Source organism: Staurois parvus, unplaced genomic scaffold (assembly GCF_062004578.1).
Source record: "Staurois parvus isolate SC_StPar_1 unplaced genomic scaffold, SC_StPar_1.0 ptg000456l, whole genome shotgun sequence".
NCBI lineage: Eukaryota > Metazoa > Chordata > Amphibia > Anura > Ranidae > Staurois > Staurois parvus.
This window is the reverse complement of record NW_028318252.1, coordinates 403,936-476,024: the sequence shown is the minus strand read 5'-3', so window position 1 is coordinate 476,024 and position 72,089 is coordinate 403,936. Positions and strand designations below refer to the sequence as shown.

General features: G+C 44.9%; 1 protein-coding gene across 1 annotated transcript; it reads left to right on the top strand.

Annotated features, from left to right (window-relative positions):
- Positions 1-45,475: 45,475 nt before the first annotated feature.
- LOC149452894 (uncharacterized) lies at positions 45,476-67,773 on the top strand. The gene is made up of 2 exons (XM_089688825.1): positions 45,476-45,603; positions 60,206-67,773. The coding sequence occupies exon 2, from the start codon at positions 60,295-60,297 to the stop codon at positions 61,291-61,293; it is 999 nt and encodes a 332-aa protein (XP_089544951.1). The 5' UTR covers positions 45,476-45,603; positions 60,206-60,294; the 3' UTR covers positions 61,294-67,773.
- Positions 67,774-72,089: the final 4,316 nt, after the last annotated feature.

The window sequence follows — 72,089 nt, the reverse complement described above, 5'->3', positions numbered from 1 at the left end:
AACTCTCTAGCAGTACACAGCAAACTGAGCATGTGCAGAGTGTCCATGAGGCTCTGTTTTATCAGGAGATGAAATGGGGAACATGGAAGAAGGGGCGAATCAGAGAAGACAGGATCAAACATCCTTTTTACACAATGCAGAGGATTAACCCCTGAAGTTCCACAGTGAGTACAACAAGCATGCGTTACTGCATATACAGACGAATTTCACTGTTGTGGGTTTAGTAAGCTGATCAAAGCAGAAAAAAGTGTATTTTTTCGTTTTAAAATAAAAATATCCTATGAGCCACTATAAATCTATGTTCTAAGGTAAGTTTGCGAGCTCCTAGCTATATTCTCATTGAATATACAAAAAGTAACAAATTAAAAAGGAAAATGGTGCCGCGCCCTTATATTAGAACCCTGAATAAATAAATAAAATCAATTTTTAAAAAAGAATAATTCTATAATTTATATTATTCATTTAAATGTATTTATTTTTATCAATATTGGTTATTTTTATCAATTAATATTAATTATTTTTTAGATTATTTATTTAATTTTTTTTTTTTATTGATGTATATTAATGAGTTGCACATTTTATATATTTCTATATTTGGAGAAATTAAGGGTAATTATTTATAAATGATAGAATTATTATTTGTTAAAAATTGATTTTATTTATTTATTCACGGTTCTAATATAAGGGCGCGGCACCATTTTCCTTTTTAATTTGTTATTTTTTAGTTTTGTTACTTTTTTTTTTTTTTCAAGAATGAACTGGTGAAAAGCGAAGGTTCTGGTGACAATAGTGACAGAAGTAGACATGGTCACCAGACAAATGTTAGAATAAAAGTTGAATGCAAATTCTTCATGTTACTTGTACTTTTAAGCACAACTATCTGTGTGCAGCCGGAGTTCACCTCTTGTTTGGCCCCAGGTAAGCAGCGTCTGGCCCTCCCAAGGAATGCTGCTGCTGCGACAATCCATTCCGGTCACAGACACCCAGATCTCGAGTGTTTACGTATGATTTTGTAACATGTTTGTGAAAGGTTTACACTCGGCTTGTCTCATTCTGTCCTTGTGTAACAGAGAGGCTCGGGGATGACTCATTGTGAAAGTGTTCCATGATTGTAAATGTTTTTCCCTGTAAAAGTGTCAGCAGTGCGAGGAGGGGGCCGAGTTTGTAGTTTAAAGGGGAATTGTAGTCAAAACAGGAAAATGATTTTTTTAGGCACTTATTATAAGGGCCATCTGTGCCGTGTTTACTCTGTCAGCCTCCCCGAGATAGAAGGTTTTATCCTGTTGGTGCTAACATGTTCTCTGTATGTGGTTGTGGTCACTGCCCCTCCTCCACGCTCTGCCTCCATGTCACTTTGTTTTTTTGGAAAGTGCTTTATGTATAAATATTTTATAGCAAAACAAACCAAGTCAAAAATAATGTCTGACACAGAAGCAACAGGGTCCGATGTGGACGACTTATCACTTTGTTTGTGTATACGATATGTGTCACCCTGTGGTGGGAGGGACAGACCTCATGTCACATAGCTCCTCCTGGGTGGTCACCTTGTGGTGGGAGGGACAGACCCCATGTCACATAGCTCCTCCTGGGTGGTAACCTTGTGGTGGGAGGGACAGACCCCACGTCACATAGCTCCTCCTGAGTGGTCACCTTGTGGTGGGAGGGACAGACCCCACGTCACATAGCTCCTCCTGGGTGGTCACCTTGTGGTGGGAGGGACAGACCCCACGTCACATAGCTCCTCCTGGGTGGTCACCTTGTGGTGGGAGGGACAGACCTCACGTCACATAGCTCCCCCTGGGTGGTCACCTTGTGGTGGGAGGGACAGACCTCTTGTCACATAGCTCCCCCTGAGTGGTCATCTTGTGGTGGGAGGGACAGACCTCATGTCACATACAGTAGCTCCTCCTGAGTGGTCATCTTGTGGTGGGAGGGACAGACCCCATGTCACATAGCTCCTCCTGAGTGGTCACCTTGTGGTGGGAGGGACAGACTTCATGTCACATAGCTCCTCCTGTCTGTGTCACCCTGTGGTGGAAGGGACAGACCCTATGTCACATAGCTTCTCCTGTGTCACCCTGTGGTTGAAGGGACAGACCCCATGTCACATAGCGTCTCCTGTCTGTATCGCCCTGTGGTGGACGGGACAGACCCCATGTCACATAGCTCCCCCTGTGGTAGTAGCAGACTGACTATTTGGAAACTCAGGCACTGCTCGAGGGCCCGGGGTCAGTAGGGGGCCCCATGAGATGCCCCTGGTACCTTTTTCATAGGCTTTTTTGAGTTTGGGCAAGGACACAGGGGCCCCATGATCCCCTATTGCCCGGGGGCCCCATGAGTTGTCAGTCCGCCCCTGGGTAGTAGGGACAGACTCCATGTCACATAGCTCCCCGTGTCTGTGTCACCTTGTGGTGGGAAAGACAAAAACTCCATGCCACATAGCTCCTCCTGGTTTTGTAAACCTGTGGTGGAAGGAGCAGACTCTATAACACATTTCTCCTCCTGGGTGGTGTCACCCTATGGAGGGATGGACAGACTCCATGTCACATTGCTCCTGGGTGGTGTCACCCTGTAGTGGGAAGGATATACTCCATGTCCCATTGTTCCCCAAGGGTGGTGTCACCCTGTGGTTGGAGAGATAGACTTCATGTCACATATGTGCTTCTGTCTGTGTAGACCTGTGGTGAAAGGGACATACTCCATGTCACATAGCTCCTCCTGGGTAGTGTTACCCTGTGGTGGGAGGGACAGACTACATATCACATAGCTTCTCCAGGGTGGTGTCACCTTGTGGTGGGGGGGACATACTCCATATCACATCGCTCGTCCTGGCTAGTGTTGCCATGTAGTGGGAAGGACATACTCCATGTCACATCGTTCCTCCAGGGTGGTGTCACCCTGTGGTTGGAGGGATAGACGTAATGTCACATATCTGCTTCTTTCTGTGTAGACCTGTGGTGTAAGGAAAAGACTCCATGTCACATAGCTCCTCCTGGGTGGTGTCACCCTACGGTGGGAGGGACATACTGAACTCCATATCACCTAGCTCCTCCTGGGTAGTGTTACTCTGTGGTAGAAGGGACAGACTCTATGTCATATAACTCCTCCAAAGTGGAGTCACCCTGCGGTGGGACAGATAGAGTCCATGTCATATAGCTCCTCCTGGGTGCTGTCACCCTATAGTGGGAGGGACATACACCATATCACGTAGCTCCTCCTGGGAAGTGTTACTCTGTGGTGGAAGGGACAGACTCCATGTCATATAACTCCTCCAGAGTGGAGTCAGCCTGCAGTGGGAGGGATAGAGTCCATGTCATATAGCTGCTCCTGGTTAGCACTATGCAAAGTCCAAATATAAAGGTTGTCAGTACCAAAAAGCCAAAGAAACATTTACTGTATTTTCCACATATGGACATATCAGGACTGTCTTACAGAATATGGGATACCTGGCAACTATATCTGGAAGCAGGGGCGGACTGACAACTCATGGGGCCCCCGGGCAATTGGGGATCATGGGGCCCCTGCGTCCTTGCCCAAACTCAAAAAAGCCTATGAAAAAGGTACCAGGGGCATCTCATGGGGCCCCCTACTGACCCCGGGCCTTCGGGCAGTGCCCGAGTTTACAAATGGTCAGTCCGCCCCTGTCTGGAAGATAGTGAAGGACTGGGAGATCTGTACATCTTACATGGTGACAGTAAAAGAGGGTTAAAAAATCTGCAACTCCCAGAATATTTGAGTGCACTGACATGTCTGCATTCACTGGGATATGAGCAATCCATTGTACACGGGATTCCTGCAGATTTCCTGCAATTGAAATCATTTCCATAGATAATATACAGCCTGTCTTAGCGATGGAAGAAGCAGCAGTGAAATTCAATTTACAGAAACTAAAGGAAAGCAGACATCAGGATAGGAAGGTCAGATAGCCTAGAACAGTGGTTCTCAACTTGTGGGTCGCGCCCCCTTTGGGGGTCGAACGACCCTTTCACAGGGGTCGCCTAAGACCATCAGAAAACACATATTTCCGATGTGTAAAAGCAGCTACTGTGTAGAAAGCAGCTACTGTGTAGAAAGCAGCTGCTGTGTTGAAAGCGGCAGTATTGGAGGTAAAACGACACTTCATGAATTATAATTACTGGGTAAATCATTTTATGGTTGGGGGTCACCACAACATGAGGAACTGTAATAAAGGGTCACGGCATTAGGAAGGTTGAGAACCACTGGCCTAGGGCCTTTATAGATACTGTTTGTACCTTGGGAGCTGCGGATCTGAATGACCTGCGGGTTTTCACTATATGTGCAAATAAATGCAACTAATGTATAGCGATGGTCTGAACACCCCGCTTGGTTTGCGGTCAAACATTCAAACCTAAAGAAAGTTCTACTGCGAACATCGAACATGATGCAAGTCTATGGGACTCTAACTTGTAAATTCAAAAGTGCCCATTTTGAAGGCTTATATGGAAATAAAAGGGGTATGGGGACTCGGGTACTACCCTGGGGGACATGAATCAGTGAAAAAAAAAAAACATTCCAAAAAGTACAGTTTTTTTAAAAGGGACAGTCATTTTTCATAGTTTAAAGTAAAAAAAAAAAAAATTAAAAATTTCTTTAAATTCCTTTAAATATCATGCCTGGGGGGTCCCCTTAAACTACCTGCGAAGTTGCACATCTGTACAATGTATAAAACCTGCAGCAGCAGGACTGACATTATTTTTTAAATTACATTTTTATTAAAAAAAAAAAAAAAAAAGCGTGGGGTCCCCCCTCTAATCTATAACAGACCCTTTGGGGTTTATTTACTAAAGCTGGAGAGTCCAAAATCAGACTCCCTTCTGCATAGAAACCAATCAGCTTCCAGGTTTCATTGCCAAAGCTTCATTGAACAAGCTGAGGTTAGAAGCTGATTGGTTTCTATGCAGAAGGGAGTCTGATTTTGGACTCTCCAGCTTTAGTAAATAAACCCCTTTAGGTCTGGTAGGAAGGTTAGGAGGGACCGACTTATAGACCATCCCTACTAATTTAACCCCTTGCCCTTCAGAGGATTTGCCCCCCTTCCTGACCAGGCCATTCTTTGCGATACGGTGCTGCGTTACTTTAACTGACAATTGCACAGTCATGCAACGTTGCACCCAAATGAAATTTACATTTACTTTTACTTTTTTTCCCACAAATTGAGCTTTCTTTAAAAAAAATTTAAAAATCAAATGTTCTCATAAATTTAGGCCAAAAAAGTATTCTGCTCCGTCTTTGCTAAAAAAAAAAATCCCAATACGTGTAAATGAATTGGTTTACATGAAAGTTATAGCGTTTACAAATGGTGGTATATATACTGAAATTTTTTTTTCTTTTTAATACTAGTAATGGCAGCGATCAGCAACTTATTGGGGGACTGCGGTGGGCATTCTGACACTGACTGTCACTGACATCCCCAGTGACACCAATACAGTGATCAGTGCTAATAAAAAGCACTGACACTGTACTAATGGCACTGGGCAGGAAGGGGTTAACATCCGGGGCGATCAAAGGGTTAACTGTGTGCAGTATCTGTGTGTTTTACTGTGTAAGCATGCTGCTTTGTATGGCTCTGCTATGCAAAGCCATACAAAGTAGCATGCTGGTGCTGATAGGGGAGGGATCTGTATTGTTTACATACAGACCTCTCCCCTGTCAGTGATACTCAGTGATCAACGGGTGCTGGCGTGGAATCTCTGGGCGGGACCTGGTGATCAACAGCTGAAGCCACCAATAGCAGCGCAGGTAGGGCGCACACTCGGCGCACGCACCGCCTACCCGGAAATACAAAAGCACGTATATATATATATATATATATACACGCATGATTTTGCTCAGCCCTGTTAGTTCTGCAATAGGGTGGTAGGGAAGCGGTTAAAGTGACACTAAACTCTTAAAAAAAAATCTGTTGAAATCTGTATTTCTACCTCAGAAAAGTCCCTTCTATTGCTCTCCGCCTCTTTCAAATCTCCAATTTCCTTTTTTTTGTGCTGATGTGATCTATCTCCCTGTTAGAGGGTGAATTTGTTCGTTCTCCATGGTCCCACTGTATGTAGGAAGGCAGCCACCCTGTCTTGCTCACTCCATTGGAACTATGAAATCTGTGGTGTGCCCTAAGCTATGCATATGATCAACCAGGGGCAGACTGACAACTCATGGGGCCCCCGGGCAATAGAGGATCATGGGGCCCCTGTGTCCTCGCCCACACTCAAACCACACCCAAAAAAGCCTATGAAAGGTACCAGGGGCATCTCATGGGGCTCCCTGCTGACCCCGGGCCCTCGGACAGTGCCCGAGTTCCCAAATGGTCAGTCGGCCCCTGTGATCAACTAATCTACACTGCTTATTCCAAACAAACTGCAGTGAGGGGGAAACAGAGAAGTTTGGGTGTACAAGGAAGACATTACAAAGAGGCAGAAAAACACAGCAAGAAATGGTTTCATGACAAATAGACTACAGGGCCATTAAAACGGTATTGAAGTCAAATGCTGGCAGGCAGGGTTTTTATAACAGGAGAGACCCTAGTGGTCTCTTCTGTTATAAATGCCTCTTCCAATGTGACAACAGAAATGTAATCTGAGCCGCGCATGCACAGCTCAGACCAAGCTTACGGCACCCTTGCTGTGTCATGATGACGTGACTTCCGTGTGCATCATTGCGGCTCGGCCATTCAAGCAGCCAAAGAGGCCTGAAAGAAGACCAGGTGAACATGGAAGCGCCCAGGACCAGCGAGAGCAATGATAGGGGTTTGATGGGTAATTCTGCACAGTGGCTAAGAGGTTAGCACCTCCGCCTAGCAATACTAGAGTTGTCCGTCTGATTCACAAGCTGCACGCAGTTTGCATGTTCTCTTTACATGTGTGTAGTTTTCCTCCGGGTACTCCATTGTCCTCCCACATTTCAAAGACATGCTGGTAGGTGAATTGGCTCCTGTCTAAATTGTCCCTAGTATGTGTATGTATGAATGTGAGTTAGGGACCTTAGATTGTACGCCCCTTGAGGGCAGGGACTGATGAGAATGTACAGTATATATATATATATATATATATATATATATACACATACATACACAGTTGTGCTCAAAGGTTTGCATCCCCTGGCAGAAATTGTGAAATTTTGGTATTGATATTGAAAGTATGACTGATCATGCCAAAAAATGCTCTTTTATTGAAGGATGATGATCATATGAAGCCATTTATTATCAAATAGTTGTTTGGCTCCTTTTTTAAATCATGATGATAACAGAAATCACCCAAATGGCCCGTCTCAGAAGTCTCCGCCCCCTGGAATGTTTGGCCTTGGTACAGACGCACAAGGTGACACACACGGGTTACAATGCCAATTAAAGGTTCATGTCCCACATCTGTGGCTTTTTAAATTGCAATTAGTGTCAGTGTATAAATAGTCAATGAGTTTGTTAGCTCTTACGTGGAAGAATTGACTAGGATAGATACTGAGCCATGGGGATCAGAAAAGAAGTGTCAAAAGTCCTGCGTAACAAGGTAATGGAACTTTATAAAGATGGAAAAGGACAAACCAAAATTTGGGATTTTATTTTACTTTCACTTTCAATGAATCTCCCTAACAGGGGCACAGACAGCAATAAAAATCTGACAGGGGTTCTGATCCTTCGCCACGCTATCCAAAACTAAAAAGTTTTGACTTGACTGGTGAAAAGTGGGGTCGCTGAATTGCAGTGTTAATTTTGTTCACTAAATTAGCACTATTTTAGTCGACTAAAATATAACTAAAACTAAAACAATTCAGATGACTAAAATAGGACTAAAACTAAAACGGCATTTTAGTCAAAAGACTATGACTAAAACACTGCACTACCACATAAGAAAAAGTAGGGGCCATCTACTAAGCTGCTGAAAGAAAAAAATCAATCAAGAAAAAGGCTTTACAGACAATAGAGTTTACAGTTTTTTTGGGTTTTTGTATATTTTAAAGTTGCACTTCTGTTTGTCAAAAAGCAATATTTTAGTTTTTTTTATGAAACTTGATTTTATTTATAAAGATGTTATATATCACAATGGCTAAATCTGTGTCTGTAGTGCACATTCAAATTTTAATGCCATAAATAATAACGTGATTCGATTTTTACTCCAGCAATTTATAGTAAGTTTGGCAATTCTAGAGAAATGCCTATGTAGCGCCCCTCTAGTTAGATAGGGGGATCTAGATAGGTTTTTAGTTAGATGCTGGATAGCGTCCTGGTATGAGTCAACCTGGGATGAGTCAGCGAGGTAACTTCAGGTCTGGGCTGAGGGCAGGTCAGTTCCCTGTTACCTCCCCCTGCTCTAGAAGCTTGAGAAGTTTTTAGAATGCAGTGGGTGAGGGGTGGGGCTGATCTGCATTCTCAGGGGACCAATCCCCAAGCAGGAGGCTTGGCATCGGGTCAGGGTAGCCCTTAAGTATGGGAGATCCTGATCAGGAGGTGGTCAGTGTCGGGTGGAAGATGGAGGGCGAAGGCTGGAGTGGAAGGGGCCTACCTGCAGGCAGAAGCTGGGAAGGAGGATCTCTCAGCCTCAACCATCCCTTGAGAGAGGACAGCCTGGGAAGTAGGGAGGGGCCAGCCCAGCATAAGGCCGGAAGGCAGCCACCAACCCAGAAGCTTACAGGAGAGGACTGAGTGAGTAATCCTGCACTCCTGGGCTAGATAAGGGGAGAGGGCAGTCAGGTGGAAAACCTAACTAGCTCCTCATCTGGGGTTACTTTACCAAGTGGCAATTTCTCGGTCCCATTGCCCAGGGATTCCCTCAGGCAGCTGGGTGAAGAGGTGGATTCATCTGGGGTCTGAAGAGGCACACCAGAAGGGCTGGAGAGCTCTTCAAGAAGAGACTGTCTATGGACTTGTACATAGTTGCTAAGGAGATTTTTCCTCATATTCACAGTTCCTTGGGCATCCCATACACCCCTCAACCCCATCCAAGTTCAATTCCCCTTAAAAAAAATCACAAAAACAAGCTCAAGGACTGTTTACTGTCCCCGGTGTGCAAGTGTGAAAGAAAGCTCAAGTTGCCTGGCTGTCCAGAATTATAGGATGACCCAAAACTCAGCGACTCCTAAGGGGGTAATGCTACATGCTTCCGCTCGTAAACCTGGGATGTCCCTATAGCAACCTGCACGGCCATTGACCCTAGAAACCAGCAACCAACGAGCCAGGGAAAGTGTTGTTTGCTGCTGAAAGTATCACGGAGCCAGGCGGGAAAATGGAGTTGTGCCGCTGGAATGACTGTTGCTGTGAATAAAGTGCCTTTGCTGATGCTATCACCTGTGGCAAACCATGCCGGGCCTATCTAAAAGTCTTCCTGCTGCTCTACAGGTGGTTGATGTGAAAGACTATGCTCGATTTTTATCTGCTAAAGTCAGTGAAATGTCTTGCTCGCTGTTGTCCAGAGCAACGGGAACGTCCCATCAGTATCTACAAATCTTTTTGCTGCTCTACAGATGGCTATCACAAAAGATTCTGTCCACGATGTACCTGCTTGCTGTACTACTACTGTGCTCATCATTACCCGTAACAACCACGGAGAGCTACGACACCCCTTTGGTTTACAAATGCCTGGTCACCTACCAGCGGCTGAGACCTATGTTCTGCTACTACTAAAGCCTGCAAAAATCAGTGCTTACCACATGTTTTTGCTTGTCCAGAGCAACCGGAACAGCCTGCTACCCTGTCCAGTTACAAATGTCCAGTTGCCCCAAAGTGGCTGGAATTAATGATGTGCTCTGCTGCACATCCGGCCCTAAATCAGTGGATACTCAGTCTACCAAGGCCATCATCTGCAAGAGCCACATGCAACAACTCCTGGCACTCTTGTCCCCCTGGTCCCTAGACTCCCCCTGTCCCAACCTCAGTGGGGTCAGGGCTAGGGACACAAGTAAGGCCGACCTCGTCAACTCAGTCTCCTATCAGGTACGTGACAGGCTGCCTACTATTACTTATCACCCACCTGGAGATGCTGCTGTCGGGCCGGTGTTCACAAGTGCTGCCCAGATGGAACCAGCAGAAGTCCAGGAGATGCCAGCCTCACCCAGCTGCCCTGACCATTCCGCCAGGAAGGACCCAGTCTGCGAGTATGGCCAGTCCTCAGATGAGCCAGCGGAGAGTGCCAGTGGAGGGGGGATGGATTGGAAGTCACCCTGGCTACAGGCTGAGTTTGGGTCCCAGAGGTCAAGCAGGAAGAATGGACCCAAGAAGACTCAGAGGAGGAATGGGACTGGGGGGATACTACTGAGGACACAGACTAACTGATGGGACCGTCAGGAAGTTCTCACACACCAGACCAGCTGGACATTCTTGCAGGACAGAGCCTGTTAGGATACCCACTTGGGCCCAGCCAAAATCGTCCTCTCTTTGGCCTAGGATTAGGGCCAAAAACCCAATTTTAAAGAAATGGATCCTTCAGTCCCCACACTCATATACAGCAAGGATTGGGAGATAAGGAGAAGCTTCCCCACTTATCTCAGTTCCAGAAGGTGCAGAAGAGAATGGCTCTGGAATGGGGACTGGACTACCTTTATGTCCCCCAGATTGTCATGGTCATCGTCAAGGAATCCAGGTCTCAGTGGGAGGATGACTTGGTCTGGGACTAGATGCATGTCTCCAGACCTCTAATAGGGCCTCATGTGGAAGAGGCTTGGTCTCGTTACGAAGACATTAAGCAAATGTGGAGCAGGAGCTGGGCCATTTACAGAGACCAGGTGACGGTTATCAAGGCTGGCCAGCTTAACCACAGTTATTCAGTGGTTGCCAGGAAGCCTGATGACACCATGGTGAGACTGCATAGCCCCTTAAAATACTACTGAAAGTGGATTCCAACCCAGCAGATTTTGCCCATTTCTTTTCAGATTAGCCCCAACTCTTACCCTTTTTGTTTCCCAGATGTGCTGGCTGAGGAAAGATGCAAGGAGACCGCCTGGTCTCATTGTCCTATCATGAGGGACTCCTCCTTATGTTCTCATGTAAAGGGATCTTTTGAAAACTACAAAAGGAACATTTTTTCTTAGACTTGCTAAAATGCCTTATAGTTTCACAGGTTGTAGCTAGTTAGCCAGAGTCAGGGCTATGTTTGTTTCTCATTTGCCTGTTTTTTTCTCCTACTGTTCTGCAGGCACCCCAAGATTGCTGTCTACCTGCTCAAGAACAAGAAGCCCCATTGCTTCTATGAAGGATTTCCCTTGAGGGGCAGGTGCTTCCTATTAATTGAACGCACATCTGTACATACGTTTTGTGGTAAATTGTTATTTTCCTGCTGTAAGCTATAGACAGCTATAGAAAGGATGTATATAACATTTTTCTACATGTATTTATTTGTATATATCCCCCTCCAAGTTTCTTCCCTTTTCCTGTAAGGGATGCCCCGTTCCTGGGTTCAGGAAACTTTCTTTTGTCACCCAGCCAATGAGGACTTTAGTTCCCTTACTAAACAATAAGTAAAGAAATAAAAAGAAAAAAATATGCTGGCAATGCAGATGAATTGCAGAAATAAAGTACCTAAACTAGCATAAATACCAAAAATACATAAAAATGTAAATGCATGTAGAAAAACAAATAAAAACAAATATATATAGTATATATATTGCTCAAAAAAATTAAAGGAACACTTTTTAATCAGAGTTTAGCATCAAGTCAATGAAACTCCTGGGATATGGATCTGGTCAGGTAAGTAGCAGAGGGGGTTGTTAATCAGTTTCAGCTGCTTTGGTGTTAATGAAATTAACAACAGGTGCACTAGATGGGCAACAATGAGACGACCCGAAAGCAAGAATAGTTTTACAGGTGGAGGCCATTGACATTTTTTCCCCCACTCATCTTTTCTGACTGTTTTTCACTAGTTTTGCATTTGACTAGGGTCAGCGTCACTACTGGTAGCATGAGGCGACACCTGGACCCTACAGAGGTTGCTCAGGCACTCCAACTCCTCCAGGATGGCGGATCAATACATGCCATTGCCAGAAGGTTTGCTGTGTCTCCCAGCACAGTCTCAAGAGCATGGAGGAGATTCCAGGAGACAGGCAGTTACTCTAGGAGAGCTGGATAGGGCTGTAGAAGGTCCTTAGCCCATCAGCAGGACCCGGTATCTGCTCCTTTGTGCAAGGAGGAACAGGATGAGCACTGCCAGAGCCCTACAAAATGACCTCCAGCAGACCACTGGTGTGAATGTCTCTGACCAAACAATCAGAAACAGATTTCATTAGAGTGGTCTGAGGGCCCGATGTCCTCTAGTGGGCCTGTGCTCACTGCCCGGCACCATAGAGCTCGACTGGCATTTGTCATTGAACACCAGAATTGGCAGGTCAACCACTGGTGCCTTGTACTTTTCACAGATGAGAGCAGGTTCACCCTGAGCACATGTGACAGACGTGAAAGGGTCTGGAGAAGCCGTGGAGAATGTTATGTTGCCTGTAACAGCCTGTAATGTTCAGCATGACCATTTTGGTGGTGGGTCAGTGATGGTCTGGAGGGCCATATCCATGGAGGGATGCACAGACCTGTACAGGCTAAACAATGGCACCCTGACTGCCATTAGGTATCGGGATGAAATCCTTGGATCCATTGCTAGACCCAACTCTGGTGCAGTGGGTCCTGGGTTCCTCCTGGTGCACAACAATGCCCAGCCTCATGTGGTGAGAGTATTCAGGCAGTTCCTAGAGGATGAAGGAATTGATACCGTTGAATGACCCCCACATTCGCCTGACCTAAATCCAATAGAATGCACATCATGTTTTGGACATGGACATCATGTTTTGGTCCAACTGACGCTGCCAGGTTTCACCTCAGGCTGTCCAGGACATCAGTGATGCCCTGGTCCACATCTGGGAGAAAACACCCCAAGACACCATCCATCGTCTCATTAGGAGCATGCCCTGACGTTCCCAGGCATGCATACAAGCACGTGGGGGCCATACAAACTACTGAGTACCTTTTTGAGTTGCTGAAATTAAATTTTAGCAAAATGGACTAGCCTGCTGCATAATTTTTTCATTTTGATTTTTGGGGTGTCCTTGAATTCAGTCCTCTGTAGGTTGATAATTTTCATTTCTATCAAATGATGGGGTATCATTACGTTCCTAACACATTACCCAGTCCGTATCAGTATAGATATCAAGCATGAGATTTTTCCCCATTTAGATTTGATGTGTTTTCAAAGTCTTGCTTTAATTTTTTTGAGCAGTATATATATATATATATATATATTTTTTTTTGTAGTATTCAAAAAGTTAATTCGTTAAAAAGAAGAAAAATTGTGGCTGGGAATCTGCATCTCTGAGAAACCCAGTTTAGGAAATTTCCACTATATTATATGGGAGGGGTTGAGGCACAAAGACCTAGTGGGTCTCAGACTGCCAGACCTGGGGGTATTTCTTTTTGCAGCTCCAGATGGCAGCTGATGCCACTGTACCTGATCTCCCCTCCTTGCCACCCATGTGCAGTCTGACACTTCATCTTTGTACTACTCAATGGGACAAGCTTGAAGAAAGCACCAGCTGCTGGCTCTTTGAATAATGGTTTTGCTGTACGGCTGCTATCCTCTGCCCAGAGCATGGCCTCCTCAAAGCAGACCCTACTCCCTTTTGCTCTGCTCTTTCAGTTATTTTGCTACTGCCAATCCTCCACCTGAGAACAAAGAGAGAGATACGCATGGCTCCACATGTAACAAAGCAGAAATGGAGCACTCAAACTATTCCGACTTATCCAAGCATAGACAATCTGAATGAGCTAGTGGCATAGAGGGGGGGGGGGGTCATAGTGGATTGACAATTATGATCATTAGATAGTTAAGTGTAAATGTACAGTCATTGGCACCCCTGCATTTCTGCCACATAATGCACCAGTTTGCCCAGAATATTGTTGCAATTACAAATGTTTAGGCATTCTCATGTTTATTTCTTTTGTTTGTATTGGTATGACACAAAAAAGGGAGAAACAAGAAGCCAAATCTGTCACATTCCATGCAAAACCACAAAAATGTACTGGACAAAATTATGGCACCCCCCACTTTAATATTTGGTAGCACTCCTCTTGGAAAAAACTAAAATCAATGGCTTCCTGTAACCATCAATGAGTTTCTTCCACCTCTCTACTGGAATTTTGGATCACTCTTCTTTCGCCAACTGCTCCAGGTCTCTCAGATTGGAAGAGTTCCTTTTCCCAACTGCTGTTCTGAGATCTCTCCAGAGGTGCTCTATGGGACTGAGATCTGGACTCATTGTTGGCCAGTTCAGTCCTCTCCAGCGCTTTGTCTGAAACCATTTCTGGGGGCTTTTTGAAGTGTGCCTTGAGTCATTGTCCTGCTGTAAGACCCATGACCTCTGACGGAGACCCAACTTTCTGACACTGGGCCCTACATTGCACCCCAGAATTCTTTGGTAGTCTTCAGATTTCATAATGCCATGCACACGGTCAAGACATCCAGTGCCTGAAGCAACAAAGCAACCCCAAAACATCAGTGAATCTCCACCATGTTTGACTGGAGGGACTGGATTCTTTTCTTTAAAAGCCTCATTGTCAGGGTCCTGTCCACGGCAGAAGTTCTGGAAGATCTGGCATTTCTGCCAGTACTCTGCATGGCCGTAGAAGCACACATCAGCCTCAGTTTGGTGCCAGACGGCCTTTATAAGGAGGCTCATCACTTCCTCAAGTGGCTGGATGATCTCTAGCTCCCCATGCCCTGTTCCTGTTATTCTGACCTGTGATTTCCTGTTACCAACTGGCTTGCTCCTGGACCTGCCTACTCTGCTTTATCCCTGATCTGACCTTGGCTTGGCTTACGGATACTGTCTCTCTCGCTCCTCTGTGTATGACCTCGGCTATCCCATCTGACTACGTCTGCTCTGATTCCCACCTGGTACCTGAGCTTGGCTTGAACCGACTACCCAGTAAACATCTAAATCCTGGAAGAGCTTGCACACCACACACAGGCGACTCCTGTCTGCAGACCTATCTCTGTGCACCAGCTGTGCTTCTAAGTGCACCACCAACCAGCACTCCTACAGGCGACCTGTGCAACTTTGGGCCTGACTCCCGCTGTCCCACTCTCAGGGGAGTCCGGAACTTAGCCGCAAGGGAAGCCCTCTCTCCATTGGCCTCCATCACTACGTATGTGATACTCATTTATGTTTATGAAAACAGTAGAATGATGAGCTTTACCAAAAAGCTGTCATTTTGTTTTGCCTGTCCACAGCACATTCTCCCAAAAGGCTTTTGACTTCTTCAGGTAAGTTTAGGCAAACTCCAATATGTCTTTTTTATGTTTCGGTGTCAGCAGTGGGGTCCTCCTGGCTCTCCTACCATAGCATCCCTTTTCACTCAGATTGTGACGTATAGTACGAGCTGACATAGTTGTACCCTGTGCATGAAGGTCAGCATGAATTTGTCTGAAAGTTGATGGAGGTTCTTTAGCTACCATTCGAACAATCCTTTGTTGCAATCTTTGATCAATTTTTCTCTTTTGTCCACATCCAGGGAGATTAGCTACAGTGCCATAGGCTGTAAACGTCTTGACAATGTTGCACACAGTGGATACAGGAACATTAAGATCTCTGGAGATGGACTTGTAACCTTGAGATCGTCCATACTTTTCCACAATTTTTGTTCTCAAATCCTCAGACAATTCTTTGCTGCTCTTTTTCTTCTCCATGTTCCATGTGGCACACAAAACAGAAAGGTTGAGTAAATTTTTCACCATTTTAAATGGTTGCTAGAGTGATTTCCATATTGTCAGCACCTGTTAATTGATACAGGTGAGTTTAATTACAAATTACAGGAGCATCACAAATGTGGAATGCAATTATTTCTTACAATTTTGAGAAGACACCAATAATTTTGTCCAGTCCATTTTTGGGGTTTTGTGTGGAATATGTCAGATTTGGCTTTTTGTTTCTCCACTTTTTCTCTGTCATAACAATACAAACAAAAGAAATAAACAGGAGAATGCCTAAACATTTGTAATTACAACAATTTTCTGGGCTAAGTGGTGCATTATGTGACAGGAATGCAGGGGTGCCAATATTTTTGACCATGACTGTATAGATATTATAGAGAGGTCAAGAAAAAAATAAAGAACCAAAGAACAGCTGTACCTAGCTATAATTTCTGCTGAACCTCTATTAGTGGTTGCTCTTGCAGCAAGCCAGAAATGGGGTGCTCAGATAATCCCAGTGGTGGCCATTCTCAAGGGTTCAGGTGGAATTATTCGAGTAAAAATAGGGTATATCAGCATTGCCAGCTTTTATTACAACAAAAACAAAAATTTTGGGGAAACGTCTTATGCCAGTCATTTGAAACCAAATTGGCATGCTGATGCTGTCTGTAATTCCGTCCTGACAATGTACACTGTGGCTGAGACTGTCCATTACAATTATGCTGGTTCAGAAACCTGTTATTGAAAGATTTGTGTTTTTTCCAGGTTGCCCTCAAAGCTACATAAACAGGACCCTGGACACACAGAGCACGGCCCGGGAGCGAGCCTGCCCAAGTGCCACCATAGCACTCAGCAGAAGGGGGGGAGCCAGGAGCACCAATGAGGGGACCCCAAAAGAGGAGGATCAGGGCTGCTCTGTGCAAAACCATTACACAGAGCAAGTAAGTATAACATATTTGTTAGTTTACAATCACTTAGGACTGATTTATTAAAATAGACAAACCAAGATGGTGGGAGAACCTTCTAAGGCAGGGGTCTCCAAACTTTATAAACGAAGGGCCAGTTTACTGCCCTTCAGACTTTAGGGGGGCCAGACTGTGGCTAGTGGGAGAAGAAAATGTCCTGGCATCAGTGGGAGTAAACAATGCCTTGTCATTGGTATTAATGGGATATATAGTGTCCCATCACTGGCATCAATGGGAGGAATAGTTTCCCATTGTTGGCGTCAGTGGGATGAATAGTGCCCCATCATTGGTGTCAGTGGGAGGAATAGTGCCCCATTATTGGTGTCAGTGAAAGGAATAGTGCCCCATCAATAGTGTGAGTGGGAAGAATAGTGCCTTATCATTAGAGTCAGTAAGAGGAATGGTGTCCCATCATTGGTGTCAGTAGGAGGAATAGTGCCCTATCGTTGATGTCAGTAGGAGGAATAGTCCTTATCATTGGTATCAGTGGGAGGAATAGTGCCCTATCATTAGTTTCAGTAGGAGGAACAGTGCCCCATCATTGGTGTCAGTATGAGGAATAGTCCTTATCATTGGTATCAGTAGGAGGAATGGTGCCCCATCATTGGTTTCAGTGGGAGGAATAGTGCCGTATCATTGATGTCAGGAGGAATAGTGCCGTATCATTGATATCAGTAAGAGGAATAGTGCCCTATCATTGGTATCAGTAGGAGGAAAAGTGCCTCATCATTGGTTTCAGTGGGAGGAATAGTGCCGTATCATTGATGTCAGGCAGAATAGTGCCGTATCATTGATATCAGTAAGAGGAATAGTGCCCTATCATTGGTATTAGTGGGAGGAATAGTGCCCCATCATTGGTTTCAGTGGGAGGAATAGTGCTGTATCATTGATATCAGGAGGAATAGTGCCCCATCATTGGTATCAGTGGGAGGAATAGTGCCCCATCATTGGTGTCAGTGGGAGGAATAGTGCCCCATCATTGATATCAGTGGGAGGAATAGTGCCCCATCATTGGTATCAGTGGGAGGAATAGTGCCCCATCATTGGTGTCAGTAGGAGGAATAGTGCCCCATCATTGGTATCAGTGGGAGGAATAGTGCCCCATCATTGGTATCAGTAGGAGGAATAGTGCCCCATCATTGGTATCAGTAGGAGGAATAGTGCCCCATCATTGGTATTAGTGGGAGGAATAGTGCCCAATTGTTGGTGTCAGTGGGAGGAATAGTGCCCCCTCATTGGTATCAGTGGGAGGAATAGTGCCCAATTGTTGGTGTCAGTGGGAGGAATAGTGCCCCATCATTGGTGTCAGTGGGAGGAATAGTGCCCCATCATTGGTATCAGTGGGAGGAATAGTGCCCCATCATTGGTATCAGTAGGAAGAATAGTGCCCTATCATTAATGTCAGTAGAAGGAATAGTGCCCTGCCCCTATCATTAGTGTCAGTGAGAGGAATAATGCCCCATTATTGTTGTCTGTGGAAGGAATAGTGCCCCATTGTAGGTTTCAGTGGTGTTTGCCATGACGAAACTCAAGATCCATCTGCATTTTTCCAACCCTGAATCTGTCTGCATGTTTAAGTAGATCTAAACTCAATGAAAAAAGTCTCATACAGTATAAGCTTTAACATACCAATGTAATTTCAAAAGTTATTTTCAATATTTTTAATGTTGTGGCTTTCATTATAATACCTACCGATCCTGCCGAGAAGGTCCTTGTTCAGGCACTTCCTGTTGTAACAACTGACTCCCAATTGCTCTTCTTTGTTGTCAGCCTGGCACACACGCTCCTAGTGGAGATTACAAGCAACTGTACCAATGCAAACATTGTCTATGAATTTTAATAACCAAAAACTATTCCAGGCAATGATGTGCAGTTGATTCCGGAACACGTGCATGTAGACAAGAAGTAACTTAAAAAAAGTCTACAAGAGACCATGAACACTGAGATGAAGAAAAAAAAAAAGACGTAAAACCAGAATTTTATTGTACTTCTTTATGGTACACTTTGTTTTAGGAAGCTAAATGCCATTTAGGTCGGGTTCACATCCATTTTAATTTCCTAAAATACAAATGACTATGTAAATTTGACTGTGAAGGTTCTCATTTATCAAGGTCATGTATACCTAGCAGTGGTTAGTCACGTTCAGCAGGACTTTTTCTATGATGTTGAAGATTTTTCGTAGCTTATCCAAGTCACTTCATCAGTTCTAATGAGTGTCAAGAAAATACGCAACATTTATAGCCACACAGGTAGCACCAACATCCTGCCAGTGGACAAGGGGAGATGCATGGTGGTCATGAAAACATCCAATTACCATTCTAAGACTGCAACTCTTCTCAGGGATGCTAGCACTAAACAGGTATCCGACTAACGGTTACAAGAAAAAGTTGATAGACTGTTTACAAGAGTTAGAAAAGGTAATAGTCATTGATTGGACCTTGTACCTATATTCTGGGGAATCTACACCAGCTATAAACTTCCTAAGTTATGAAAGGCAGGTGCCACTCTAATGCCAATTATCAGCAGCACCAACGTCATATATAACATTGCTTTGTCTATTATCAACCTTACTTGGCAACACGGTACATAATATTCAGAACTTAGAATCTGTCAACACTGTACGTCTATGAAGTCATATCTCTTTTTACTTGTACACCAACTGCAGAGGCTATTAAGACTGTAAGGAAACATCTGAAATATAATAAGACTATTGACAGTAGAACAGAACTCAAGCCAGACCAAGTAAATTTCTTTCTGGACCTTTGCATCAACACCACCTATTTCAGGTACATGGACAACTTCTATAGAGAGAAAGATGGCTGTGCTATGGGATCACCTGTATCTTTTATTGTAGCTAACCTGTACATGGAGCAGCAGAAGGTGAAGATAACCTTGAACTCTTTCAGGAGAATAACACCAACTCATTGATTCACAATGATACGTGAATCAAGATTAGATATACAAGTTTGTCCTGAACTCAAACTCAGTGGACATAGACATAAAGTTTACACAGAATAACAAGTTATCCTATTTATATTTTGTGTAACATGTCAAGGACGAGGGTCCTTGCGGTCTACAGGAAACCTACCCACATAGTTTGTACCAGTGTCTGTACCAGTACCTCCGAATGGAACACAAACTGGGAGTTATTAGAACTCAACATCAGGCTGAGATGGTACCAGACAAAGTCTACATAAAAAGAGCATGGACACCACCGGGGTGCTTTAAAGGTTTGTGGTTATGTGGCAGCACCCAGATATTGCAGTTTCCCTTTAAACTTTAACATTTCTAACAGCCTCTGTTCGCAAGGTCACCAGCTCTCTCCCCCCTCCCTTATTTCCTGTGAAGTAATGTGTTCCAATCTGTAGCTGGTATTCTTATCTGTAGCTGGGACTCAAGGCCATATACTGCACAGTTTAGAAAGTCTTTTGAATGTAAAGAAAGTGAAAGAGGAAATATATGCATTGTGACGTAATTGTTGGTATATACACCATGTAAGAGGCTTTTGAAGGCAATTAGCTTTGCAGACACGAGTCCTTGCTAAGTCTCAACCAGTGCTGGTTAAGTAAAAGGTTTGTTTTCCTCAAGTTCATGTCCAGAGTTTTACCTGGTATTCCCAAAGTTGCTACTACAGTTACTCACACTGTACTTTCATCAAAACGTCCACAAGGTCAACCAAAAGCATCGGATCATCTCACAGAGGGTAGAAGCAGAACATGCAGAGTAATATAGTCACTCATTATGTACCTGGAGTATTGAAAAAAACTCAGAAGGACCTTTAGTGAACATTGTCCTAAACTTGTACTATTGAAAGACCCAACACTCAAACACATGCAAAATTAATTTAGGATATGCAGCGCAGTGTGGTGAGGAATGCAAAGACCTGTACATTGAGGAGACAGTAAGATGCACATTTTGGACAGAGAGGACAACAGGCCCTCAAGAGTCATGAAAGAGACCATCTAGTTCATCCCACTGGAGCGTCCATCATTAAAAAGGGGTGGTGGCCTTTAGCACCATCTGTCTTCCACATATAATGCATTTTAATATTTTGATAACACTTGACACCTTCAGCCATGTAAATCAAAGGATTATCATATATGAACCTTCCTGACAGCAAGGATGGGATTATGTAACTAGAGCAGGGTGGTTCCACAACTTTCAAACCTCTCATCCTATTCCTGGACAATAACATCTGCCTTTCCATGGTAAATGGATTAAGGTGTTGGTGCTACCAGTGTGGATATAAATGCCGGGGTATCTTCATGAAATTAAGAAGCGGGTAAATGCTGGGGTATCTTCATAAAATTAAGAAGCGGCTAAATGCCGGGGTACCTTCATGAAATGAAGAAGCGTCTAAATGCTGGGGTGCCTTAATGAAATGAAGAAGCGGCTAAATGGTGGGGTATCATCATGAAATGACGAAGCGGCTAAATGGTGGGGTATCATCATGAAATGAAGACGCAGCTAAATGCCGGAGTAGCTTCATGAAATGAGAAGCAGCTAAATGCCCGGGTACCTTCATGAAATGAAGACGTGGCTAAATGGTGGGGTACCTTCATGAAATGAAGACGTGGCTAAATGGTGGGGTACCTTCATGAAATGAAGACGTGGCTAAATGGTGGGGTACCTTCGTGAAACGAAGAAGCGGCTAAATGCCCGGCTACCTTCGTGAAATGAAGAAGCGGCTAAATGCCCGGGTACCTTCGTGAAATGAAGAAGCGGCTAAATGCCCGGGTACCTTCGTGAAATGAAGAAGCGGCTAAATGCCGGGATACCTTCATGAAATGAAGATGTGGCTAAATGGTGGGGTACCTTCATGAAATGAAGACGTGGCTAAATGGTGGGGTACCTTCATGAAATGAAGAAGCGGCTAAATGCTGGGATACCTTCGTGAAATGAAGAAGCGGCTAAATGCCCGGGTACCTTTGTGAAATGAAGAAGCGGCTAAATGCCAGGGTACCTTAGTGAAATGAAGAAGCGGCTAAATGCCGGGGTACCTTCGTGAAATGAAGAAGTGGCTAAATGCCCGGGTACCTTCGTGAAATGAAGAAGCGGCTAAATGCCGGGGTACCTTTGTGAAATGAAGAAGCGGCTAAATGCCGGGGTACCTTCATGAAATGAAGAAGCAGCTAAATGGTGGGGTACCTTCATGAAATGAAGAAGCAGCTAAATGGTGGGGTACCTTCATGAAATGAAGAAGCAGCTAAATGGTAGGGTACCTTCATGAAATAAAGAAGCGGCTAAATGGTGGGGTACCTTCATGAAATGAAGAAGCGGCTAAATGGTAGGGTACCTTCATGAAATGAAGAAGCGGCTAAATGGTGGGGTACCTTCATGAAATGAAGACGTGGCTAAATGGTGGGGTACCTTCATGAAATGAAGAAGCAGCTAAATGGTGGGATACCATCGTGAAATGAAGACGTGGCTAAATGCCGGGGTACCTTTATGAAATGAAGAGTGGCTAAATGCCAGGGTACCTTTATGAAATGAAGAGTGGCTAAATGCTGGGGTACCTTCATGAAATGAAGAGTGGCTAAATGCTGGGGTACCTTCATGAAATGAAGAAGCGGCTAAATGGTGGGGTACCATCATGAAATGAAGACGTGGCTAAATGCCGGGGTACCTTTATGAAATGAAGAGTGGCTAAATGCTGGGGTACCTTCATGAAATGAAGAAGTGGCTTGAAGAAGTTACATTTCAAAATCACAGAAAGCCATGTGTGATTATCTACGAGAAGCTATGTATGGTCTTTAAAATTACAGAACAAAGCCATAAATGTGATTAACTACTACTAGATACTATGGAAACATAACAATGATAAAAGATAGATTCATTATCCACCATTCTAATTTTATAACCCCCCCCCCCGCCCCTTTGTCTGGGCCCCAGGCAGCTACCCTTCTGTAGTATAAAGTGTTTCCATTAGCAGAAATACTGACGGTTTAATGATCTTTAATCAAACTGCACAAATGTCAGAGTGTGATAAGCACACAATACTGATACAAAGCAGCATACGGTGTGGAAACAATTGTAAAATATTGGTAACTGTGCTGCAGCCGGCCACAAAACCCACAATTGTCTGCCACCATTGCCACCATGGTGAGGTGTGACTTTTATCATTTCCTGTGCAGTGTGGAGAGTGAGCCCACAGCACCGCGCTGTTTATCTCCCTAATAGTTAGAGTACACTCTGCAAATGGCTGCTCGGCTTCCCTCTCTCCGGGTTATGTAAGTTCTCTCCAGCTTGTCTTCAAAGCTCAGCTAATGTTACAGCATGTTACAGAACCAGCTCGCCCTGACCTCATTCTACGGAGGAGGAGACTGAGAGCACGGTGACCGTGATTACTGTACAGGAGAACGCCGCTTCTTGCTGCGTCTGTACTGATCACACCGCGCCGTGTAATGACACAGAGGATATAGACGCCGATAATGATCACACCGAGACGTGTAATGACACCGAGTATATATACACCGATAATGATCACACCGAGACGTGTAATGACACCGAGTATATATGCACCGATAATGATCACACCGCTCCGTATAATGACACCGAGTATATATACACCGATAATGATCACACCGCTCCGTATAATGACACCGAGTATATATACACCGATAATGATCACACCGCTCCGTATAATGACACCGAGTATATATACACCGATAATGATCACACCGCCCCGTATAATGATACCGAGTATATATACACCGATAATGATCACACCGTATAATGACACCGAGTATATATACACCGATAATGATCACACCGCGCCATATAATGACACCGAGTATATATACACCGATAATGATCACACCGTATAATGACACCGAGTATATATACACCGATAATGATCACACCGCTCCGTATAATGACACCGAGTATATATACACCGATAATGATCACACCGCGATGTGTAATGACACCGAGTATATATACACCGATAATGATCACACCGCGCCGTATAATGACACCAAGTATATATACACCGATAATGATCACACCGCGATGTGTAATGACACCGAGTATATATACACCGATAATGATCACACCGCGCCGTATAATGACACCGAGTATATATACACCGATAATGATCACACTGCGCCGTATAATGACACCGAGTGTATATACACCGATAATGATCACACCGCACCGTATAATGACACCGAGTATATATACACCGATAATGATCACACTGCTCCGTATAATGACACCGAGTATATATACACCGATAATGATCACACCGCGCCGTATAATGACACCGAGTATATATACACCGATAATGATCACACCGCGCCGTATGATGACACCGAGTATATATACACCGATAATGATCACACCGCGCCGTATAATGACACCGAGTATATATACGCCGATAATGATCACACCGCGCCGTATAATGACACCGAGTATACATACACCGATAATGATCACACCGCGCCGTATAATGACACCGAGTATATATACACCGATAATGATCACACCGCTCCGTATAATGACACCGAGTATATATACACCGATAATGATCACACCGCTCCGTATACTGACACCGAGTACATATACACCGATAATGATCACACCGCGCCGTATAATGACACCGAGTATATATACACCGATAATGATCACACCGCGCCGTATAATGACACCGAGTATATATACACCGATAATGATCACACCGCTCCGTATAATGACACCAAGTATATATACACCGATAATGATCACACCGCCCCGTATAATGACACCGAGTATATATACACCGATAATGATCACACCGTATAATGACACCGAGTATATATACACCGATAATGATCACACCGCGCCATATAATGACACCGAGTATATATACACCGATAATGATCACACCGCGCCATATAATGACACCGAGTATATATACACCGATAATGATCACACCGTATAATGACACCGAGTATATATACACCGATAATGATCACACCGCTCCGTATAATGACACCGAGTATATATACACCGATAATGATCACACCGCGCCGTATAATGACACCGAGTATATATACACCGATAATGATCACACCGCGATGTGTAATGACACCGAGTATATATACACCGATAATGATCACACCGCGCCGTATAATGACACCGAGTATATATACACCGATAATGATCACACCGCGATGTGTAATGACAACGAGTATATATACACCGATAATGATCACACCGCGCCGTATAATGACACCGAGTATATATACACCGATAATGATCACACTGCGCCGTATAATGACACCGAGTGTATATACACCGATAATGATCACACCGCGCCGTATAATGACACCGAGTATATATACACCGATAATGATCACACCGCACCGTATAATGACACCGAGTATATATACACCGATAATGATCACACTGCTCCGTATAATGACACCGAGTATATATACACCGATAATGATCACACCGCGCCGTATAATGACACCGAGTATATATACACCGATAATAATCACACCGCGCCGTATAATGACACCGAGTATATATACACCGATAATGATCACACCGCGCCGTATAATGACACCGAGTATATATACACCGATAATGATCACACCGCGCCGTATAACGACACCGAGTATATCTACACCGATAATGATCACACCGCCCCGTATAATGACACCGAGTATATATACACCGATAATGATCACACCGTATAATGACACCGAGTATATATACACCGATAATGATCACACCGCCCCGTATAATGACACCGAGTATATATACACCGATAATGATCACACCGTATAATGACACCGAGTATATATACACCAATAATGATCACACCGCGCCATATAATGACACCGAGTATATATACACCGATAATGATCACACCGTATAATGACACCGAGTATATATACACCGATAATGATCACACCGCTCCGTATAATGACACCGAGTATATATACACCGATAATGATCACACCGCGATGTGTAATGACACCGAGTATATATACACCGATAATGATCACACAGCGCCGTATAATGACACCGAGTATATATACACCGATAATGATCACACTGCGCCGTATAATGACACCGAGTGTATATACACCGATAATGATCACACCGCACCGTATAATGACACCGAGTATATATATACCGATAATGATCACACCGCGCCGTATAATGACACCGAGTATATATACACCGATAATGATCACATCGCGCCGTATGATGACACCGAGTATATATACACCGATAATGATCACACCGCGCCGTATAATAACACCGAGTATATATACACCGATAATGATCACACCGCTCCGTATACTGACACCGAGTACATATACACCGATAATGATCACACCGCGCCGTATAATGACACCGAGTATATATACACCGATAATGATCACACCGCGCCGTATAATGACACCGAGTATATATACACCGATAATGATCACACCGCGCCGTATAACGACACCGAGTATATATACACCGATAATGATCACACCGCGCCGTATAACGACACCGAGTATATCTACACCGATAATGATCACACCGCGCCGTATAATTACACCGAGTATATATACACCGATAATGATCACACCGCCCCGTATAATGACACCGAGTATATATACACCGATAATGATCACACCGTATAATGACACCGAGTATATATACACCGATAATGATCACACCGCGCCATATAATGACACCGAGTATATATACACCGATAATGATCACACCGTATAATGACACCGAGTATATATACACCGATAATGATCACACCGCTCCGTATAATGACACCGAGTATATATACACCGATAATGATCACACCGCGCCGTATAATGACACCGAGTATATATACACCGATAATGATCACACCGCGATGTGTAATGACACCGAGTATATATACACCGATAATGATCACACCGCGCCATATAATGACACCGAGTATATATACACCGATAATGATCACACCGCGATGTGTAATGACACCGAGTATATATACACCGATAATGATCACACCGCGCCGTATAATGACACCGAGTATATATACACCGATAATGATCACACTGCGCCGTATAATGACACCGAGTGTATATACACCGATAATGATCACACCGCACCGTATAATGACACCGAGTATATATACACCGATAATGATCACACTGCTCCGTATAATGACACCGAGTATATATACACCGATAATGATCACACCGCGCCGTATAATGACACCGAGTATATATACACCGATAATAATCACACCGCGCCGTATAATGACACCGAGTATATATACACCGATAATGATCACACCGCGCCGTATAATGACACCGAGTATATATACACCGATAATGATCACACCGCTCCGTATAACGACACCGAGTATATATACACCGATAATGATCACACCGCACCGTATAATGACACCGAGTATATATACACCGATAATGATCACACCGCTCCGTATAACGACACCGAGTATATATACACCGATAATGATCACACCGCACCGTATAATGACACCGAGTATATATACACCGATAATGATCACACCGCGCCGTATAATGACACCGAGTATATATACACCGATAATGATCACACCGCGCCGTATAATGACACCGAGTATATATACACCGATAATGATCACACCGCGCCGTATGATGACACCGAGTATATATACACCGATAATGATCACACCGCCCCGTATAATGACACCGAGTATATATACACCGATAATGATCACACCGCGCCGTATAACGACACCGAGTGTATATACACCGATAATGATCACACCGCTCCGTATAATGACACCGAGTATATATACACCGATAATGATCAGAAAAAAAATGTATGATAAAATAAATATAAATATATACAGTATGTCTATGTCACATATTTATTTTCTCATATTGATGTGAAATCATTATGTGCTGCACATCCTCACTGTTACCTGCTTGTCCACTCTCATTTTTTTTTCAATATCTCGTTTCATTCATAGATTTGCATCCCGCGGGTTGTACACCCACCTGATCATCACTTACTGTAATTTACTTCCTTCCTGAACAAGACTGACTGTAAAACACATAACAAGTTAGGAGACATGGACAGTTTATTGAGTTTATATGACGTGAGCTGCAAAGATCTGTGAACTTTTGAGGATACAGGAACAGTGGAGTACAGCCATTGCTTGATGTCTTTTATACATAAATAGCAGCCCATATCAACTTATGAACATAAAAAGTATGGAATTGTACGTATTTAATCTTCTATAAGCATTACATGGTTCTCAGTCTTTTTTTTATGCAGGCCATAGACGGTTCGTTTATCGGCCGATTTTTCGTCCGAAAGAATAATCGGCAAATTTTCGCACTGTTAGTGAGGCAATGGCATCGGCCAATTTTTGCGGTTCCTCCTCATTTCTTTTATCGATCATGCTGGAATATTTGTGAAAAACGGCCGATTTTCGCAATCATTGCTGGCAACAGAAAGAACGATGTTTCATTTTTCAGACCAAAAAAAAAAAAACAGCCGATAAACAAACCATCTATGGCCTGCATAAATCTGCAACTTTTATGAAAATATAGTAATTCCTGGTGATCCTGCCATGAAAGTCCTAGTTCTAGCACTTCCTGTCAAGGGGTGACAACTGTGAAACACTACGATCCTGTGTTGTATCCCTCTTACATCCGCCATTGGTGAACACTACAAGTGGCTTTCTTGGGGTCAGCATGGCAGCATACAACCAATGGCACCGTAAAGGAAAGTTACGCTAAGTATTTGATACAATTTTCAATAATTCTGACCCACATTGCACACGCATGGTCCACCATGTCACTATCAGGAAACTGTTTCTGAGCAATGATCTGCAGGTGTCACTGAAGAGAGTGCGTGTAAAAGTGGCTGAAAGAGTCTGGAGAAGATCAGCAGCACTGACATAGAAAAAATGCCATCCAGTTAGGGGGTTAAATACTACAAATACACGTATTATTTCATATACATGTAGTCTAGACCATGTTTCATTTGCCTTTTTAACGTGGGTGTGTGGAGGGTCCATATCAGTGAATTAACCGGTTTTCTTGCATGCACATTATTGCAGAACAAACATTTCAGTGCATCTGCAGGTTTGGGGTGATCTTGGTGGTTGTCAGGAACACATGATGATCACACCCCCTATCCCTAAGTAAACCCACGTATAGGAGGTATACATTTCTGTAGAATGTTAGATAAGATCCATCATGTTATATCACGCTATGCGCACATTCCTGTACATTCCTAGGAAATCGTAGACTAGCAACTTCACACCACCTTGACCCAACCTGATCTAGACGTCAATGTCATACGGGGTCAGATTGTGTCATTCTGTGTATATACAATACTCTGCTTATATCTGACACTGAAATCAGTGATAGCTTACAAATTTCACAGGAGGATATCTTTAGAGTAAATTGTAGATTACGGGGGGAGGGGGGGGGGTGTTTAAAGGGTCAGTCCACCCATTAACAAACAAAAAAAAAAGGGGGCACAAGGGCCTAGTACAGGGGGTCTCCAAACTGTGGCCCAAGGGCTGGATGCGGCCCTTTGCTATCCAATATCTGGCCCTCGGGGCACTATTCTTCCCAATGATATCAGGCACTGTTCCCCCCCACTGACACCTACTGTGGGGCACTTTTGGTTCCACTACTACCAATGACAGTGTACTATTCCACCCAGTGGTGTATTTAGGTTTTGTGCTGCCCTAGGCAACACAAAAATTGGACGCCCCTCCTCCCCAGCATAGAAAGCCTGACAATGACCAACACCAGACCCCCACCCCACAAGCCTGACAGTGACCAACAACACCCCTGCCCCATCTCCCCCCCCCCCACCCAAGAGAGCCTTTCACTAACACCCACCTCTCCAGCGACAGAGAGAAAGACACCTTTACGGCTCTGGACATCCCCGGGAACAACAGTCGGGCTCTGCATACACCATCAAGCAGCCTGCAGCTTCTCTCAGATCCCAGTGCTGTTCCCCTAAAAAATGCAACCCTAGGCAAATGCCTTGTTTGCCTTGTGGTAAATACGCCCGATTCCACCCACTAATACCAATGATGGGGCACTACTCTTCTTGCTGACCACCAACCCTGAGTTCATGTTTATTCTCACTCATGTTGAGCGCAGGATATTTTCTACCCCCGCTAGCCACTTAAAGTCTGAAGGACAGTAAATTGGCCTTTTGTTCAAAACCTTGGAGACCCCTGGCCCAGTGCAATACCAGATAAAGCTTTTATTAGAAATGACAGAAAAATGCATACTCACAAAAGCCCAAAGCTAAAAGTCAATGAGACCAGACCCAAGTGGCAGGGAAACCCTCAACAAGGGATGTGTCAATAAACCTTGTTGTCACCAAGACTCTCCCATTAACGGATGAACCCTCTTCATCAGAGCTCTAATTCCCCAGTCTGAAGAAGGCTGCATTGGAGCAAGTTACCAGAGGGTGCTATGAAGTGAGGTTTTGGGCCACACTATTGATCCTTACAATCTCTTTAATACTATGGTGTAATTTGGGGATCTTTCCAGTCCACCAATAACCCATAATTTGGTTTTAGATAGTTAATGTCAGGCCTAATTACCCACTGACCTTTTCTGGCTCTCAGGGGGACCAAGAAGTGAGACCTGCCCTGCAGGAGTGTCTGGAATCTGAGGGTCTCCATAGATTAACCACTTCAATCTGAGTGTCTAATGATCTGATTGATGTGTCCACTCAGACAGCCCAGGTTGCCCATTTGTCAGGGGGTTCAATTGAAGTTAGGAAAGGTTGTCAGTTCACCCATGTATAAGAGGGAGCTGTCATGCCACATCCCTCACTCTCCTCTGTAGAGGAAGTTGCCATTTTGACTCGCCGACTTTGTGCCCCATTCTGCTCTACCAGAGGACAGTTGGGTTGTGCCACATGTTAATTCAATTGTCCTGAAGTACATGAAAAATCCATGAAGAAGCCTAGCTATAAGGGTGCAGATCTTGCTGCTGATTATGGTAATGTGAGATAGGTGAGACATCTACACAGGTTTGGTGAGCTTAAGTTTGGTACTGTGACTCTTGTTTGAGCCAAGTTTGGTACTGTGACTCTTGTTTGAGCCAAGTTTGGTACTGTGACTCTTGTTTGAGCCAAGTTTGGTGCTGTGACTCTTGTTTGAGCCAAGTTTGGTACTGTGACTCTTGTTTGAGCCAAGTTTGGTGCTGTGGTGGTCTCCATGATGGTTGTGTCCTGGAACCATTGACTGACCGTAAAAGTTGAGCAATAAGCTAAGGATATGAAACTGGTCAGCTGCTTGGTTTCCAATCCTTCTCTAGAGCTCTATATAATAGTGATCTACAGCATCTTGTAAACATAAGGCTTCTGTTTTGAGGTGAATTGAGAAATCCTGGTAAAACCATCTCTGACATTATCACTGTTTCCTGTGACCTCCATCTGCGCCCTGTTGAAGCCATTGTAAATGTACACTGATTTTCCTTCAATGAACATAAATGGGAATGTAAAAGCAGCTTGAGGCAGCTTAAAAGGAGGAAGTCATAAAAAGATCAAAGGAGGCCAGATGCACCCTTGAAGAAACTCAGCATCTACAACACCTGCTGTTGTGCTTGGGGTCGGTCTTAAATACATATTTTTAAAAAAATAAGTTGCCTGGTAAGGTTGTCTTTTGCTGTAATGCTCACCTTTTTTCCTTTCGCTGTGACCTGTAGACTTACTGCTTTGAGGTCCAACACTCCTTTTATAGGTTGACTGATACCCAACATCATCCAACGGAATTCCCGTGAGCTAAGACTGTCATTAACACACCACCTGGGAGTACGTCATTATGCTGATCTGGGCTTACAGTGCTGCTGTCCAGAACTGTGCAGGAGTAAGGGCCCCTGACGGCCAATGTCAGTCAACAAAAGGTAAGACCCATGACGTCAACCCATGATGTTAACCACCTGTGATATGGGGGATGTTTAGCTCACGTGGTTGATGCATTTTCAATGGAGTTATCACATACTTGGTGAAGACTGGAATGTTGTTTAGGCCTCTCTTGCACCTCCTGCCCAACATTCCTGAAGGTGAAGACAGAGTGTGTGAGGGCAAGGAGTGGCACGAGTAGGTGGGTAGAGCTGATAGTCGCAGTCCTTGGAACAAGATGCAGGAGCAGCTTTGCACCAGAGCAGAAGACGGAAGCAGGACCAGGAGACAGGCAGCAGTCAGCAACCCTGGCGCCAAGGGAGCAAATCAGCAGGCAAAGCAAGTACAGGGGTCGCCCAAGGTAAGTAACAGCTGGGCAAAGCAGTACAGAATCAGCAGGCAAGACAAGTCCAATAAACAGGCCGAGGTCAGGGTAATCAGATGAACAGAGCTGAGGCAGGAGCAGAAGCAGTGTCCAAGGGCAAGCCGGGTCAGCAGGTACAGCGGATCAGGTCTCAGAAACACAGGAACAAGCTGAAGATCATTCCGCAACTGCTCATAGTTACAGATCAGTTTAAAGAGGCCACTGGGTAACGTGTGTGCAGGGGCGGACTGACCATTTGGAAACTCGGGCATTGCCCGAGGGCCCAGGGACAGTAGGGGGCCCCATGAGATGCCCCTGGTACCGTTTTCATAGGCTTTTTTGAGTTTGGGCAAGGACACAGGGGCCCCATGATCCCATATTGCCTGGGGGCCCTGTGAGTTGTCAGTCCGCCCCTGCGTGTGTGCACACTAATAGGCATGCACACTATGAACTGGCACAGTACATCTAACATTGCCCCTTGGCTTAGAAAAATGAGCATGTGTGCAGTGCGCACGAGCACAGATCCGCACTTGTTTTCTGGAGCTAGGAATCCAGTTTACCTGTGCGGTCTCTCCAATCTAAGCATTAAAAGTGTGATATAACCCGGTAAAAACCGCAAATGCGGAAAAATGTGGGAAAACCCCGCTAAACGCTAAAAAAGCTGAAAAACACAAGTTTTTAACCTCCCTGGCGGTATTCTCGAGTGTAGCTCGGGGTAAAGTTTCAGCACCACAAGTGGTAACCCTGAGCTACACTCGGGAATACACTGCACCGTTGCTCCGGGATCTCTTCTGCACTTATCTTGTCCTGCGCTCCCGCGATGTCCCTCCTGCAGTGTCCCCTGTAATGTCCTCCGGCCGATGCCGGCATCTGTCTTCCGGGTTCCCTTCCCTGCGAAGTCGGGACGTACGGGGACGGAACTGGCGGGAAATTTCAAAATGACAAAAAAGTGACATTCACTAAATTCACTAAAATCACATAGTATAACATTCCTGTATCAAACCATTTCACATACATTTTGTCCCGAGTGCTTTGTCCGGCGCCCTGCCTGCATTTTTACTGTTCTTTCTGCCTGGAAACTGAGAAACGTCCATGGCGTCCAAAAAGCGTCCCTTTAGGTCAAAAGCGGTTTTAGACCGGCTAGAGAAAAGCGATAGTAAATCAGAACCACTTGCAGAATTGAGTGATAATGATTCGTGGGGGAAATTTGTCATCAGACACTGAAAACGATTCTGCGACTTTGCTCAGTGATGTGCGAACTTGGCGCTATATTTCACATTTCAGTGTTTTCGGTTTGATTATATTATTGAATTAAATTTATTATTATTATATTATTATTTTTTACGATTATTTATTAAATTTTAATTTATGATTTTGTGTTTCAAATTTTATCATACTCGGGATGTTTACTAGACTCTTGTTCGGACAGATTTCAGTGAGTTATTCCTAAAAATTACAGCCTACAATAAAAAAATACATATTTCCATGCTAAAAAATGGTACCGCTTTGAGCACAGAAATATGGACATAATCAGACCGCTAGGGAGGTTAACGTGACTTTACACAGCTAACTTTACCAGCGTTATGAAAACATCCCGTGTGCATGAGGACTAAATCTCTATGAAGTCTCCAAGCTCCAGACCAGGGGCGGACTGACCATTTGGAAACTCGGGCACTGCCCGAGGGCCCGGGGGCAGTAGGGGGCCCCATGAGATGCCCCTGGTACCTTTTTCATAGGCTTTTTTGTTTGGACAAGGACACAGGGGCCCCATAATCCCCTATTGCCCGGGGGCCCCATGAGTTGTCAGTCCCCCCCTGCTCTAGACCCTGATCTGGGATTACGACACCCAGAGACAACTGAAATCCCAGTCTTCTCCATTCAGAAACAATATTCTGGAGCTTCACACTCTGCCTCATTGTGAATCTCGTGTCGTTTCTCTGTCCATTTCCCCAATTCGCACCATGGCAGGATCACACGCCGTACTGGAAGAAGCATCGGGGAGGTGGAGGATTATTTCTGGAACACTCAATGTCTGTGTCATTAGAACGTGCAGATCACAGGCAAGATCAAATAACACGGAAATCTGATTTTGAGCGATAAAGCGCTTCACCGCAATTCACGCTGGAGCGTAATGTATTCATGGCGATTTTTTAGGGTTTTGTTTTCATTTTTTTGTGTGTTGTTAAGAGAAAGATTTATTATTTATTTATTTCAGGTACTTATATAGTGCCGTCAATGTACGCAGCACTTTACATATATATTGTACATTCACATCAGTCCCTAACCCTCAAGGGGCGTACAATCTAAGGTCCCTAACTCACATTCATACATACACATACTAGGGACAATTTATACAGGAGCCAATTAACCTACCAGCATGTCTTTGGAGTGTGGGGGGAAACCGGAGTACCCGGAGGAAACCCACGAAGGCACAGGGAGAACATGCAAACTCCAGGCAGGAGGTGCCGTGGCTGGGAATCGAATCAACGACCCTAATACTGCCAGGGGGAAGTGCTAACCATTTAGCCACTGTGCTGCCCACGCCATACAGGAGCTTCTTTGGAGCAGGATTGCATGTTTTTTGGCCTCCTAGCTTTTTATTGTAGGAGCACCTGAGAAACCTGCAAAACAGGAATTTTCGCGCATTCTTCAGGTGCTCGCTTTAACCCATTCTTTGCCACCGACGTAAGGCTTAGGTCAGCAGCAGTTTGGACTTTTAGCACAGGTTCACACTGATGCGGTGCGGCATTTGCAGCGTTTTCTGTGCGAATTCCGCACCGCATCAGAATCGCACCCCGTTCATGCAAACCGCTGCGGGTGTGTATGTTAACACGCTTTCGGGGTGTTGTTAACATACACCCCGTTCATGTGAACCGCTGCAGGTTTGTTTGTTAAGTTAATGACGCCCTGAAATCGGTGCGCAAACCGCGATGTGATGTGCAGAATCGTATTTTATAGGTGTGAATATCTATGCAATCCAATTCTAGTGTGGTCCCAAAAAAGGGTCCTGCATGTTTTTGGTGGAGGTGCGTTGCGAATAGAGCCATACAAAATGCGAACCGCATGTGATTTGCGGAGGAATGCGGTGCGGCTCCTGAGCGAATCACAAGTGATATATCACACCGCACGTATGTGAACCCGGGATCAAACACACAGCCAGATCTTTGTTTACACCTGCCAAGCCAACTGTTGGCTTTCACTTCCACACACTCCTCCAGTGACCACCCCCTACCCCTGGTCATATAACTTGGGCACCGCTGTCCCACCTGTGGGTCTGGGACCAGCATGGCCCGTGCCTGGGACCAGCACATCCATTTGCCGATCTCCCCTCCAGTGAATGAACACAGAAGCTATGTGTACTATTTCCAAGCTCAACACTGTCTTTCCCTGGCTTCTGTGGCCGGGGACGAAGCTGATCAAGCACAATCTATGCTTGATCAGCATCATTGGAATCCACGGGTGAGATTAGGGATGTAAGAAACCCCTGAAGTCTCCCTAAAGAGGACCTGTCACCAGCAATATACTATCACACAGGGGATTACTGGCCCGCTATGTGATAGCAATAACTTTGAGCAAAAAAAGTTAAAGGGGTATTAAACCCAGAACCAAAAATGTAATACATTGCAACTTACCAATCAATAGATGTGGTGGCTGCATTAGTTTTATTTTCTTTGGCTTTTACCCCTAGGCAGGGACGGACTGACAACTCATGGGGCCCCTGGACAATATGGGATCATGGGGCCTCTGTGTTCTTGCCCAAACTCAAAAAAGCCTATTAAAAAGGTACCAGGGGCATCTCATGGGGCCCCCTACTGACCCCGGGCCCTCGGGCAGTGCCCGAGTCTCCAAGTGGTCAGTCCGCCCCTGCCCCTAGATCTTCACTTGGTGATCTGGCCAGTAACACACCTCCTGTATTAGTGAGACACATCTGTGGAGGAATGTGCACAGGAGGCACAGCAGACAGGAGCATTGTCAGTTGGGGAGGGAGGGGGTGTTAAATGTACCAGTGGATTTAAATACAATAATACATTGAAGTCAAACTCCAGCTGACACTTCATCTGTTACAGCAATAAACGTTTTACATTATTACATGATTAAATAAAAGCTGATCATTGTAAGCCCCACTGCTAGTGTTAAATGGTTTGTCTCATCTCAGTAAAGGATACATTCTGCTGCACAGCTTGTGCTTCTGAAAAACAAGACTTGCTGTCTGGATCACCAGAGGAAAATAGAAAGAAGACAGAAGGAAGAAAGCCTAAAAGAGAAAACTAATGCAGTTATCACATATAAGTAATGATAAGCTGCAATATAATAAATGTTTGCCTTGGGTTTAAAGTGTTACTAAACCCACAACAGTAAAATCAAAACCCACAACAATAAAATCAGTCTGTATATGCAGAAACCCACACTATGCTCCTCCAGCTGTTGAATTACTACAAGTCCCATCATGCCTCTGCCTCTGGGAGTCTTGCCTGTGGCTGTCAGAGTCTTGCAAGGCCTCATGGGACTTGCAGTTCCTCAACACCTAGACCAGGGGTAGGCAACCTGTGGCTCTCTAGCTGTTGTGGAACTACATTTCCCATGAGGTATTGCAAAGATTACAAAACTGACATTTACAGCTATGACTTGCAGAGGCATGATGGAACTTGAAGCCCTGCGGCTCTCAGGTTGCCTACCCCTGGTCTAGAGGGTCGTAGTTTGGAGCATGCTTGTTATACTCACTGTGGAACCTAAGGGGTTAATCCACTGCATTGTGTAAAAAGGCTGTTTGATCCTGTCTTCTCTGCCCCTCCTCTTGTTGCAATGTCCAGATACAGACTCAAATGATAGTCACATGCACATGCTCAAGTTGGTGTGCATTGCTAGAGAGGTTTTTTTTTTCTTGGGAAGGTGCATGTGATCAGCACAGGGCCAACCAGCACTGTCCAGACAGAGGTCTGGGGTTCTGCATCTTCCTAGAGCAGAAAGAAAACTCCTCCGCCCTAACTGCTGATGGAAAAAGGTATTTAGCAGTTTATATTTACCAGAGATATCTGGAGACCAGATATAGTGAATGCAGGGTCTGGGGAGACCAGATATAGTGAATGCAGGGTCCGGAGAGACCAGATATAGTGACTGCAGGGTCCGGGGAGACCAGATATAGTGAATGCAGGATCTGGGGAGACCAGATATAGTGAATGCAGGGTCCTGGGAGACCAGATATAGTGAATGCAGGATCTGGGGAGACCAGATATAGTGAATGCAGGGTCCAGGGAGACCAGATATAGTGAATCCAGGGTCTAGGGAGACCAGATATAGTGAATGCTGGGTCCGGGGAGACCGGATATAGTGAATGCAGGGTCCGGGGAGACCAGATATAGTGAATGCAGGGTCCGGGGAGACCAGATATAGTGAATGCAGGGTCCTGGGAGACCGGATATAGTGAATGCAGGGTCCGGGGAGACCAGATATAGTGAATGCAGGGTCCTGGGAGACCAGATATAGTGAATGCAGGGTCCGGGGAGACCGGATATAGTGAATGCAGGGTCTGGGGTGAGACCAGATATAGTGAATGCAGGGTCCGGGGAGACCAGATATAATGAATGCAGGGTCCGGGGAGACCAGATATAATGAATGCAGGGTCTGGGGAGACCAGATATAGTGAATGCAGGGTCCTGGGAGACCGGATATAATGAATGCAGGGTCCGGGGAGACCAGATATAATGAATGCAGGGTCTGGGGAGACCAGATATAGTGAATGCAGGGTCCAGGGAGACCAGATATGGTGAATGCAGGGTCCGGGGAGACCAGATATAGTTAATGCAGGGTCCGGGGAGACCAGATATAGTGAATGCAGGGTCCAGGGAGACCAGATATGGTGAATGCAGGGTCCGGGGAGACCAGATATAGTTAATGCAGGGTCCTGAAGCATAATAAACTGTTTTTTTGTAGGGGATGGGGGAGGCCCTGTTAGGTAAGCTGTATGGGGCCCCATGGTTTGGGGGGCTCTGTCAGGTTGGCTGCAAGGGGCCTCATGGTTTCTAACAGCAGCCCTGCCCACCAGCATCAGATCTGATCCTGTATGCCAAAAACAGATGGATGGGGATCCGTTCCTCATCCGTCCAGCGGATCGGATGAAAGCCAGGTGGAAACGGACAAGAGGTCTGTTTCTATCCAACCGCCCTATAGATGTCAGCGGGCTGTGTCCGCTCTGCAGCAGCGGAGCGGATGCAGACCTGTCATCCACCTGCTCAGCGGGGATCGGCAAAGAGATCCCCCGCTGAGCAGGTGGATCCGCTGACGGGTCTGTCCTGTCTGAACGGGGCCTTACTTAGTGATAGTTTCCCATAGCACGGAGCAGGGGTGGACTGACAGCTCATGGGGCCCCCCAGGCAATAGGGGATCATGGGGCCCCTGTGTCCTTGCCTAAACTCAAAAAAGCCTATGAAAAAGGTACCAGGGGCATCTCCTGGGGCCCCCTACTGACCACGGGCCCTCGGGGAGTGCCCGAGTTTCCAAATGGTCAATCCGCCCCTGGTACAGAGTCATATGTATTATAAAAAAATGGCGATTGCATTCCACATGACATATCACCATGCACACTGAACAAAAATTCCAGCACCAGCATTCTGGGGTACTTTAAAACTAATGAGCTATAGTATTACCTATAGTCATTTCTGGGTACCAAAGTTTGTCTCTGTTTCATGGGTGTCCAAAATATTAGGGCTTGACATGTTTGGTATCTACTTACTCGTTGAAACCTCATCTATTATATGCATTAAGGTCAAAAACCTTCTGGGTGCAGCTCCCCATTCAGCCCTCCTTATATTTACCTGTGCCCTATCTCAATCCAGCAATATACATGAGAGCAGCGGTTCTCCAATTGTCCATTCACTTGCCCCCCCTCCTCCTCATTGGCTAACACAACAGTGGAAGCCATTGGCTCATGCTGCTGTTAATCACATCCAGTGAGCCAATAAGGAGACAGCGGGGGCAGGTCCGAGTCACGTTCTATGTGTTAATGAGCGAGTTGCTAGAGTGCCCCCATGGCTATGGGGGCACGTGGCAGGGGGCAGGAGCCAGAACTGCCATCGGGGGGACACAAAAAGAAGAGGATCGGGGCTGCTCTGTGCAAAATGTTTTTAATTACAGCTTTTAAAATCACTTTAAATGTATTTTTTGCTTTATTTATGCTTTTGATAAACGTATGACATACATAAAAATCTGCAACTGCCACCGTTTTATTTTCTAGCGTCCCTGTTTTTAGACAAATATATCTTGTTTGGGGTTTTAGTTAACCTTCAGATCTAAAATGGACATTTTGACAAGTGTGCTAAAAACACATCTGCAAACACAGCTCTGGCAGTGAAAGGGTTAAAGTCCATGAGGCCAACAACACTACATTCTGCCTGAAAAATACAAATCTGGTTCTAGCGATGGGGGATACGCTTTATAAGGCTCAGATGTGGAGGAGCGCAAAAGGTTAACATCCAAAAGTGATGCAGAGCGCTTCAGTGCGTTGTCACCATTCACACTTGAGAGTCGTGTATTCAGATGGGTTGTTTCATGTTTCTGCACATATTTAAGAGCAAGCGGGATCTTTTTGGGGAGCAGGATCGTGCGCTTTATTGTCCCCATTTCTTGAAAACTGCGCATGCACACGTTTTTAAGGTACTTTAAATTCTATGGCAGGCGCCAGTAATGCTTCATTGATTGATTGAGTAATTGATTGAGTAATTGATTGTTGCTGACTGAATGTACTTTTTCCAGTGCCAGGCAACAATCTACTAGGGACACGACACCCAGATGTGAATAGGCAACGCTGACAACAATGGGATTGTTCTTGATGAGCACTGTTGAGTGTTGGGCAATGCACAACAAATGGCTCTGCAGGGATTGGTGGGTTAGGGCGGGCTGAGACTTGTAGTTCTCCAACACTTGCCCAGTCTCGTGAATGTTTGTTGTTAGGTGGAAAGATGGGTGGATGGAAAGAAGAAAGCATGGACTGATTATTGGAGGGAAGGAAGGAAAGAAAAAGGAAGGAAGGAAGTTGAAGGGAGGGAGAGGGGGAGAGATGAAATGAAGGAAGAAGGGAAGGATGGATGGACAAATGTATCGATGGAAGGATGGAGGGAGGGAAGGAAGGATGGAAAAAAGGAAGGATGGAAAAAAGGAAGGATGGACAGGTGGATAAAGGGAGGGATGGAAAGAAGGAAGGTTGGTTGAAGGGAGGGATAGAAGGAAGGAAGGAAGGAGAGAGGGATCAAAGGAAGGGATGAAGATGGAAGGAGGGAAGGATGGATGGACAAACGTATAGATAAAAGAATGGAGGGAGGGAAGGAAGGAGAGAAAGGGGGAAGGATGGAAAAAAAGGAAAGACACGTGGATGAAGGGAGGGATGGAAGGAGGAAGGAAAGAAGGAAAGAAGGAAGGAAAGAAAGAAGGAAAGAAGGAAAGAAGGAAAGAAAGAAAGAAAGAAAGAAAGAAAGAAAGAAAGAAAGAAAGAAAGAAAGAAAGAAAGAAAGAAAGAAAGAAGGGAAAGGGAAGATGGAGCCATGGAAGGATGGACAGGTGGATAGAAGAAGGGATGGAAGGAAGGAAGGAAGGAAGGAAGGTTGGTTGGTTGAAGGGAGGGAGAGAAGGAAGGAAGGAGAGAGGGATCAAAGAAAGGGATGAAGAAGGAAGGAGGGAAGGATGGATGGACAAACGTATAGATGAAAGGATGGAGGGAGGGAATGAAGGAGAGAAAGGGGGAAGGATGGAAAAAAGGAAGGACACGTGGATGAAGGGAGGGATGGAAGGAGGAAAGAAAGAAGGAAAGAAATAAAGATGGAAAGAAGGAAGGACAGACAGATGGAAGGAAGGAAAGAAAGAAAGAAAGAAAGAAAGAAAGAAAGAAAGAAAGAAAGAAAGAAAGAAAGAAAGAAAGGAAGGAGGAAAAGGGAAGATGGAGCCATGGATGGATGGATATATGGATGGATGAAGGGATGGATGGTTGGCAGTGGTGTATTTCAGTTTTGTGCTGCCCTAGGCAACACAAAAATTGAGCCCCCCCCCGCAGAAAGATCCTGACATTGCCCAAGAGCATCCCTGCCCTCCACCCGAGCCTTCCACTACCACTGCCCCCATACACCAGCCACCATCCCCCATGGCATGAGAGAGAAAGACACTCACCTTCACAGCTCCGGACATCCCCAGAAACGAGAGTTGGGCTGTGCATACACCATCATGAAACCCGCAGCATTTCTCGGAACCCACCAGGCCCCCATGCCACGTGTGTCCCTTCTTCCAAGGTGCTGCCCCCCTGAAAAATCCCTAGGCAAATGCCTTGTTTGCCTTGTGGTAAATACACCCCTGATGATTGGATAGATGGATTGAGGGAACGAGGCATGGATGACTGGATGGATGGATGAAGGTCGGGTGGATGAAGACATGGATGCAGGGCAAGGACAAGGGGTGGGCAGGAGGGGTGGCTGCCCTGGACTTAGTGGCTTACGGTAGGGATGGGGGAACCTTCCTTGTTACATAGCTGACAGGAGTAGTTACAGCGGCAGTGATTTTGAAAAGTGAGTGACCGCTGGCCATAGGATTCCCTAAGCTTGCACATCTTGAACAGGGGGGCACAGTTTGGCATCTTTGCCCTGGGCACTGGATGACCTTGTCCCAGCACTGCATGGATGGATGGATGATGGTTTGGGTGGATGGAGTCATGGAGGATTGGATGGATTGAGGAATGGAGGCATGGATGGCTGGAGGGATGGGTGGATGGAGGCATGCAGCAGTGCATATATGGACGGATGGATGATGGGATGGGTGTGGATTGAGGCATAGAAGGATGGGTGGATTGAGGGAAGGAGGCATGGATGGAGGGATGGGTGCATGGAGGCATAGATGGACAATGTATGAATGGAGGGGTGGATTTATGGATGGATGAATGGATAGAAGGATGGATGATGGAATGGAGGGATGAACTGTTTGGGGGACAGAGGCATGGATGGTTGAAGGGATGGGTGGATGGAAACAAGGAGGGATGGATGGCTTGAGGGAAGGAGGCATGGATGGATGAATATATGAATGATGGGTTGGTTGGTTGGTTGGTTGGTTGCAGGAATAGATATATGGATGGAGAGAAGAATGAATACAGGCATGGATGAATTGAAGAATTGGTGATGGAATGGGTTGGATGGAGGCATGGATGGATTGAGGGATGGGTGGGTGGATGGATGGATATATAGATGGATCGTGGGATGGATGGATGAAGGAGGAGGGGTAATAGTAGAGAGGAAGGAAAATGAGTAGACAGATACAGGGTTGTCTAGCATCTCACACAGGATGGATGGATGTATATATGGATGGATAATGGGTTGGAAGGATGGATGGATGGATAGATAGATGGTGGATGGAGGGAGGAGAAGGGGTAATAGTATGGGGAGAAGGGAAGTGAAGGGACAGACATATGGTTGGCTGGCATCTCACACAGGATGGATGGATGGATGATGGGATGGATGGATGGCTGAAAGGATGGGTGTAGGGAGGGGGAGGGGTAATAGTCTGGGGGGAAGGGCAGTGAAGGGACAGACATAGGGTTGGCTGGCATCTCACACAGGATAGATGGATGGGTAGATATATGAATGGATGGATAAGTGGATGGAGGGAGGAGGGGTAATAGTATTGGGGGAAGGGAAATGAAGTGACAAACATGGGATTAGCTGGCATCTCACATAGGATGGATTGGTGGATGGATGGATAGATGATGGGATGGATGGATGACTGGAAGGATGGGTGTAGGGACGGGGATGGGTAATAGTCTGGGGGGGAAGGGCAGTAAAAGTGACAGACATGGGGTTGGCTGGAATCTCACACAGGATGGATGGATGGATAGATAATGGGATGGATGGAAGGATAGGTGTAGGGAGGAGGAGGGGTAATAGTCTGGGGGGAGGGGAAGTGAAGTAACAGACATGGGTTTGGCTGGCAACTCACGCGGGATGGATGGATGGATAGATAGATGATGGGATGGATAATGGGATGGATGGATGGAAGGATGGGTGTAGGGATGGATGGCTGCAAGTCTGGGGGGAAGGGCAGTGAAGGGACAGGCATAGGGTAAGCTGGCATCTCACACAGGATGGATGGATGGATGATGGGATGGATGGCTTGAAGGATGGGTGTAGGGAGAGGGAGGGGTAATAGTCTGGGGGAAGGACAGTGAAGGGACAGGCACAGGGTTGGCTGGCATCTCACACAGGATGGATGGATGATGGGATGGATGGATAGCTGGAAGGATGGGTGTAGGGAGGGGGAGGGGTAATAGTCTGAGGGAAGGGCAGTGAAGGGACAGGCTCAGGGTTGGCTGGCATCTCACACAGGATGGATGGATGGATGGATGATGGGATGGATGGATGTAGGGAGGGGGAGGGGTAATAGTCTGGGGGAAGGGCAGTGAAGGGACAGGCTCAGGGTTGGCTGGCATCTCACACAGGATGGATGGATGGATGATGGGATGGATGGATGGGATGGAAGGATGGGTGTAGGGAGGGGGAGGGGTAATAGTCTGGGGGAAGGGCAGTGAAGGGACAGGCTCAGGGTTGGCTGGCATCTCACGCAGGCTTGATGGATGGATGATGGGATGGATGGATGGCTGGAAGGATGGGTGTAGGGAGGGGGATGGGTAATAGTCTGGGGGAAGGGCAGTGAAGGGACAGGCTCGGGGTTGGCTGGCATCTCACACAGAATGGATGGATGGATGGATGGATGGATGGATGGATGGTGGGATGGATGGATGGATGGATGGATGGCTGGAAGGATGGGTGTAGGGAGTGGGAGGGGTAATAGTCTGGGGGAAGGGCAGTGAAGGGACAGGCTCAGGGTTGGCTGGCATCTCACACAGGATGGATGGATGGATGGATGGATGGATGATGGGATGGATGAATGGATGGATGATGGGATGGATGGATGGCTGGAAGGATGGGTGTAGGGAGGGGGAGGGGTAATAGTCTGGGGGAAGGGCAGTGAAGGGACAGGCTCGGGGTTGGCTGGCATCTCACACAGGATGGATGGATGGATGATGGAATAGATGGATGGAAGGATGGGTGTAGGGAGGGGGAGGGGTAATAGTCTGGGGGAACGGCAGTGACGGGACAGGCTCGGGGTTGGCTGGCATCTCACACAGGATGGATGGATGGATGGATGATAGGATGGATGGATGGATGGCTGGAAGCATGGGTGTAGGGAGGGGGAGGGGTAATAGTCTGGGGGAAGGGCAGTGAAGGGACAGGCTCGGGGTTGGCTGGCATCTCACACAGGATGGATGGATGGATGATGGGATGGATGGATGGATGGATGGGTGGGTGGATGGCTGGAAGGATGGGTGTAGGGAGGGGGAGGGGTAATAGTCTGGGGGAAGGGCAGTGAAGGGACAGGCTCGGGGTTGGCTGGCATCTCACACAGGATGGATGGATGGATGGATGATGGGATGGATGGATGATGGGATGGATGGATGGATGGCTGGAAGGATGGGTGTAGGGAGGGGGAGGGGTAATAGTCTGGGGGAAGGGCAGTGAAGGGACAGGCTCAGGGTTGGCTGGCATCTCACACAGGATGGATGGATGGATGATGGGATGGATGGATGGATGGATGGATGGATAATGGGATGGATGGCTGGAAGGATGGGTGTAGGAAGGGGTAATAGTCTGGGGGAAGGGCAGTGAAGGGACAGGCTCGGGGTTGGCTGGCATCTCACACAGGATGGATGGATGGATGGGTGGGATGGATGGATGGATGGCTGGAAGGATGGGTGTAGGGAGGGGGAGGGGGTAATAGTCTGGGGGAAGGGCAGTGAAGGGACAGGCTCAGGGTTGGCTGGCATCTCACACAGGATGGATGGATGGATGGGTGGGATGGATGGATGGCTGGAAGGATGGATGGATGATGGGATGGATGGCTGGAAGGATGGGTGTAGGGAGGGGGAGGGGTAATAGTCTGGGGGAAGGGCAGTGAAGGGACAGGCTCGGGGTTGGCTGGCATCTCACACAGGATGGATGGATGGATGGGTGGGATGGATGGATGGCTGGAAGGATGGATGGATGATGGGATGGATGGCTGGAAGGATGGGTGTAGGGAGGGGGAGGGGTAATAGTCTGGGGGAAGGGCAGTGAAGGGACAGGCTCGGGTTGGCTGGCATCTCACACAGGATGGATGGATGGATGATGGGATGGGTGATGGGATGGATGGCTGGAAGGATGGGTGTAGGGAGGGGGAGGGGTAATAGTCTGGGGGAAGGGCAGTGAAGGGACAGGCTCGGGTTGGCTGGCATCTCACACAGGATGGATGGATGGATGGATGGATGATGGGATGGGTGATGGGATGGATGGATGGATGGCTGGAAGGATGGGTGTAGGGAGGGGGAGGGGTAATAGTCTGGGGGAAGGGCAGTGATGGGACAGGCTCGGGTTGGCTGGCATCTCACACAGGATGGAGTAGGGTTAAGTAAGGTGAACGCTTAGCCTGATGTGAACTCTCGGGGCAGGCAGGCGGAGAAGACGCTCCACTCTCCTCTCCTCTGCTCTCCTCTGCTCTCCTCTCCTCTCTTCTCCTCTCCTCTCTCTCTATATACACAGCGCTGTGTACAGTGCGGAGGGGACGGCGGACGGGCAGCAGCAGTGCCGGCTATGGGAGCAGCCTGAGCCCGATCACCGGCGATCAGCGGCCACACACCGGCTACCTGCCCGGCACACAGGTACAGTATTGGGGGGGGGGAGGGGGCTGATACCGGGACAGGCGGCCGATCCACGTCCTGGATTGCGGGAGAGCGGAGGTGTGCTGCGGAGCTGACACTCTAATACACAGCGATCAGGACACAGGGTCTATACAGTCATGGGAAGAGGAGACATGTGGCATACTGGGCAGAAGAGCTGACACTCTAGGAAGCCTTTGGACAAGGAAAACATGCGGTCTCTGTTTTCAGATTCTGGAAAATAGAATAGAGGCAATACGGGGGTCTACTGGGCTGAAGAGCTGACACTCTAATTTAGAGGAAGGGTTTGCTGCGGAGAAGGTTGTCGGTCTGTGTTCTTATCACACACATCCCAGGTCTAATGAATAATGGGAACATTGGAGATTATAACAGTACTGTGGAGTCTACTGTCCTGAAGAGCTGACACTCTAATCTAGAGGAAGGTTTTGTTGGGGAAAGGGCTGCAGTCTATGTTATCAGTATATCTGAACACAGGCTTCAGGTCTCTTGAACAATGGATACATAGATTGTTATGGAGGCAGTACTGTCCTGAAGAGCTGACACTCTAAGCAGAAAAAGGGTTTTGTTATCAGCATAATTGAGCACAGCCCGGTGGCAGCACTGCCCTGAAGAGCTGACACTTTAATACAGATAGAAATGTCATACAAATGAAAGGTTGCAGTCGTAGGTCTCAGACAAGCCAAAGCTCAGATTCTGAATGCCAGAAACAGTGTAGATTATAGGGAAACCAGAACTATAGGGTGTCCTAGACTGAAGAGCTGACACTCAAACACAGGAAGTTTTTGTCCAGGGACAGTCAGCACTTTGTGTTATCAGGCAGGGTACACATTTTACTCACAGCCCAATGCAGTGACATGGCATAATAAGGCAAGCAGCCCTGTTCTGAAGAGCTGACACTTTACAGAGAGCACACAGCCAGGGAGAAGCTGTGCTCTAAAGTACTGACATGAATGCTGTCCTGCAGAGCTGACACTTCAATACATGAAGACTGGGAAGAGGTCTTAGGGTTCTACCAATGAGCCTTCTTGACTGCTTGGTGATCATATGGGAAGGTCTAGAAGGGTAATGGCAAGTTCTAACTCTGATCCCAAGAGCTGACACTCTAATTTACAGACCCACAAAGAGGGGAGCAGGGGAGGAAGCATTACTGACATCTCAGACTTTTGCCAAGAACGTTTGCTCTGAATAACTTGCTACCTGACAGCACTGAGAAAAGAGGATAGGGAGATGAGTTCTTCCCTCAGGAGCTGACAATCTAATATGTAAAGAGATGAGATAGGAAGCATTTGGCGATGTGCAGCCTCAGGGTGCAGCAGTATTTGTAGGCTGGGGTTCTGTTCTGAAGAGCTGACACTTTACAGAGAGCACACAGCCAGGGAGAAGCTGTTCTCAGAGAAAGTACTGACATGAATGCTGTCCTGCAGAGCTGACAGTTCAATACATGAAGACTGGGAAGAGGTCTTAGGGTTCTACCAATGAGCCTTCTTGACTGCTTGGTGATCATATGGGAAGGTCTAGAAGGGTAATAGCAAGTTCTAATTCTGATCCCAAGAGCTGACACTCTAATTTACAGACCCACAAAGAGGGGAGGAGGGGAGGAAGCATTACTGACTTTTGCCAAGAAAGTTTGCTCTGAATAACTTGCTACTTGACAGTGACTATAGGCACAGCACTGAGAAAAGAGGATAGGGAGATGAGCGTTCTTCCCTCAGGAGCTGACAATCTAATATGTAAAGAGATGAGATAGGAAGCATTTGGTGATGTGCAGCCTCAGGGTGCAGCAGTATTTGTAGACTGGGGTTCTGTTCTGAAGAGCTGACACTTTACAGAGAGCACACAGCCAGGGAGAAGCTGTGCTCTGGAGAAAGTACTGACATGAATGCTGTCCTGCAGAGCTGACAGTTCAATACATGAAGACTGGGAAGAGGTCTTAGGGTTCTACTGATGAGCCTTCTTGACTGCTTGGTGATCATATGGGAAGGTCTAGAAGGGTAATGGCAAGTTCTAATTCTGATCCCAAGAGCTGACACTCGAATTTACAGACCCACAAAGAGGGGAGCAGGGGAGGAAACACTACTGACTTTTGCCAAGAAAGTTTGCTGTGAATAACTTGCTACCTGACAGTGACTATAGGCACAGCACTGAGAAAAGAGGATAGGGAGATGAGTCCTTCCCTCAGGAGCTGACAATCTAATATGTAAAGAGATGCGATAGGAAGCATTTGGTGATGTGCAGCCTCAGGGTGCAGCAGTATTTGTACACTGGGGTTCTGTTCTGAAGAGCTGACACTCTAATACTGACAGTAACACAACACAGTGGGAGTGGATGTGCCAAGCAGCATACAGTCCTCTGCACAGACATGTCCTCCTGTAAGGTAGGAGGATGGCAATGATCACATACTATGAAGGGAACCAATGGTAAAGGTGTACCAGAGCACCTATAGAATGCTGAAAGGAAATGCTGGGGGCCGGCAGTCTGGGGCCACAAAGCGTCTCCAGAAATGACAGAATAGTCACAATGTATTCAGGAACTTTAGACTAGTATCACGCTGATACTTCCCATGTGACTACAATCAATGGCACACCAACACTGCAGGTGCCAGAGTAACGCATGACTGATACTTGAGGATCAATAGGACAATGATGACATAAATGGCGTGCAGACATTCGCACAACAGTGACGCAACACTTGCAACCTTCAACGCCTATCCACCAATGGGAATGCTCTCCGGCGAAGCGTGAACAGCACAGGATGAATTCTGATTGGTTCATAAGGTTTATTGTATTTAGGAATGGTCACTTAGGAACAAAACAAAATCAGCTTTTGCTGCATTATTCCCCTTCAATATAGAGATTGCTGTTTTCTGCCACTAGATGTCCTCAGTGTAATTGCCAGCATCATTTAGCTCACTTCCTCTGAGTCCAGGTGGTCCTGGAGCCGCCCCCAGCCTGTGACTGGACAGTGAAAGGAGAAGCGGCACAGTGATATGCTCATCTCTCTGCCACTCTGCTCTCTCCTCCTATCAGCATGCTTTTTGTAAGTGCATGAATTAATTGCTTCCTTGTGCTGCTTCTACTACTCACTCTCCAGCTCCGCTGTATAAGGCTTGCAAGAGGCTGATATCAGATCACATTCAGGCACTTACAATGCTTGTTTAAAAAAAATACATTGAATGATGTATTGTAGTATAACTAAAGGCCAACATTTTTTCCTAGGTTTGGATGGATTAGACCCCCTGTCAGGTGTTTATTGCTGTCTGTGTCCCCAACAGGGAGATTCATCCTTACTATTAGTCCTGTTTACCATTATCATCAAGAGTAAAAGTGGAAGAAAACGCCACATTTTGGGTTGTCCCCAGAACAGGAATGGAGGGGAAATTTTCCAATGGGGGACACTAGTTCTGGTGACAACCAGGGATTTCCTCACTTTGCAGTAATTTCCTCTCACTTCCTGTTTTGGCTGTGGGACAGGAAGTGAAGAGAAATCTCCTCAATGGGAAACAGATGGCAACAAAACTTTACAGGGGTTATAACCCTCCCTTACTCTATCCAAAATGAAAGAAGTTTTGCCTTCAGTTCTACATTATTGAGTACAGAGCTGCATTTGTTTGCATCCCGTGTAAGTAAAGTTCATCCTTAAAGTGTTACTAAACCCCGGACCCTGCATTAACTATATCTGGTCTCCCAGGACCCTGCATTCAATATATCTGGTCTCCCCGGACAATGCATTCACTATATCTGGTCTCCCCGGGCCCTGCATTCACTATATCCGGTCTCCCAGGACCCTGCATTCACTATATCTGGTCTCTCCGGACCCTGCATTCACTATATCTGGTCTCTCCGGACCCTGCATTCACTTTATCTGGTCTCCCCGGACCCTGCATTCACTATATCTGGTCTCCCTGGACCCTGCATTCACTATATCTGGTCTCCCCGGACCCTGCATTCACTTTATCTGGTCTCCCTGGACCCTGCATTCACTTTATCTGGTCTCCCTGGACCCTGCATTCACTTTATCTGGTCTCCCTGGACCCTGCATTCACTATATCTGGTCTCCCCGGACCCTGCATTCACTCTATCTGGTCTCCCCGGACCCTGCATTCACTTTATCTGGTCTCCTTGGACCCTGCATTCACTCTATCTGGTCTCCCCGGACCCTGCATTCTCTATATCTGGTCTCCTCGGACCCCTGCATTCACTAAATCCGGTCTCCCCGGACCCTGCATTCAATATATCCGGTCTCCCCGGACCCTGCATTCACTATATCCAGTCTCCCTGGAATCTGTATTCACTATATCCGGTCTCCCCGGACCCTGCATTTACTATATCCGGTCTCCCCGGACCCTGCATTCACTATATCCAGTCTCCTCAGACCCTGCATTCACTATATCTGGTCTCCCCAGACCCTGCATTCACTATATCTTGGCTCCCCGGACCCTGCATTCTCTATATCCGGTCTCCCCGGACCCTGCATTCTCTATATCCGGTCTCCCCGGACCCCGCATTCACTATATCCGGTCTCCCAGGACACTGCATTCACTTTATCTGGTCTCCCCGGACCCTGTATTCACTTTATCTGGTCTCCCTGGACCCTGCATTCACTTTATCTGGTCTCCCTGGACCCTGCATTCACTCTATCTGGTCTCCCCGGACCCTGCATTCACTCTATCTGGTCTCCCCGGACCCTGCATTCACTTTATCTGGTCTCCTTGGACCCTGCATTCACTCTATCTGGTCTCCCTGGACCCTGCATTCACTATATTTGGTCTCCTCGGACCCCTGCATTCACTAAATCCGGTCTCCCCGGACCCTGCATTCACTATATCCGGTCTCCCTGGACCCTGCATTCACTATATCCGGTCTCCCCGGAATCTGTATTCACTATATCTGGTCTCCCCGGACCCTGCATTTACTATATCTGGTCTCCCCGGACACTGCATTTACTATATCCGGTCTCCTCAGACCCTGCATTCACTATATCTTGGCTCCCCGGACCCTGCATTCTCTATATCTGGTCTCCCCGGACCCTGCATTCTCTATATCCGGTCTCCCTGGACCCCACATTCACTATATCCGGTCTCCCAGGACACTGCATTCACTATATCTGGTCTCCCCGGACCCTGCATTCACTATATCTGGTCTCCCACAGTACACAGAACATGGAAATGCAATTATTTTAGTAAATATAAACTGCTAAATACCTTTTTTCATCAGCAGTATATAGCGGTCTTGTAACCTCTATCAGTGTCCAGCTGAGCACTGGTTAAAGCTTGTAGGAGGAGTTTTCATTTTGCACTAGGAGGATGCAGGACCCCTGACCTCTGTCTGGACAGTGCTGATTGGCCCTGTTCTGATCACATGCAGTCTCCCAAGTTTAAAAAAGAAAACCTCTCTAACAATACACACCAAACTGAGCATGTGCAGAGTGACTCCACACGATATGTCTTATAAGGAGACAAGAAGGGGGCACTGGAAGAAGGGGAGGATCAGAGAAGACAGGATCAAACAGTGTTTTTACACAATGCAGAGGATCAACCCCTTAGATTCCACAGTGAGTATAACAAGCATGCTTTCCTGCATCTACAGACTGATTGTACTGTTGTGGGTTTAGTTACACTTTAAGGCCACATTTACACTAGTGCAATTTTAATGGACTGCTCTACACGCGACACACACGGGAAATATTGTACGATATTTCACTTGAATGAGCTGTCCTATGCTTGTTTGTCACTCAAAAGTTCATGCGCCTTTTTGAAGCATGAACTTTTTTTGGACGACAATCGCACCAAAATAACACCGCATTAGAGGTGCCATGAAGAACGAATGGCCCACACATGCGCATTACATGTTTTGCTGTGATTTTAGCGCCATTTGGAATCACAGGGCAGAGTTATGGCAGTTCTGCCAGCGATTCTAAATCGCTAGTTGTGAATGGGGACTTGATGTTTAGCGATTGAGGCTACAATAAACTCCGGGTCACACTGGTGCGACTTGGCATGCGTCTTGCAACACAGAGTCTCATGACAAGTGAAATCACATTTATTTCAACGGCATCCATTCCAATCATTGCGACTCAAGTCGCAGCGACTTTTAAAAAGGTGCCTGCACTACTTTGATGTGACTTCAATGCGATTAGATTCCCATAGACTCTCAAGTCGCAAGCAAGTTGCGCGACGGCGGGGTCACAGCAGTGTGAACCGAGTCTGAAGGGTGTTTAACTTTTCACTGTTTGCTGTTACTGGGAGCTGTATAAATATTTACATAAATTTTTGTGTACTATGACACCGTGTAAACAGATTGTCTCCCACCTGTGTTTAATAACATGTCACGTGTTTAGACCTGTGTATTGAGGGATATCCGTACAAGTCTTTGCAAGTTCCTTTGCATTTCTGCATTTAGACACCTTGGGTTGGGTGTCTCTTAAGGCGAGACTGAGCAATTTTGCTTTCTAAGAAAGTTACACGGCAATAACAGGATAATATTGTGCATGCAGACGCATGGGTCAACCCTCTGAGATGTGTGGTGGTGAGGGCATGTTTGCTATCAATGGATTCTGCAAGATATTCATTGTTTAGATGTGTGTCTGTTGACTGGTGCTTGTTGGAAAAAATGAAATCTGAAGGTCTGAGAAGGTTCTCCTTGGTCCTGGTCATGGTATATCTAGTGGTAGTTGGTCACATTCAACTGGACTTGTCCTGTGTTGTTGAAGACATTTTGTGGCTTCTCCAAGTCACTAATGAGTGCAGGGAAGATACCCCAGCATTTATAGCCACACCTTAATCCAGTCACCATGGAATGTGTAGCTGTTGGTTGTCCAAGAATGGTATGGGAGGTGTGAACCTCTTAGTTCTAGTTATGTAATCCCATCCTTGGTGTCAGGAACTTCTTGGACAACCAGTGTCTACCTTGAAACATTGTATGATGATTGGATTAAAGTGACCATGCTGCCTGGGTCTACATAATGAGGTATCTTCCTTCAACTCATTAGAACTAAAGATGTGACCTGGATAAGCTACAAAACATCTCATTACAGAACAAGTCCAGTTGAAGGTGTCTAACTACTAGCTAAGGTAATGTGAAGGGATGTGTTTGCCAAAATTATATCTGAGCTAGAAATCCAAAGGAAAAATTTCTAATGCTGGAGGTTGTAGTTGCATACATTTGTAACGCGTTAAAACCAGAGGTCTCAACATATAAAGGAGCCACTCCTTTATATGTTGGCACCTTGGATTGAGTGGCTCTTAAGGTGAGACTGAGCAATTTTGCTTTCTAAGAAAGTTACACAGCAATAACAGGATAATATTGTGCATGCAGACGCATGGGTCAACCCTCTGAGATGTGTGGTGGTGAGGGCATGTTTGCTATCAGTGGATTCTGCAAGATATTCATTGTTTAGATGTGTGTCTGTTGACTGGTGCTTGTTGGAAAAAATGAAATCTGAGGGTCTGAGAAGGTTCTCCTTGGTCCTGGTCATGGTATATCTAGTGGTAGTTGGTCACATTCAACTGGACTTGTCCTGTGTTGTTGGAGACATTTTTTGGCTTCTCCAAGTCACTAATGAAGGAAGGGAAGATACCCCAACATTTATAACCACACCTTAATCCAGTCACTATGGAATGTGTAGCTGTTGGTTGTCCAAGAACTTGGTGGGAGGTGTGAACCTCTTAGTTCTAGTTATGTAATCCCATCCTTGGTGTCAGGAACTTCTTGGACAACCAAGTCTACCTTGAAACATTGTATGATGATTGGATTAAAGTGACCATGCTTCCTGGGTCTACATAATGAGGTATCTTCCTTCAACTCATTAGAACTAAAGATGTGACCTGGATAAGCTACAAAACATCTCATTACAGAACAAGTCCAGTTGAAGTTGTCTAACTACTAGCTAAGGTAATGTGAAGGGATGTGTTTGCCAAAATGATATCTGAGCTAGAAATCCGAGGGAAAAATTTCTAATGCTGGAGGTTGTAGTTGCATACATTTGTAACGCGATAAAACCAGAGGTCTCAACATATAAAAGAGCCACTCCTTTATATGTTGGCACCTTGGATTGAGTGGTTCTTAAGGCGAGACTGAGCAATTTTGCTTTCTAAGAAAGTTACACGGCAATAACAGGATAATATTGTGCATGCAGACGCATGGGCCAACCCTCTGAGATGTATGGTGGTGAGGGCATGTTTGCTATCAGTGGATTCTGGAAGATATTCAGTGTGTAGATGTGTGTCTGTTGACTGGTGCTTGTTGGAAAAAATGAAATCTGAAGGTCTGAGAAGGTTCTCCTTGGTCCTGGTCATGGTATATCTAGTGGTAGTTGGTCACATTCAACTGGACTTGTCCTGTGTTGTTGAAGACATTTTGTGGCTTCTCCAAGTCACTAATGAGTGCAGGGAAGATACCCCAGCATTTATAGCCACACCTTAATCCAGTCACCATGGAATGTGTAGCTGTTGGTTGTCCAAGAATGGTATGGGAGGTGTGAACCTCTTAGTTCTAGTTATGTAATCCCATCCTTGGTGTCAGGAACTTCTTGGACAACCAGTGTCTACCTTGAAACATTGTATGATGATTGGATTAAAGTGACCATGCTGCCTGGGTCTACATAATGAGGTATCTTCCTTCAACTCATTAGAACTAAAGATGTGACCTGGATAAGCTACAAAACATCTCATTACAGAACAAGTCCAGTTGAAGGTGTCTAACTACTAGCTAAGGTAATGTGAAGGGATGTGTTTGCCAAAATTATATCTGAGCTAGAAATCCAAAGGAAAAATTTCTAATGCTGGAGGTTGTAGTTGCATACATTTGTAACGCGTTAAAACCAGAGGTCTCAACATATAAAGGAGCCACTCCTTTATATGTTGGCACCTTGGATTGAGTGGCTCTTAAGGCGAGACTGAGCAATTTTGCTTTCTAAGAAAGTTACACAGCAATAACAGGATAATATTGTGCATGCAGACGCATGGGTCAACCCTCTGAGATGTGTGGTGGTGAGGGCATGTTTGCTATCAGTGGATTCTGCAAGATATTCATTGTTTAGATGTGTGTCTGTTGACTGGTGCTTGTTGGAAAAAATGAAATCTGAGGGTCTGAGAAGGTTCTCCTTGGTCCTGGTCATGGTATATCTAGTGGTAGTTGGTCACATTCAACTGGACTTGTCCTGTGTTGTTGGAGACATTTTTTGGCTTCTCCAAGTCACTAATGAGTGCAGGGAAGATACCCCAACATTTATAACCACACCTTAATCCAGTCACTATGGAATGTGTAGCTGTTGGTTGTCCAAGAACTGGGTGGGAGGTGTGAACCTCTTAGTTCTAGTTATGTAATCCCATCCTTGGTGTCAGGAACTTCTTGGACAACCAAGTCTACCTTGAAACATTGTATGATGATTGGATTAAAGTGACCATGCTTCCTGGGTCTACATAATGAGGTATCTTCCTTCAACTCATTAGAACTAAAGATGTGACCTGGATAAGCTACAAAACATCTCATTACAGAACAAGTCCAGTTGAAGTTGTCTAACTACTAGCTAAGGTAATGTGAAGGGATGTGTTTGCCAAAATGATATCTGAGCTAGAAATCCGAGGGAAAAATTTCTAATGCTGGAGGTTGTAGTTGCATACATTTGTAACGCGATAAAACCAGAGGTCTCAACATATAAAAGAGCCACTCCTTTATATGTTGGCACCTTGGATTGAGTGGTTCTTAAGGCGAGACTGAGCAATTTTGCTTTCTAAGAAAGTTACACGGCAATAACAGGATAATATTGTGCATGCAGACGCATGGGCCAACCCTCTGAGATGTATGGTGGTGAGGGCATGTTTGCTATCAGTGGATTCTGGAAGATATTCAGTGTGTAGATGTGTGTCTGTTGACTGGTGCTTGTTGGAAAAAATGAAATCTGAAGGTCTGAGAAGGTTCTCCTTGGTCCTGGTCATGGTATATCTAGTGGTAGTTGGTCACATTCAACTGGACATGTCCTGTGTTGTTGAAGACATTTTGTGGCTTCTCCAAGTCACTAATGAGTGCAGGGAAGATACCCCAGCATTTATAGCCACACCTTAATCCAGTCACCATGGAATGTGTAGCTGTTGGTTGTCCAAGAATGGTATGGGAGGTGTGAACCTCTTAGTTCTAGTTATGTAATCCCATCCTTGGTGTCAGGAATTTCTTGGACAACCAGTGTCTACCTTGAAACATTGTATGATGATTGGATTAAAGTGACCATGCTGCCTGGGTCTACATAATGAGGTATCTTCCTTCAACTCATTAGAACTAAAGATGTGACCTGGATAAGCTACAAAACATCTCATTACAGAACAAGTCCAGTTGAAGGTGTCTAACTACTAGCTAAGGTAATGTGAAGGGATGTGTTTGCCAAAATTATATCTGAGCTAGAAATCCAAAGGAAAAATTTCTAATGCTGGAGGTTGTAGTTGCATACATTTGTAACGCGTTAAAACCAGAGGTCTCAACATATAAAGGAGCCACTCCTTTATATGTTGGCACCTTGGATTGAGTGGCTCTTAAGGCGAGACTGAGCAATTTTGCTTTCTAAGAAAGTTACACAGCAATAACAGGATAATATTGTGCATGCAGACGCATGGGTCAACCCTCTGAGATGTGTGGTGGTGAGGGCATGTTTGCTATCAGTGGATTCTGCAAGATATTCATTGTTTAGATGTGTGTCTGTTGACTGGTGCTTGTTGGAAAAAATGAAATCTGAGGGTCTGAGAAGGTTCTCCTTGGTCCTGGTCATGGTATATCTAGTGGTAGTTGGTCACATTCAACTGGACTTGTCCTGTGTTGTTGGAGACATTTTTTGGCTTCTCCAAGTCACTAATGAAGGAAGGGAAGATACCCCAACATTTATAACCACACCTTAATCCAGTCACTATGGAATGTGTAGCTGTTGGTTGTCCAAGAACTTGGTGGGAGGTGTGAACCTCTTAGTTCTAGTTATGTAATCCCATCCTTGGTGTCAGGAACTTCTTGGACAACCAAGTCTACCTTGAAACATTGTATGATGATTGGATTAAAGTGACCATGCTTCCTGGGTCTACATAATGAGGTATCTTCCTTCAACTCATTAGAACTAAAGATGTGACCTGGATAAGCTACAAAACATCTCATTACAGAACAAGTCCAGTTGAAGTTGTCTAACTACTAGCTAAGGTAATGTGAAGGGATGTGTTTGCCAAAATGATATCTGAGCTAGAAATCCGAGGGAAAAATTTCTAATGCTGGAGGTCGTAGTTGCATACATTTGTAACGCGATAAAACCAGAGGTCTCAACATATAAAAGAGCCACTCCTTTATATGTTGGCACCTTGGATTGAGTGGTTCTTAAGGCGAGACTGAGCAATTTTGCTTTCTAAGAAAGTTACACGGCAATAACAGGATAATATTGTGCATGCAGACGCATGGGCCAACCCTCTGAGATGTATGGTGGTGAGGGCATGTTTGCTATCAGTGGATTCTGGAAGATATTCAGTGTGTAGATGTGTGCCTGTTGACTGGTGCTTGCTGGAAACAATGAAATCTGAAGGTCTGTGAAGGTTCTCCTTGGTCCTGGTCATGGTATATCTAGTAGTAGTTGGTCACATTCAACTGGACTTGTCTTGTGTTGTTGGAGACATTTTGTGGCTTCTCTAAGCCACTTCTTCAGTTGTATTGAGCGCCGGGAAGATACCCCAGCATTTATAGCCACACCTTAATCCAGTCACCATGGAATGTGTAGCTGTTGGTTGTCCTAGAATGGGATGGGAGGTGTTAGTTCTAGTTACGTAATCCCATCCCTGGTGTCAGGAATTTCTTGGACAACCAAGGTCTACCTTGAAACATTGTATGATGATTGGATTAAAGTGACCATGCTGCCTGGGTCTACATAATGAGGTATCTTCCTTCAACTCATTAGAACTAAAGATGTGACCTGGATAAGCTACAAAACATCTCATTACAGAACAAGTCCAGTTGAAGGTGTCTAACTACTAGCTAAGGTAATGTGAAGGGATGTGTTTGCAAAAATTATATCTGAGCTAGAAATCCAAAGGAAAAATTTCTAATGTTGGAAGATATTCAGTGAGTAGATATGTGTCTGTTGACTGATGCTTGTTGGAAACAATGAAATCTGAAGGTCTGTGAAGGTTCTCAACATATAAAGGAGCCACTCAAAGCTCCAAGGTGCCTCCAAATGTGGTTCCTACAAGGTGCCTCCAAATGTGGTTCCTACTCTAGTCTATTCGAGTGCCAACTTTCGACTCACACAGTGATACTTACATTATACCTCCTTTACGCACAGCAATAAATATCATTTTTTCCATGTTATCTGTAGATTTCTCAATTATTAATTGCCATATATGTCTCAGTGTAGAACATAGAACAGAGTAGGATTCAGACTTTGTTGTGCCACCTCGACATGGAGTGTGGCTTTCATGTATTTCATGCGTGTTTCATTTCGTTAAGATTAGTATTTTGGGATGAAAGTTTCATTTTTGGAATTTTGGAAGTATACAAATTTTCGACTGGACATGGTAACGAATGTCAACGAATCCGAGAAAAAGTTATAATGAAATTGACGAATGAATACCTTTCATTCAAATGATGTCATATGATGCAATAATATTTCTGGCCCATGGGGAAATTCATTCATTTTTTTAATTTGTTTGATCATTCGGTTTCAGATAAGGAAAGGATCTGAATTTCGTTCCATTTTCGCGCCATCTCTCTTGGTGGGTTGGACTAGCATTAGAAAATATTGAATCCTTCCGATTTGATAATATATAAAATATGTAGCAATCTTCCGGGAAAAAATTGAAATATTTTTCAAATCCACCCGGACCAACGAATATATGGGAGGAATGCCTAAGATGCGAAACGAAATCTGAAAACAACATAGTGAATATAAAGAAACTCTTCAAGGGCACATGTCTGGTAGCTTCTGCTGGCCAACCGGGCTGATTGTACTGTGTATGGTCATAGTGCTTTGCCCCCTACACATGTACCTTACTAGATGACTATTGGTTTAGCAGTTCCCTGTCTTGGTCCTGAGAAATAGGCATTTTGGACGAATAAAGTATGTTAGCTGAATATAATAATATACATTAAACTAGAGTTTTATTAATGCCTAGCCAACCTTTTGATGACGTTGCCATTATGCAACCTGCAGTGTCAGGCAGATAAGGACAAGAATGTGACCACTTATCTTTAGCACAGTGGGATCGTTATCAAGGTTACCCAAGGTCTGGTTTTATTGCTGCCGTTGTTAGCATGGGGACGCATTCTCTTTACTTCCTGTCCTAGTGACATGTCAGGAAATGAGGGGAAATCTCCTAGTGGTGTCACAGAAAACCAAACGTTTTAAAGCTTACAACTCTATCCCAAACTAAAGCTAGGTTCACCACTATGCAGCTTGTGTTTGAGTAATTTCTGCATTGCATTTTTGCACCTGTGTTTTTTATATGTTTTTGGTGCGTTTTTTTTCTTTTTTTTTTTTCTTTTTCTTGTTGCTAGGCAGATTTAAAATGCAAAACACGGCAAAAACCATGCAAAACATGCTTTTCTGCAGCGTTTCCATTGAAATCTATAGAACCAAAAATGCAACTTTTTGCATTCGAAAAAGTCCTTGACCCTTTTAAAAAAAATGCACGGAGTGAAAATGCAGAGATGTGAAAATGTCCCATAGGAAATGATGTTAAATGGACTGGAGAGATGTGCCCAGTAGGTGGTGAGAGAGTCCATAAATAGTCTGAGTGTGCTGCAGGAGGCCCCTGGTGCAGGATCCTACAGGAAGTCTTCAGGAAGACACAAAGGTCCCAGCTAGGCTTAGCTGGGGAGGGGGGGGGGGCTACTTGCAAATCTGAGTCCAGGAATCAAGTCTGGTCTGGAGAAGCTCACTGGAGAGAGCCAGTTGGTGGGAAAGAGTCCAGCTGACTTTGGTTGTGTGAGTATCCTTCACTAGGAAAAGCCTGGTGGACATCGGCAGGAGGCTACCGATGATCCTGTGGCTGTGTGAGTAGATGACCCAGTGCTGAAGAATAGTTACTGTGTGTAGTTTTTAACTCTGGAAGGAGTAGAGGTCTAGAAGGAGTAGAGGTCACATCAGCATAGAGGTCCTGTGGGACATTTATTTTTGTGCAGTGCAGCCAAAAGTTAAAGAGTCCTTCAGTTTTACAGTTTATCGGGATATTTCATGCCCCCTATCACTATCCATCGTTCATTGTTCCCAATAAAAACCCAAAAGAGAAACCCCTAGACTTTTCTTTGAAGCCAGTGGAAGAGTGCAGAAAATGCAGTGTGCCTGGCTGTGCGTGCTCTAACTAGGAACTAGGAGCAAATTCACCAGCGACACCTTAGGAGGTGCACTACATTCGTTAGATTTTTTCAAGTCTCTTTGTATTACAAATCATGATAGTTTTTATGTTACTTTGTGGATAAGTATGCAGATTTTTACCTCTAGGTGTGAATGTCTGAAATAAACATCTTTCATGTGTTTCATTGTGTCATGCCCTTAACAAAAGCAGAACAATACCCATCAGTGCTGCCTGCAATTTCAGCAAATGACTAATTTCCTCTTTTCTTTTTCTCAGGACAGTTATCCTCTTCTGACCTCCAGACGCACACAATCCTGGCGCAGCTCAGTGACCTCTCCCCTCCAGCCCTATCCCCCCACCCTAACATGAACGGGCCGATGCCTTGTTCTGCCTCGGAGGACATGTCTGCTCACCAGGCCCCTCCTACACTGGAGCCTTATGGCCCTGCTCCGGAGAATCAGCAGGTTGATGATGACTCCTCCACTGGATCTCTTCTATCTGGCTCTGGCCTCCTCCTTGCCCGTTCCCTTCTAGGTCGCCGGAGCTCTTCTTCCTCCCCCTGTTCTTCACCTTCTGCTTCAAATCTTCGAAGGCGACGTGAATTTACGCCAGATGAAAAGAAAGATGATACTTATTGGGATAAAAGACGCAAGAACAATGAGGCTGCCAAGCGTTCGAGGGAGAAGCGCCGCGCTGGTGATCTAGCCCTAGAGGGACGTGTCATTGCACTGCTTGAGGAGAATGCAAGGTTACGGGCTGAGCTTCTTGCCCTCCGTTTCCGCTTTGGCCTGGTACGTGATCCATGTGAAGAGGCTCGGGGAACCTATGCCCCACCATGCAATCTCCACGAACCTCCTCCTCCTAACCCTCCTCCACCCATGCCACATTCTGAAGATTCTGGCTTTTCCACTCCTAGTGTCGGAAGCCCGGTTTTCTTTGAGGACAGAGTCCCTGAACCAGAACCCCAACCATTGCAACCTACAAGTATAAATTATTATGGAGCTGTTGGAGGAGAGACTGTAGAAAATCCTCGAGTAAGGCTTGAGACTCTTCCTGATCCTTACAAGAGCCTTCCACATAAATTGCGATTTAAGGCCTGCGCGCCAGGTGAGGAGGTGCCTCATCCTGCACCTCCCATGGCAAGAGAAATAAACACTTATCCTCCAGAAGTGGCCCCAGGATTTGCCCAGCAGCCAATGCTCTGTCAACGGGGACGGTGGAACGGCCAAGGGCAAGATGGGATACCGGTGCAAGCCCCAGAGGGCAACGACTTGCGATCCCAACTTGCCTCGCTTTCGGCTGAGGTGGCTCAGTTGAAGAAAATATTCTCCGAGCAAGTGATGACAAGAAATGGACCCGATTAGAACACTAATTTCCTCACGTTCTGGACTCCATCATCTAAGGAGAGAAGATTCTCAGCCATACTCCTTGTGGTGATTGACCTATATGGTGCTAGGACTAGATGGATGGGAAGTTCTACAGATGCTTTCATTTAGTCAAAAAACCATAACCTATTGCGACTAAATATAAGCAGATATTAGAACGATATCTTGGCGTGTAGACAACATCCTTAGGTTTTTTTTTTTTCATTTTTCTTTTTTTTTTTACAAAACCACACAACAATTGTCCTCTATGTATCAGCTGCTCCTCGCAAGGAGACGTCACAGTTTGCAAAAAGTTTGGTGCTACAAAGAAACATTACTTGCCAAAGGACACTGAAGTGACACAGTGTTGTAATATACAATGGACCGGCTTGTTGTCTGCTAAGGAAAATGTAATGTGATACTGTCTGAAACAGAAAAAAAAAACTGTTGTTGTCCCGTCAAGTGTCAAACTGCCAAATAATTGTGACACTGCTTCCTGTTTGGTCACAATGATGACATTCTTTTTTCTTGATGTGTATGTGGGGGGTATTCTGTTTGTAACACAGTGTATACATTTCTGTAGCATAAATCTCCAATTTGTGTCCCACACCATCAGCAGATGACCAAGGGGAGGACTGGGCTGGATGGCAAGGGGGGCATTTGCCCGCATACCCTGGGGCCAGTACAAAAAAAAAATTTGTTGGGTTGGTGGCCCTAAGTGGAGATACTCCCCCATTCAGACCTCAATCAGAACAGTCAATGACAGCTGCTGGGCAATACATACCTACCTGCCCCTTATTCTGGCAGAGAGAAGCTGTGAAATGCGTTGTGCTCAAGGATAAGGATCTTTTTTGATAATGACCTGACATTTTATTTAGTATTTTGTTGAGTCCGTGTCAATTTCACAGAGCAGCAGTCTTCTTGTTTACCAGCACCTTTACAGTTCACCCCTACAATCCACATGTTTTAGCAGATGTATGTGAGAAGGTGTGTCGTAAACAGGGGCGGACTGACCATTGGGAAACTTGGGCACTGTCCGAGGGCCCGGGGTCAGTAGGGGGCCCCATGAGATGCCCCTGGTACCTTTTTCGTAGGCTTTTTTGAGTTTAGGCAAGGACACAGGGGCCCCATGAGCCCCTATTGCCTGGGGGCCCCATGAGTTGTCAGTCCGCAGCTGGTCACAAACTATGTTCACAAAGATGACAGCCACCTGTCGCCATAACCACCAATCACCGTAACACAGTTGGGGTGTATTTATAAAAAAAAAAATTACAGAGCTATTCTTTCTGTGAAACGACGTACATTCATTCTGTGAGGACGGTGGCAAAAAACAAACATTATTAGGCTATTTTCTCTCCAAATGAACGTTATTCGTTCATATGCATTAGACTGAATCGGGAAAATACCACATTACAGCCACTAGATGGAGATGTTGATCATGATTTACTATGATTGTCAACGCCATCTAGTGGCCATAATGTGGTATTTTCCCACATCACTATATTCCAGCCTTTCTCAACCAGGGTGCACAGGCACCCTGGGGTGCCTTGAGGTTTCTTCAGGGGTGTCTTTGCAAAATGTCTAAAAATTGCCCAAAACTGGTATAAGCCAGCGGGTGGAACAAGCCTGCCTTTTAGTTCCACAAAGCCACAGGTTATCATTGTGCACCATTACAACCTTCCAGCGTCCTGACAACCAATGACATCATCAATTGATAAAGATGATGTCAGGCGCCTGCACAGCATCCTAGTTTGACTCTCCCCTGCCCATTCCCATCAGTGCTGGGGTCACTTTAGCTCAGTGATGAGGAACAACTGAGGGAGAGGAGAAACAATGGAATACTAATCAGTACCAGTGTGGAAAAGTGTATTTGCTTTGGAAGAATAAATCACCTCTAATGTTGGGTGTCCTACATGTGTGGATGTTGCTGCGTTATACAAAACTATTAGAATAGTTTTTCACATTTTAGAATGGGGTACCTCAAGACTGTCCATAATTATAAAGGGTGCCTTGGGAATGTCCATAATTTTAAAAGGTGATTTGACTGAAAAAAGGTTGAGAAACACTGCTCTGTTCTGTATGAAGAATATAATTCCTCCTAGAGAGAAAATATTTATTTCAGGTACTTATATAGCGCCATCAATTTACGCAGTGCTTTACATACATATATTCTGCATTCACATCAGTCCCTGCCATGGGAGGACTGACAGCTCATGGGGCCCCCAGGCAATAGGGGATCATGGGGCCCCTGTGTCCTTGCCCAAACTCAAAAAAGCCTATGAAAAAGGTACCAGGGGCATCTCATAGGGCCCCCTACTGACCCCGGGCCCTTGGGCAGTGCCTGAGTTTCCAAATGGTCAGTTGGCCCCTGGTCCCTGCCCTCAAGGGGCGTACAATCTAAGGTCCCAAACTCACATTCATACATACACATACTAGGGCCAAGTTAGACAGGAGGCAATTAACCTACCAGCATGTCTTTGAAGTGTCGGAGAAAACCAGATTACCTGGAGGAAGCCCATGCAGGCACATACAAACTCCAGGCAGGAGGTGCCATGGTTGGGATTTGAACCAACGAGCCTGCCAGGCTGAAGTGCTAACCATTTAGCCATTCGGCACAGAGCAAATGTACATGCAGTTTCACAGGAAGAATAGCTTTGCGGTTTTTTTATAAATACACCCCACTATGCAATGCAGTCTTAGCTTACAGGAAACGATCTCTACCATGAAAGGGCCAGTTGGTTGTGTTTGTCTCCCCAGGCCAGAGGTTCCTATTCCTCCCCTGGCTTGTCCCTTTGTATCACAATGAAATTCCTGCCCACCAGAGAATGATTTGTTGGGTTGATTATGTTACTGGTGTGAAGGGGATATTTGTAATGTGCGTGAAACCTTTAGGTATGTCCATATGAAAGTGCCATGTTCTTCTTGCCATCCTAGGGTGGATTTCTACTGATGGTTCTCATGGGTTGGGTTGTCATTGGATTAACCACAATGCGGGTTAATAGAATATTAGAGCACAGATAGAGTTATAACTGAACTCCAGGCAAACTGCTAAATGCACAAATAAAATCCAATTTACCTGCCAAAGAATTTGCATCTCCGTCCATCCATTGCTGAGAGTTACACAGCTCTGCTAGGCAGCACAGCCCTGTGTGGCAGGAACAGAGATCTGATTGTTCTCTGCCACAGTTAAGTAACACTTACAGGTCTTGTCCATCCCTTAACCTGTGATTGATGAAGTCATCTCTGGAACTCTACATTCTCTTACTACCAGCTTGCTCCTTGCTAGCACATGAGCAATGCAACACAACTGATTGGCTCCTTGTGCTGCTTTGTCCTCTCCCAATCTGATCTCTGCTGTACAGGGTCTACAAGAGGCTGGTACCATGTGAAATTTAGGTACTTACACTGCTTGGGGTTTAAAAAAAATTAATTGAATGATACACAGAGCTGCATAATTGTGTCTTATACTTTACCTGGAGATCAGCTTTGGTGCATGTTTCAGTATAGGGATGGAAATCAAGGCATTTGGCCTAGTCATGTTTAGAAATAACATTTTTGGTACTTGTCCAGTGGATTCTGTTTCCTTTCCTCAATTCCAATGTGATTCATTAGCATCTATCTGACCATTGCTTTGCTTCTTTCGCTTTCCATATATACATTTGGTGTCGGTTTTATATCCAACCAGCCCATGTTTTTCATGCTTTCCCTTCTATTGTCCTCCTTTTGATCTCTTCTCATCTCTTCCCTAGGTGTCTGTTTTATTTTTTTTTCTTTGAGCGGCTTTCCCGTTCATTGGAAGACTTTCTATTTTAACTGATTTAAGTATCCACCATCCTTGAATCTCCTCATCTTTCCTAGCTTCCATAGTATCTCTTGGTGTCAAGCTTCTGCCCAGTCCACAACCATTACTATGACAGTTGTATATCTGTGACTTTTTAACCTTTCTGAGCCTTTATTGTGTAACTGCCCTCAATTAGCTCCAAGTTCAGCACTAATCAGTAGATCCATCTATTTTCTAACAACTTTCCTCAACTTCCACGTGCCTCACCACTACTTGTTGCCCATGTCTTTCTTTCTGTGCCTTACCCAATTCTTGTTCCTTTCATTATACTCATCATTTCCTTCTGAAACAAATTTCCATTTTTTTCACCAATCCTTAAAGTAGAAGTCAAGGCAATTTTTTTACCTGTAGCAACCCTTAGCCCCTAACCAACGTGCCTTACCAATCATAGATCTGAAACCAGAATTCTTGATGTAAATGGCGGTAAATCTAGGTCCTAATCTAGGTAAATGGTCTTATGGGCTGGAGTGGTGACACCACAATCCATGTGGGTCATACTGCCACTTCTGGTGTTACCAAGGATCAGAGTGTGCACTGCAGTTTGAACCCTCCAGAGCAGCCTTTCTCAACTTTTTTAATATGGAGGAACCCTTGAAATCACTTTCCAGTCTCAGGGAACCCCTACTGATTAGTATATTGGTCACTGGGAAGAATGTTCCTTATGTTGACCATGCACTGGTAGATTTCCTTACAAACGTTCCTCTGAGAAATGTCATCAGTGCATTCAATAATGCCATCAAAATCTTGACAAATGTCATTCTAAAATATTTCAACATTTCCTTTGTTTTTAACATTTGATTTGGAAATTAATGGAATTCCCCAAAATAAAATTTCTGAATTATATTCTACTGGTGTGTGACCATCTTTACACTTCTGGTCATTGGGAAGAAATCCGGCCTGTTCAAGGAACCCCTAGAAACCTCTGGAGGAACCCAAAAGTTTCATGGAACCCTAGTTGAGAAAGGCTGCTCCAGAGACATCAACTCCCACCTTCCTTGCCACCCAACTTTGGCTATGGCTGACCTCATAGTTCCGCCCAGTGTCACGCTTTGTGCTTTGTAGAGCTTGTGTCCTCCTGGAGTCATGTGACTACACACTTGAACCTCTGCAGTATTCTCTTCTCCAAGGCTTTTGAAATAGAAAGCAGGACAGTGTGATTAATTGACCTGATTTTAAAAAAACTATATTTATGGTACTTTCACAATTTAATTTGATAAATGCAGTTTCTAATGCAAGCAATGGGGGTTTCTCTACTGAACTGCTTCTTTATCATGGAACCTTGACTTACACTTTAACAAATTTACTCCTTTACATTGTAGGCCTTGACTTTCTTTTTTTTTTACATCCTTTTCTCCAGAGCTGCATGACCCCATACTTTGGTTGTGTTGCCCCTATAACCACAGACCCTTGTGACCGCACAGCTCCTTGGACCTCATATAACGTGTGATCTCCATGTAATAAAATATGCATTTTTGTTGTGTCACCCTATGCAGGCTCATATAGGAAAATGGGATGAGGGTGAGCCTGTAACCCTTGTGAAACTCTACCCCTTTGGGCCAGAGTCATTTCCCCAGATTCAGGCCTTTTTGTGTTTGTATTCTTGTTTAATGTGAATATTTCCTTTTTCCTCATCATTTTCCTTGTTCTCTCACCATTCCTTCAACCCCCATGATTATCACCATACTTTGGGCTTAAAGTGGACCTAGCATGAAGTATATTTTTGTATTAAGTGCCTGCATTCTAAGTAATGTGTGCAACACTTCCAGGTATTTATTACCTCTCACCAGGGGCGGACTGACCATTTGGAAACTCGGGCATTGCCCGAGGGCCCCGGGTCAGTAGGGGGCCCCAGGAGATGCCCCTGGTACCTTTTTCATAGGCTCTTTTGAGTTTGGGCAAGGACACAGGGGCCCCATGATCCCCTATTGCCCGGGGGCCCCATGAGTTGTCAGTCCGCCCCTGCCTCTTACATAGATCATAGTACTCCCCCTGCCAATGCTGTCCTCTCCTTTTCTCTCCAGAAGGACAGAGCCATTTTGGTTTAGGCATCATCCAGGATCAGAATCGCCTTCCTAGATTGGGTTGCCAGATGACACAGTTCTATAAACCCTGGTGCCTGTGCAGTTCAGCCACTGTGGCAGCTTTTCACATTGTGACTTGCTACATAGTTACCAAGTTGTGGTCTGATCACTAGAGGAGAGAAGACTGAGAAATGCTTCCTCCTGCCTGCAGCAGACAGGTGACATCATCTCAGCCTATGCAAAGTCACTGGAGCATAAGGATGGCATTTACTGATAAAAGGTGGAGATTTTCTCAATAACTGTACTGCCTGTGAATATTATAACATCAGGAATTTATTCATGAAGAATTGTAAAGTTACTGTAAGGTCCACTTTAACTCCCTCATCTTTTTCAACCATCCTGAGATATCCTCACCTGTTCCCACATTACCTCTAACATTGATGTCTTCTTTTTACCCTTTTCCTGGTTCTAGAATATAGGGCTACATAAGAAACCAAAACCTCTTTACTCACTCTCCCCACACCCCTTTACTCACTCTCCCTACACCCCAACCTACAATCTTTTAAATCCTGATTCTGAAAGTGATCTTTGTAAATAAATGAATTGTTTTAAGATAAAGGAATCTGTTGTTGTGTCTTCTTTGCTTTCAGAATGGTATGTTAAGGTCCACAACAAGCCTTCCGTCAGTCAATTTTTGACCCATAATTAGGGCTCCATGTACACTGCAGCTGATAAACGCACGTTTAGGAGCTGTTCAGCATTTTTTTCAGCAGCCCCTGAACTCTCCCTAATGTTTTCCTATGTGTCCATGTACACATCATCGTTTACAGGCATTTGAGTTTACATTTGTTTTTTTGAATGCACCAAACTTGCGTTCAGCAGTCGATTTTGTAAACCGCTTGTAAACGCGGCTAACCATGGCAAATCACGGTTATAAGCATTTGCGTTTGAAATTTTTTTTTTTAAATCTTCCAGTTCCGATGCTGTCCAGAGCCATTTTTCATCATGAAAAATGCATGCAAAGAGTTTTCAAGGTACTCAGATGGACAAAACACTGAACACAGGATGTTCCTACCAAGCTTGTCACACATTGTAATGACCACACCTCAGACCTCTCCCACCCTTGGAAACAAAAGATATGTTAATGCACATTCACACCTCAAATTCCTCAGGAAGACCCCCTGCCAGGTGGCCTTAATGACTCACTCCAGCAGACACCTGTCCCACCCTTAGAAACAAAAGATATGTCGATGACCATTCACACCTCATATTCCTCAGGAAGACCCCTGCCAGGTGGCCTTAATGACTCCCTCCACCAGACACCTTTCCCACCCTTGGAAACAAAAGAAATGTTAATGAGCAACTCACACCTAAGCTAACATCAACACATACTGCTGTCTCTGCTTCTACTCTCTGTATTTCTCTGAAACCATCTGAAATAGTTAATAATTTACCACTTTTCAGTAAATTCTGGGCATTTGGGAGGTTCTCCTGTGCTTATCTTTAAAAAACACTTCTAAACACAAACGCACATAAACGCGTTATGCAAACGCAGCTAAACAGACGTTTTTTAACCTGCGTTTTCCAGCAGTCAGTTTCCATCGTTCAGAAGTGTCCCGTGTACATGGGACCTTAGATGGATCAAAAATCGACTGCAATGTATCCTTATGGGGGGCACCAGATGTAAGCAGATGTGTGTTCATATCCGGGTTCATTCAAGTTCATAGGACCATCCGCAAGAAGTTTGCATCCGGCTCTGTTTTTGCAGACTTGATCGGATGTGGGAGAATATAGGTAGACCGCTTTCTGCTTACATCCAGCCCATAGGGATCGCTTGGAGGTTAAATATGGAACAACCGTTTCTGGTGTGATCCAACTCTACAGGGGATCAGTCTAGGATCCCCAGCTGAGACACAATGAAGAGAACCAATGTAACCATCAACATGGAGGCTTATCTCTAGTAGTATCAGTGGCAGAACAAACACCAATGCCAATTTGGACTGAGGCTTCTAAGCGAGAGTCTTTCCTAACCTCCCTACTGGTTGCACTACTAGAATTTGTAAAACCCATTCCAAAAGTCATGTAAGTAGAAAGGGCACATGTGGTTGGACTGGTGCTGTCAGCACCTGTGGTAGTGAGCCCTTGTAGATACTCAACTTGGGATTCCCCAGAAACTAAGCCCCAGCCTGCTTCTTCACCAGAGCCCCTGATGGTGGGGATGGACTTGCAGCAAGCTGGGACCAGGTCACGGCCCCCAGGTACGCCCAGCTGAGGATGAGGAGACCGCTCGCGGGAGCAGAGTACGATGGGAGGAGACAAACGGAAATCCGATAGACTAGCCGAGGTCAGGACAGGCAGAAAACAAGCACAGTCAGAGAATGAAGCCTCCTGATTGTTGGCCGAAATGCGTAGATGTCCATCGCTAGAGGTAGAGGCGGGCCAGGAAGTGATGGAAGGGAAGGAAATAAAACCCAGAGAACAGGAGACGACGCCCATAGGTGAACACAGACAAAAACACATGTGAAAGGGATCAGGAACAGCACTGCAGCAAAGAGGTAAGAACACAAACAAGAAACTGCAGGCTAACTTGTGACAGGTGCGTAGGCCACTTTTCTTGGCTCAGCTGTACAAGCAGCCAACTAATACCTCCTTATGGAAACACAAAGTGCACTGTACAGGTGGCCTGTGTTCCCTCTAGTACTGAAAGTGCACTGAGAGTTCCTGCCTCCTGATTGTTGGCCGAAGTGCGTAGACGTCCATCACTAGAGGTAAAGACTGGCCAACCAGATATTGAGAGGATGGAACTAGAGAGGAGCAATCCCAGTCATTCAGTCCACCTAAAGAGAAACTACCTCCTTACTTATTTCGGGAGCCCTCAGATCCACTGATACCTTCCCATCGATCCCCCACCAATCCTTCTTCCATCACAGCTGGCAAAGAGACAGCATGTGGTCTCCTCCTATGTGACAGTGCTTGGGTCTAATAGCGAATTGCTAGGCTGATTGTCATGTGACACCTCTGACACCATCCCTCACTGAGGAAGTTAGCGCAGGCTGCATTAGTGACGGGAGTGGTGTGAGAGCGCTGGCAAGGTGAGTATCAGTGGGTGAGAGGCCCCTTTACAAAGACTATGTGACTTTTCCCCCGAATAGGCAAGGTGACAGTGTCTCTTCAAAAAGACTGAATTGGCAAAGTGAAGAGTCTCTTGAAAGCCATCCACTGACCCACCTTGTCCATATTCCTCCACTGCTAATTTCTCCTTTGGCGCCACCTTTTTTAACTCTTTGGAGCCACTTCCTGTCTACATTTTGCCAGCAATGGCTGCATGGCATGTCTCAGGGAGGGTTTAACTGGTGACAACCGTAGTCAAGGCTTGTATAATGTGTGTTAAAATGACCGGTCTCCATTAAAAGTCCACATAACAGGTTGACAACACAGGAGCCCAACAGGGAGACATAGACAGAGTGTTGTCACCCTGCAACAGGAAGTGGCTGAATAAGAACCTACGGGACATAATTACCAAGCATCATTTTAACGAAAAATGCAGATTTTAAATGATTGAAGAATACAGTTTGAAATAATATTGGCGCTTTAAGGCTTTTATGAGATTTCATTGATTGGGTCTACATCTACTTTACATCAAGAGTTATCCCTCAAGGGCTCTAGTATGCTCACCATCATTTGCAGTTCTGCTCAGTTACCATGGATATTACATGGTGTCGTGCTACCTTGACAGGCTCTCCATAATGTATAATAAATAGCTGGAGGATCCAAATGCAAAAAGACTGGCACCTTTGTAATGACCTTGTGGTAAGGGTGGAGACATGAACTGGTGTAGGGAGGTGTAAAATGCCGGCAGCAGATTTAACTCAGTGGTGCCCTGCACGGAGCTAATCACTAAAGTCTCATATATGCTTTAAGATGTTACAACATCATCATAATAAATGTCATAATAATAATAATAATATTAATGCATAATAAAAGAGCAATCAAATAAAGTGGCACAATATCATATTAATCTTTTTAAATTAAAAATATATACTTAATAATAAGAAGAAAAAGAAGAAGTTACAATAAAATATTAATAAAATAAAACATTACAACATCATACAAGGTTTTAAACTAAAAAATACATTATTCTTATTATTTTTCTTATTATTATTATGTTACAATAAAATAGTAATAAAAAAAAACATTACAACATCATACGTTTTAAAATTAAAAATAAATTATTATTATTATTATTATTAATAATAATATGTTACAATAAAATAGTAATAAAATAAAACATTACAACATCAAACAGTGTTTTAAAATGAAAAATACTTTATTATTATTAATAATAATAATAATATGTTACAATAAAATAGTAATAAAATAAAACATTACAACATCATACAGTGTTTTAAAATGAAAAATACATTATTATTATTATTATTATTATTAATAATAATAATAATAATATGTTACAATAAAATAGTAATAAAATAAAACATTACAACATCATACGTTTTAAAATTAAAAATACATTATTATTATTATTAATATTAATATGTTACAATAAAATAGTAATAAAATAAAACATTACAACATCATACAGTGTTTTAAAATAAAAAATACATTATTCTTCTTATTAATCTTATTATTATTATGTTACAATAAAATAGTAATAAAATAAAACATTACAATATCATACGTTTTAAAATTAAAAATACATTATTATTATTAATAATAATAATATGTTACAATAAAATAGTAATAAAATAAAACATTACAACATCATACAGTGTTTTAAAATGAAAAATACATTATTATTATTATTATTATTATTATTATTATTAATAATAATAATAATAATAATAATACTAATATGTTACAATAAAATAGTAATAAAATAAAACATTACAACATCATACAGTGTTTTAAAATGAAAA

Excerpts from the sequence above, each read along its gene's own strand:
- LOC149452894 (XM_089688825.1), top strand. The coding sequence starts at position 60,295 with ATGAACGGGCCGATGCCTTGTTCTGCCTCGGAGGACATGTCTGCTCAC.